The sequence below is a fragment of the Choristoneura fumiferana genome, chromosome 18 (assembly GCF_025370935.1).
Source record: "Choristoneura fumiferana chromosome 18, NRCan_CFum_1, whole genome shotgun sequence".
NCBI lineage: Eukaryota > Metazoa > Arthropoda > Insecta > Lepidoptera > Tortricidae > Choristoneura > Choristoneura fumiferana.
Window position 1 is genome coordinate 21890766 of NC_133489.1, and position 72089 is coordinate 21962854.

The following is a 72089-nucleotide window of genomic DNA, read 5'->3' on the forward strand; positions in this document are numbered from 1 at the left end:
CACCATTCGAGGACCTTTCTACCCTAAAGGTTATCAATCTGTTCTTTGTCGATGTAGCCCACCCATTGCCACTTCAACTTGTATATTATTCTTCGAGTAAAAAGTTTGTACTTACATGTGATTTGCGACTTCGATTTGGATAAAAATTTGCAGTTATGTAGAGTGAACGATACTGAGTCGTAATAACACAGTCTCTCAAAATGTCCCAATTGGTTTGTACGGAAATTTCCTTTTTTTGTTACCAAAACTCTATGGATTTGCGATAACAAAAAAGGAACTTTCCATACAAAATAATTGGGACATTTCGGAAGACTATGTTATTTAAACTCAGTATCGTTTACTCTATCTACCAGCAAATTTTTACCCAAATCGGAGTCGCAAATCAAATGTACAAACTTTTTTAGAAATGCTCAAATAACACCTAAATGTCGCGTTTAAATAAATATTTTTTCTTTCTCTCAAACGTTGTTGCCAAGAGTGCATCAATCCAAAACTGTGCAGCGTGTTTTTCAGCCAGTATTTCAAAAGAGTATTCACATCTCATACCTTTTTGATTGCTTTTTTTCCCTACAGGTTTTCATTTTATTTAGCTGGCTTGTTTAGTTTTATTAGTAGTTTGTCGCCGCTGTAACTTTTTTCATTTCCGTGTCACTGCATCTGCCATCAAAGGATTTCATCATACTGTACTGGATAGTTTGTTTGCTTGTTTTATGTTGCCTTTGATAAGTAAGAACCGTACTCGGGCAGTAATTAGGAGCTGAAATCGTGTATCTCTCAACTGTGTTGGAGTTAGTAAACTTACTGTAGCTTGAGCCCTTAGAGCTAAACAACTTACACTGGGCGGAGCGCGTCGAGTTTGCCTAGATTATTTTTGGTGCCTCTGAAATGGAATTTTAATCCGGGCCAATCTTTTGAACGCTTGAATAAAACGCAATCTTTAGTAAAGCAACTGTTCCATGTATGCACGGATTATTGGTCTTTGAATTCGATTTTCAGCGACTTCTTATTGTTGTCCTAGCTAACTATAGTTGCCTGCGATTCTGTCCGCGTAGAATTCGTTTATCGCTATCCTGCATAAAAACAAACATACAAACTTACACACACACATATACACACAAACATTACGCCTGTATTCCTAAATGGGGTAGGCTTCGGAGCCACTTTTAGCAATTTTAGGTTTTAAGTTTGACAAAAACGGTACAATAGTGACAGGTTGCTAGCCTGTCGCCTGCGGTATACTAAACCTTTGTCCTTTGTCGCCTCTTACGACACCCGCAGAAGAAATGAAGGGGTGTAAACTTACCTGTAACCTGATGGTGGTAGGTCCAGATGAGGCCGAAGATTTGACTGATAAAGTACTTAACGCATTCACTGCCACCGACGCATATATGCGTTTTCAGAATTTAGTCCAGTGCCGCTGTCATAACTATTCATAAATTTTGAACGCACATGTGCGTCAGTGGCACCTGTGGAAGTCAGGTGCCAGTGAATGCGCTAAATGGAGGGCAATGATAATTTTTGTATTTTTTTATATTCCAGGTGATGTTAGCCAGTATCCTCGTGGTAGTTGGTATGTGGTGGCTCGTGCGGACGCTTCTGTCCCTGGTAATCAACCTCATCTGTCCGCTGATGGTCGTCGTGATGGCTGTGGTGAGATGTTTCTTCTATCTGTCGAGGAAAACAAAGACACGGCTCCACCACCACCACCACCATATTTTCTCGAAGCCATTCAGGCTATTTTTAACCTCTTGTAATTTTGTGCTGTCTTTTTAGGGTTCCGGAGCCAAAATGGCAAAAACGGAACCCTTATAGTTTCGCCATGTCTGTCTGTCTGTCCGTCCATCCGCGGCTTTGCTCAGGGACTATCAATGCTAGAAAGCTGTAATTTTGCACGGATATATATGTAAACTATGCCGACAAAATAGTACAATAAAAAAAATCTAAAAAAAAGGATACCTCCCATAGACGTAAAGCGGGGGTGATTTTTTTTCTCATCCAACCCTATAGTGTGGGGTATTGTTGGGTTGGTCTTTTAAAACCATTAGGGGTTTTATAAGACGATTTTTCGATACATTGTTTTTTTTACGAAATATTCAACTTTAAAGTGCAAATTTTCATTAAAATCGAGCGTCCCCCCCCCTCCCGGCTAACGGCTACGGAACCCTATATCACGCTCTTGGCCGGATTTTTATTTTTAAATTGTATATTCGGCTAAGTGCTGTATGTTATTTAAAACTTTTTGCGAATAGTGTGAATGCATGTTTCATTTTTCTTGTTTTCTTTGCAGGTTTGCGTGCCTCAACTAAGGGAGCCTCTAATAGGACAGAACTATCCTGCTCTCGCGAATCTTTTGAAGAGTATACTGCTGAAGTTGGCGGAAAACATCAAAACCTCATGATAATAAAGTAAGCATTATTTAGTGATATTTTTTTATTTTCAACGCTGAATACTCATATTAGCCTAATAACCCATCCTAAAGCCACGTTTAGACTTGTAAGAAAAATCGTGCAAGTTGCATTACATTGCGGCGCTCGATTGACCACTACAAACTCGTTGGCTTTACGGCCTCGCAATGTAATGCAACTTGCACGATTATTCTTGCAAGTCTAAACTCGGCTATAGGCTGCGTTTCCACCAAAGATGTGCGAGGATGTGTTGCGAGGAATGTGTGTTTCATGAACCAATAGGAACGCTTCATTTCATCCCTAACTAGAAACCGATGTAAGATACTTGTTACAAATGGCTACAAAACGTCCAAGGTCGGCTCATTCCGAGGTCGGCTCAATACGAGCACCCTTTGGCATGCTAAGTTTAAAAACCACCCATATTGCTGAGCAGCCCATCTGGTAAGCTAAAAGCCGTCTGAGGCTAACAGCAATAGTTCCGAAAAAAAAATTCAAAAGTTGGATTACACCGATACAGAAAAGCTATTAATGACGATTTCTTAGCCATCAAATATAACTGGATAAATTATTTTTAACTTACCTTATTGCTATTTAAATTACTTTTGTATACACCCACTTACCCCCCCCCCCTCCCCCACTCACACGCACACATTTTTTATTTAATTTTTCTTTATTTAAAAATAAGGTTTTGAAAATAACATTTCGATAATATTAGCACCTCAATGTATATTAACATACCTACAGCATGATAACACCAGACATCTGAAGGTCGGAGATCTAGTGACCTAACACACAGACCCTCCTAGTTCGAGCACCAGTCTCCTCCTCTTTGTCTTGTGATTTTATTGGGACTGTTATTTGTAATTACCTACTTGGTGGTGGAGAAAACAATAAACGATTATTATTATTATTATTATTTACCTTGCCTCGCACAGCACATCTCTGGTGAAACAGCTGAGCGGAGCGAGGCTAGGTAAATGACGCGTTTATATTAATTTATGAAAAACACATTCATTGCGACACATCCTTCCACATCTCTGGTGCGAGCGCATGGTTTGGCGCGGGCGCTTCGTATTGTTTCAATAGAGCAGAGACTCACGAAACTACCGTGAGACTCACTCATATTAAATGATATTTTAACGGATAACTCACGCCTTAAACCGAGTTTAGCTCGACATATTTCGGGCTATTTCGTAGCCCTTCTTCTCAGGAGCACGCGACTCGGCGGCAGCCGCAACACTCACACTACGCGCCACCGCTCTGCTCGCGCGACAACTCGGTTTAAGACGTGAGTTATCCGTTACAATATCAATTTTAATAAGAGCAGACTCGCCTCACGCAGTGCTGCCTGTAAACATGATACGAGTACAGTACCATTAGTGCATCGACATCTATGTACCTTACGGCACTAGACTGGCTGTTTGGAACAAAACGCGCGGCGCATCAATCATCAATATTGCTTTGACACAACCGCTGTCACGGACGTCAACAAACATGTGAACTGTTCACAAAACCGCGCTGTCAACTGTTTTTGTGCGCCGTTTTGATGTAAGACACATGCAGTCTAGTACATAGATATCAATGCCTTAGTGTAAGTTTTCGGTTACAAAATACGTCTCGATCGCATCCGCGTTAGAAGCTCAATTTGTGTGGAAACACGAACAGCGCACCTTGCGGAACGTTTGCGATGTTCGTATGGAACAAATTGAAATTTTAACGCGAACGCGATCGAGACGTATTTTGTAACCGAAAACTTACACTAAGGGTACTGAACGCCACATGGGCGCCTCAAGCGCCCGCGCTGCACCCGCCCGACTTATACTTGGTTGGATAGGTATTTATTAACTAAATGTAAACGAAAAAACGTCAATTGGCCGTAACCCATAATAAACCATCTAAATATTTACATTTCTGTATTGAAATACACTAGTCTAGTTTGTATTACAATGATAGATAAGTGGAATGTTTTAAATCCTTGAATGTACAATATCTGGCAGCTGAAGTTTGTTTACATTTAGTTAAATACCTATACAAACCAAGTATAGTGAAAGCCCTGGATGATAAGGATCGACTTAAAATTCGGTATACGACGCGTGACGTAGGTTATTTATTACAGTGCAAACAATGCAAGTATAGTCACCAAAAACACATTTTATTATTTTACAGGATCCGGAAATGAGACATTTGGTAACGCCTGCGTTCAGCACAGCTTTATGTCATTGAATTAAAGCAATAAGTAATTAAAAATTGTAATTAGCAAACTGTGGATCGTGAAAATGTAAAATTAAATTGAAAATGTAATAAATATTTGACAATAAAATATTGTCTTTTTATATTTATATATAAATGACGTTAAACTATTTTTTTCATTCTTAGCCCCCTCCCTACTAGACACGCTTTATCATTATCATCATCATCCCAGTGCATAATAGTGTACACGTCTCTCTTTTATGATTTCAATTCGGGTTTTGTTCCGCGTACCTTGATCTTAGAATAGCTCGATATTTCGGCACAGTTGCATGCGCCATGATCACGAGACGACATTATCGATCGATCGATCGTCGTCTCGTGATCATGGCGCATGCAACTGTGCCGAAATATCGAGCTTCTCTAAGATCAAGGTACGCGGTACAAAACCCGAATTTAAATCATAAAATTCGTAATGACCGCGGCACTCTAAAACATTGTGTTAAATATATACGCTTGTTATACGTCTCTCTGTTGGGTACATCCTCCCAGAATAAGAGGGCTTGGGCCATATTTTCCACGCGGGACCAGCGTGAATTATGAACTTCGCACAATTGATAACGATTGAAACACTAGTAAAACCTGATACCCAGCTGATAAAAAGAGGCTGCGATGCTTTTGTAATATACCTATTCTAATATACGTTTTATGGATAAAACCCTGCAATGTAGAGTAGAAATTACATTTTAAGGCCAAGATCCATATCGCTACCTCATCAAAATATTATGTTACATTTTTGATTAGCACCATTCAGCTGATTTAGGGTTGTAACAAAGGCGTTCTTAGTGGAAGCGGAGATTAACGTGGGCGAAAATGGAGATGGAATATTCATTAATTAATGTGTTTATTTCGGTCGGAGATCTTAAAATCAATGGCGAACAATCGATCTAGCTTACTTCTGGAAAATCTTTGCGAGTTTTATTTAGCCTGAGAAAAACTCAATCGACTCAAGGTACTTAAGGTCAAAAATATTTCAGTTTCGGGTGCAAATACTAGTTTCAGTTGGACATTATTGTATAATACACTATATTATGGTCATGACGATGCTTTTAACCTCAGTCCGAACACAACCCTGCTTTAATATTGTCCAAATGTTGACAGATGGGAGGCGTATAACGCTGCGGTTTCATGACGGCCGGAATGACGCCTTACGGCCTAAACATCGTAAACTGAGAATAGCGGAGAGACCTTGTTACTGCCTTTAACAGTAGCCTGTAAGGGCGGCTTCAGATCAACGTTTATTCTGCTCATATACCATCGACATCTATGTATAGACTGCATGTTTCTTACATCAAAACGGCGCCAAAAATTGGTTCACGGCGCGGTTGTGTGAACCACGTCAGGTAGAGCAGGCAAGGGTGCAAAAAAAGATTGGTGGAATATTAACCTTACGATGCTATGCATAAGTTTGATTATCTCTCTTGACTTTAAGTGGTAGTTGGTGACTTTTCCTTGTCGCCGCGGTTTTACTAAGTTTGTTGACGTCCGTGACAGGGGTTGCGTCAAAGTAATAATTGATGATTGATGCGCCGCGCGTTTTGTTCCAAACAGCCAGTCTGCTGCCGTAAGCTGTAGATGTAGTGTTGTGAAAAACGCTCATTTCGAGGCTTAAAGACTCTCGAGGCTTAACGACTCAAAGGCCGCAAAGGCGGTTTACAATACAATACAATACAAAGACCCTTTATTGTACACCAGACATAGTAAGCGATACAGAAAACAGATACACAGAGAAAAAAAAATTACAAGGTGAGCAATAAGCGGTTTCAAACATTTATACGCATAAAATAAGCCAATAAGGAAGGTGGTAGGACCTTGTGCAAGGTCCGCCCGGATTGCTACCACCATCTTGCTCGCTAATCCTGCCGTGAAGCAGCAGTGCTTGCACTGTTGTGTTTCGGTGTGGAGAGTAAGACAGCCGGCGAAATTACTGGCACTTAAGGTATCCCATCTTAGGCCTCTAGGTTGGCAACGCATCTGCAATCCCCCTGGTATTGCCGGTGTCTATGGGCGGTGGTGATCTCTTACCATCAGGAGACCCACTTGCTCGTTTGCCATCCAGTCAAATAAAAAAAAAAAAAAAAAAAGTTAGTCTGAAAACGCCCTAAGAGTAGTTAGTTGTTGTCACTGGGAATTTTCAGCAAGAAAATAAACTGTGTTACTTTCTTCATTTAGTAGTAAAAACTAGTTCATGCTAGAGGCTTTGCCTGTGTGAAAAACTAAGAAATGGCTGGTTCCCTATAGGGATGGTATACCGTTGGAAAAAAAACTTGAATCAGACGTTACTTTGCGGAGTCAACGAACCAAAAACAATTACTTTGCTCACCCACAAATTTATGATCATCATCATCATCATACCTATATACGTCCCACTGCAGGGCACAGGCCTCCTCTCGTAATGAGAGGGCTTGGGCAGGAGTTCCCACGCGGGCCCAGTGCGGATCGGGAACTTCACACACACCGTTGAATTGCTTCGCAGGTTTGTGTGCAGGTTTCCTCACGATGTTTTCCTTCACCGTAAAGCTCGTGGTAAATTTCAAATGTTATTCCGCACATGAATTTCGAAAAACTCAGAGGTGCGAGCCGGGGTTTGAACCCACGATCCTCTGCTTGAGAGGCCATAGGTCAAACCACTTGGCCACCACGGCGCTTAACGACAAAAGAATACGTCTAATACGACAAATTTATGATAGCTACTTTTATTCAACAAATGTGTTATACAACTTCTGCGCCTCCACATTGTAAAAACATACAAAAATTACACAAAGCCATCTATCATTACCACCGCAAAACGCCGACGCGTTTCGAACTCAATCAGAGTTCATCCTCCAAACAAGACAACCGTTCACTAGGCTAGCAGATGTTAAAGATGGTCTAATCCATAGCTGTCGTAAGGTCGGGGGTGATATTATAAATACGAAAGTTTGTAAATCTGTTTGTTTTTTACCTTTTCGCGTCTAACCCGCTGAATTGATTTAGATGAAATTCTTTATACAAACAGTTTGAGTTCCGGGACCTTTCTAAAGGATAGTTATAGGATAGTTTTTGTCTCGGCATGTTCGATCAAAATCGGTTCAGCTATTTTTGAGATATTGAACTTTGAAGTGACAAAATTGGGGGTTTCCAACTTTTTGTTGGTTAGGTTAAAATAATATTCTAGCTTATATTTCTAATTAATAACAATATTGCGAAATTACACTTGAAATTTACGACGAGCTTTACGTTGAAAGAAAGCATCTTGAGGAAACCTGCACACACTTGTGAAGCAATTCAAGGGTGTGTGTGAAGTTCCCAATCCGCAGTGAGCCCGCGTGAGGACTACGGCAGTGGGTCTATATAGGCTGGGAAGTGTTACGAATACCCCATGTGTGATGTTGATGTTATTAACGGTTCTCTGTAAGTCTCTCGGTGCAGCAATTTAGAATATCTTCCGTAATTACGCTCCGGTCGGGAGGGCTTCGCTGATATTTTTATTCCTTTCATGGAAATCACCGACTCGTGGTACAACGATAAGAATTCTGCTTCAAGTTGATCCGGCGTAGTTGACAAGCGGGAGCGAGTTGCAACGCCATTAGTGTGGTATAAGTAATAGAAGAAAACGGATGGAATAACTTTTTCAAATATCATACCAATTTTAGTAGGTATAAATAAATAAATATCATGGGACACTTGACACCAATTGACCTAGTCCCAAGCTAAGCAAAGCTTGTACTATGTAGACTAGGCAACGGATAAACATACTTATATATATAAATACATATTAAACATTCAAGACCCGTTGGGGGAGAAAAGTCCTCGAGTGGCGACCACGAACCGGAAGACGAAGCGTTGGCAGGCCTCCCACCAGGTGGACTGACGACATCGTGAGAGTAGCGGGAAACCGGTGGATGCAAGTGGCGAGTTGTCGTTCATTGTGGCGTTCTAAGGGGGAGGCCTTTGTCCAGCAGTGGACGTCTTCGGGCTGATGATGATGATGATGATTCAAGACCCGACCCGGCCGGGAATCGAACCCAGCCTCAAGCTTCTTAGTCAGGTTCTCTATCCACTTGGCCATCCGGCCGTCAGTGTGGGGGCATTGTCCTGTTATTTACACTGAACTCGCAAGCATGAAATACTTATTACGAGAGTTAACTTTAACTTTTATTGCCATCATTTTTATGCTACTTGTTTGTAACGGAGCATGTCGCATTATAAAACTTATGCCCAAAAGAAACTATTCACCAGACCACCAACACCGTCACCATTATCATAGACCACTGTTTTAAAAAATAAATTCTAACAAAAATAATTTACTTACACTTTAGAAGTGACATCGAATTCATACTCGTTCGAATTCGAATTAACCCAAAAATATTACATGCTATCTCCTGTCGTTAATTCTCTAAGTCCGTAGCTTAACACTTTCTTGTTCAATGAAATAAGATTACTATTGTATTGACTTGAAAACTCAGGTAAAAGTTAATATTAGATTTCAAAACTTACTTTTCAAGCTCGTATCGCAAACGAACCAGTGATCCAAAAACAACTTCAATTCTAATGTAATAAAGTTGGAATTTTAAGTAAATGATAAATCGTGATACACGTTTGGAAAAGTAAGTTGTTTGTTACAGTGTTTTCCCCGTTGAATTTTTCTTGCAGTGAGCAAACGTGAAAACTTTCTCGATTTTTGCAAAGTTTCGTTTGATTGCTGTTGCTTTAGAACCTCTCGATAAGTTTGAACTCTAGAGTTGACGGTCAGTATGCAAAAGGAAGTAAAGACATTTTTTTTTACTCTGCTAATATCCTACTTCCTACTACTCCTACTAATCAAAGTCAAAATATCTTTATTCTACCTACTTAGGCTATAACAACCACTTATGAATGTCAAAAAAAACTACCACCGGTTCGGAAAAACCTCTGTTGAGAAGAATCCGGCAAGACACTCAACGAGGTATATTTTTTTAACAGATTTACAATATTATTAAATGATATGTATACATCACAGACGGTTCTGGCAGAAAATCAGCGCTGCAGGCGTTTAACGCTTCAGCATAATGCTGAGTCAGCGACCGTTTCACTTTCGCGGGGACACACAACATTGTGTATCTTGTATTTATTATTTTCATGTGTTTTTCTGTAATTTTTTTGTTTTATTTGTGTTAATTTTGCTGTATATATGTGTCTTCTGTGTTAGTGAAGAATGTCTTCTTCTTTCTTTATCCTCTTTGATCGCCATCAGAATATTATCCATGATATATCATTACTTTATAATATTAATGTCTTCTTGACAATAGATCTTAATAATAATTTGTGAAGATGTTTGGATGTTTGTTACTCAATCACGCAAATAACATCATCATCCCAGCCTATATACGTCCCACTGCTGGGCACAGGCCTCCTCTCAGAACAAGAGGGCTTGGGCCATAGTTCCCACGCGGGCCCAGTGCGGATTGGGAACTTCACACGCACCATTGAATTGCTTCGCAGGTTTGTGCAGGTTTCCTCACGATGTTTTCCTTCACCGCAAAGCTCGTGGTAAATATTAAATGTAATTCCGCACATGAATTTCGAAAAACTCAGAGGTGCGAGCCGAGGTTTGAACCCACGACCCTCTGCTTGAGAGGCGATAGGTCAAACCACTAGGCCACCACGACCAAATAACATATGAACTGAAAACTGAAACTTGGCGTACAGATAGACAAAGATCTGCATTGAGACATGAGATCCTTGATATCCCGGTTATGCGTTCCCGTGGGATAATATTTCAAGTATAAACAAGAATAGAGGGCACTGTCCAAGAACAGTGTAAGGAGGCGATCGAGGAGACGAGGGAAACTCACGAATGATGCGTAAATACTGCGTTTATTGTAAAACCTTAGGACTATACACGTACCGTTCCTCGGCTCTCAAGATAACGTGTTAACTGCGTTTGCAAACAATAGATGGCATTGCGCGAGCGAACGTTGTTCTTTCAAATCATAACCGTCACCTTTTCAAGCCAAAATTCTAACCCCCTTATTCATAAAACTTAACAAGCCTATGTTAACTAACAAATGCTTTGTCCCTTTCTAACAAATACAAATGTCGAAGTGACAGATAAGGACAAACGAATTTTAGCGGCATTTTAACTAAAATAGGTTTGATTGTCGTTTATGAATAAGGGGGTATGACACTTAATAATTGCGTTGCCATGTTAACAAGAATCGTGTAAGTAAACGGCTGTCGTATATTTCTAAAAATTCCACGGGCATAATACATACATTACAACAGTTGAGTTTAGACGGCATCAAGCTATTTCTAATGCGTGCGGTGCCGCGGGTTAAGGCTAGTCTAATATATATCAATAACAATCAAGCCATCTTGGAAAAGTTGAAAAATCCTCGACATTGTCATTTCTAAGTTCAATATCTCAAAAATTGCTGAATTAATTTTAATAAAACATAGCTGAGTACCACAGCAAGGAAATTCTCACACAATGAACTTACAATTATTACTTTTTTCACCCGCGACATAACGATAGCTACGTCTATGGAATAATTGTGTGTTCATGCAGCTCCTCCGCCTCCACACTGTAAGAACACACACAAATCACACAAAGCCAAACATCACCACCACACTACGCTGACGCGTTTCAAACTCAACCAGAGTTCATCATTAGAGCAACACAACGTTCATCATGCTACCAAATGTGAGCTAAGGGATCAAAACAATCATTAGTCACAAGTGCCCACTTTATTTTTCTCAAACAAACACACACACACACAAACACACATTAGCACTACATATTGTGATAGTAGGATTTACGTTCTTTTGCCTTCATACCGTTAATATTTGCCAGTGCAAGGACTTCGTGAACTTACAGCGTTTATATTCGTAAAGTTGGAAACTTCAATACACATAACTTTAGGTGCATACTCGTAGAGGAAGAAAATGAAATGTTATCCAACAGCAATCTGAGGAAAAATAGTGTAGATCTCGGAATAGAATAAACGAGAGGAAATGACATTTGAATAAATAAATGAATTAATGATTTTTTTCAACCAAACATGCTAGTGGTCATGAATTCATGAGTCGTTCTTGGGTCTTGGATATTAATATGTAGTATTTAAGTATGTATTTATCTATATGTCAACGAGAGTGAAGAGGAGAGATGAGATGATGATGGATGGTATGAGGTTACTTCTGTCTCGCCGTCAGGATGCGTTCATGATGTAGGTACTTGAGTGACAGCTTCAATAAGAACTCTTTTGGAACTTCTATTTCACCAGCCCATAATAATTAAATCACAAAACCAATCGAGTATGTGTATAGAGCTAATCTACAGACGAACCGAAAGAATCATTAGCCAGGTGTGGTCGTCCCTACAGCCCGAAGTAGAATGGCGCTCCGGCCAACGAGCCCGTCCACGTGCACCGTCACACGGCGTTCGCCGCCATCTCGATATTGTAATAGCACGTAATAGTCAATTGGCATCCTATAAATCAGGCTTGATTATTGTTATCCACGACATATGTATTATAAGTATGTTACTATGTACTATCTGAGAATACTACCTGAGAATGCTTTTAAATTTGAAATTTTTGAACAGGGATTTAATTTCCAACATTTTTCTTTATTTTTGATTTCTGGTTCATATTGTAATTTTAATTTCTGTTACTTGACATTGTTTGCTATTTAGTTGTTACGTGTTCATACATTGACATGAAATATCTAATTACTTTAATGATGTTTTCATGATTTAATATGCTATGAAATACTTATTATAATTGTAATTATTATAGAATAGATTAAGAAACTATTTGACATTATATACCCTATCAGAAACCTGCACAAACCTGCGAAGCAATTCAATGGTGCGTGCGAAGTTCCCAATCCGCACTGGGCCCGCGTGGGAACTATGTCCCAAGCCCTCTTGTTCTGAGAGGAGGCCTTTGCCCAGCAGTGGGACGTATACAGGCTGGGATGATGATGATGATGATACTCTATCAGGGTGTCATGCACCTACAACCTAATCATGTAACATTTATATTATTAAGTAAATGAACATGACATGAATGTATATAAATAAATAAATAAATGTTTATCCGTTGCCTGTATCCATAGTGCAAGCTTTGCTTAGTTTGGGACAAGCATAGAAGTAGGAAAAATAGTTTACGTACTATTTCGAAAATACAAACTGAGACATGGATGCACAGAAAAAACCAGAAAAAGAGACCAGCGCTGGGAATCGAACCCAGGTCCTCAGCAATCGGTGCTGCATGCTATAACCCCTACACCACCGCTGGACAGGAATCTAGACACGAATTTTTCCTATGCATACATATCTCAGGTTGCTTATTTCTACTACGCTACTTAAGCAGCAGCACTAGCGACATCTATGTTTCGTCGAGAGACGTCACATTTTTTCGGAACTAACCGCACAAGAGATGTCGCTACTAAGCAATCAAATTATGATTGGAAATAAAAATGAAAATGAATGATTGTTGAAATAAAAAAAATCAAGACTCCAAAAAAAATTCTTTAATGACAGTTCCTACTTCAGAAATAAATCAATAAGGCTGATTGACTTGTGAGTGAAAAAAATACAATCTAAGGCTCTTCAAGGCTAGAATGAATAGGCTGTTACTGAACTAGTGAGATACACCTTTGGCCTCATCTGCACTTAATATCAGGTGAGATAGGGTCCACCAAGGTCAATTTCCTGTAAAAAAAATAGGCTTTGACGTTTTAAGCGCTACAAATGACATTAAACCTTAGGTTGGTAAATAATTTCTTGGTCAACTATACATACTTATCATAAGATTTTACGGAAATCCCAACGTACTTTGCATTGAACCTGTCACCCAATGGCATCGAAACACATCGTTTATGACTTGTGCCCCGTACACGGTCCAAATTACTCGTATTACTTTAAAAAGCATCTCCGAAAGAAAATGGCGGCTGTAGGCTGTAATACCTACGTCATATTACACGAAGCTGCGTATTTGTAAGACTCCGTTTATAACATGCTTTGATATGGGCTACGGATGATATACGTTGTTTTTTCGAATACGAAATGAGAGGGTACGTCTTTTAAGACGCTACACTCTTTGGTCGTGATTGTAGAATGACGTTCAGAAGTGTATCTTCATGACGACTTTTTGGCAATATAGTGCGGTCCGTTTGCCTTCTAAACTCGAGTGTGTAGTTGCTAAAAGAAAGCGCTCTCGACACCCTCAAATCAGATCCTTTAGTTGCCTTTTACGACACACAGAAGATGAGATGGGTCCGCATAATTTTCTTAGAAAGTCAGGTGCCGGATTAAGACTATTTTGATGCCCTAAGCAACCCACGCCTGTGCTGATTTTATATTGGTTGGGCAAGATCGACTGCCCAAATGGTGTTCTTTTAAACATGTAATATTTTGATGCTCGAATTGAACATGTAAATATAATATACCGGGTTCTGAATTTTCGCAGAACTGTTTGCCAACTGTTTCATTTTCCAATCCTCAATTTTCTCAGTGTATTTTCTTAATAGTTTTATTTCTTCACAGTTTAGGTTAGGTTCCGAAAAAAACATGGTTTGATGGAAAATCATGAAGTTGTGAAATGAAATAGCTTGGAAAAAACAGTTGGGAAAAGGCAACCATAATTATTATGTACATATTAGACATCATGTAGGCATCCATTGCCTAGGTACTTGTCTTACAGTGAAATACAGTCGTTTTTATTGTATTATATGAATGTCAGTGGATTTTTAAATACAACCTACTGTATTTCGAACAAATTTTACAGTAAGCGTTTGCGCTGAGAAAATTTACGCAGTACGCACCAGGACCCCACGTGTTTCCCGGGAAAGCGGGAAATTACTGTGATATTCTTCCTCGCCCAAAGCCGACGCTTGGCAAATATATTTTCCCTTCCTAAACAGATAAGGATGGCTAAGCGCGGAGGTTTATAGAATGAGGGTTCCGCTACGTTGTCTCATCTTTCCAGCCTCTCCCTAGCCATACCACAATCTATACTGCTGGCTTAAAAAAGTCTGAAGACAATCATGATGACAAAAAATTTACAATCTAACCAATTTAGAAAACGCGAAAGGCTTCGACATTGTCATTTCAAAGTTCAATATCTTAAAAACAGTTGAATTGATTTCAATAAGACATAGTTAAGAACTACCATAAGAAACCGCACCTAAATCTGTCCATCCGTTTGATAGCTACGATGCTAATATAAAAATGCAATAATACATATTGTCTTTGAGCCTACAAATTTTCTAATAAATATTTTATTCTATGAAATATTTTCAATTTCTTCTGGCTAGGCTTCTAGCCGATGCGAGGCCCTTGTCCATTGCCTACTCTGCCCAACGATTAATTCGGCTAACAAATAGGTATGAATAGTTAGAACTAGCATACGAGTACTCGTATGTTATTTAATTTGGAACGCGCTCAAACAGCTCCAAACTTATAACACCCCTTTTTTACGGCGCCCGTTCAAAACTGAACCAATCCAAACTTCAGTAATCTCTTAGGCGGGCAGAGTTTATTATATCGGGTCACGTACTTGAAAACTTTTAACTGCGGAACCCTAGGGAAGGAAAATAGATTTTTCAGTCACGTCCGTCGGCTGAGGAAGTTGCCGTAAACATATATAAGTGAGAAATTAAATGGGAGTTTGCTGGTGTCTTATCGTTTTGCGCTCTACTTGACCTGTCCGCTCGTCAGGATTAAAAGTAAGAATAAGTCATCAGCATTATCTGAATATCATTTTAACATATATCAAGGACCTATACACAGACATAGCTCAAAGAATATGCAATTTGTACTGGCAATTGGCGGACCATACCACTGGAAGAACGAATAACCGTTGGGGGAGAAAAGTCCTCGAGTGACGACCAAATATACACATAATGCATACACACGCTTGATAAATATAACCGTCTTTGGGTTAATTGGGTAAAAAACTTGTTACAGCTAGAATGCCTCCCCCCGTTTAGGCCGGCAACGCACCCGCAGTCCTTATCATGCTGTTGGGGCGGCGGTGATCACTTACCATCAGGTGACCCGCATGCTCGCTTACCAGCTATTTGATAAAAAATGCAACTAGGCATATAATTTTAAACTAACGAAATATAAATTAAATACCATTGTGCCGGTATGGCCTATCGCTCTTGGACGTGGTCCTTGATTGTTGGTCCCTTGGAGACGCTCAGAGTCACGCAACGCGCTATGGAGAGAGATACGCTCGCAGGTTTCTTTGCACGATAGAATCCGGAATACGGAAATTCTCCGAAGAACTAAAGTCATCGACATAGCTCTCGAAGAATTATGCAGGTTGAAGTTGCAATAGGCGGGCCACATCGCTCGAAGAACAGAGATAACCGTTGGGGGGTAAAAATCCTCGAGTGGCGACGACGAACTAGAAGACGAAGTGTTGGCAGATCTCCTGCTGGACGGACTAACGATATTGTGAGAGTTGAGTGTGGGCAACCGGTGGATGCAAGTGGCGAGTTGTCGTTATTGTAGCGTTCTAAGGAGTCTTTGTTCAGTTTTCTGTCACAAACTACTGAACTTTTCCTTAGTAACGATCATGACACTTGATGTTACGCAAAGATATACAATACGAGAAAACGATACAAAATTGGATCCATTCTAGCGTAAAATTTTGTAACGTGCGTACATACTCATGCTAATTAATTACATAGTCCCAAAATATGCTTGAGAGCCGTGGTGGCCTAGTGGTTTGACCTATCGCTTCTCAAGTAGGGGGTCGTGGGTTCAAACCCCGGCTCGCACCTCCTGAGTTTTTCGAAATTCATATGCGGATTTACATTTGAAATTTACCACGAGCTATTCGTGAGGAAACCTGCACAAACCTGCGAAGCAATTCAATGGTGCGTGTGAAGTTCCCAATTGAGCGATAAATGAAAAGCAACTCCTGTAGCTGCCTGACATGCTTGAATAATCATTGTTCCGTTCGTCGCAAGTGTTGATTTGATAATGAAAAGTTATCAACTCTGTACATTGCCGCCACATTATACTGTCGTTTAATTCCAATCAAGACTTGACTTTCGCCATTAAGATATATGGGTAATCCACTTATTTTATTAAGGACTAACATCAGTCCACAACTTTGAGAGGAATACGTTTAAAGCTATTTATAAAATCATCATCATCATCATCCCAGCCTATATACGTCCCACTGCTGGGCAGAGGCCTCCTCTCAGAACAAGAGGGCTTGGGCCATAGTTCCCACGCGGGCCCAGTGCGGATTGGGAACTTCGCACGCACCATTGAATCGCTTCGCTGGTTTGTGCAGGTTTCCTCACGATGTTTTCCTTCACCACAAAGCTCGTGGCAAATTTCAAATGTAATTCCGCACATGAATTTCGAAAAACTCAGAGAGGCGATAGGTCAAACCACTAGGCCACCACGGCTTATTTATAAAATACTCGTATATATTTTTTCATTTAAAAATTAAAAGGAACAAACAAGTCTAGTAGTCTAGAACTCTGTTATGTAACCTAAACTTCGACAGTTGGGGCCCACACTACTAGGACTGCTGAAGTATAAGTTACTTAACAGTTTTAGGGGCTGTTTCACCATCCATTGATTAGTGTTAACTGGCGGTTAGGTGTGATGCCGTCTCTATTTGTTTTGTTCGAATAGACGGAGACGGCATCACATTTAACCGTCGGTTAACGCTTATCACAATTGATGGTGAAACAGCCCCTTAGTCTACTGGACTCGTTTTTAAGCGACTTCAAAAAAAGGAGGGGGTTATCAATTCGGTTGTATTATTTTTCTTTCTAGTTTGATTAAAGCTATTTAAAAGTTTTTTTAAAGGCTAGGCAAATTGTTCTCGAAATATATATTCTTTCAAATTCTCGAACGTGTTTCAAAAAGTATTTCATACATCAATATTATATACCTTTATTCGTATTTTTCAGCTAATCTTAAGTAACTTGAAACTATAAAGGGTTCTCCAATAACCTTTCTTCTTCAGAAATTCGTTACTTATGTAAATAAGTCATGTTTGTGGTAAAAAAACACATTTGTGACTTTACCTTTCTATTTGCGAGATGTCGTATCTTATTAATAAAACTGTTCTCGTATTGCAATATAAATACAACATTTTGATGAACTTAATATGTCGGTCTTTAAATGATTATTTTTAATCGGTAATTTTTGTTATTTAGTAATAATAGCAATCATGTTGAAGTCGTAGATACATTTTTTTTCACTTCATTTTCAATGCAAATTCCTGGTTCAGTAACAGCCTATTCACTTTAGCCTTGAAAAGATCTAGATTGTATTCATTATTTCGTAATTCTTTGCAAAAGAGCAACCCGAAAACCAAAAATGGCGATAAGTGAAAACTTTTCTGACACAAGCATGGCTATCACGTAATTATAGTTTTTTTCTCTTCAGATACCAACTAGATGCGGCTCCAATTCTCATGTCGTTCGATAGTTATTAACGTGCGAGATTGGTCAAAACTGTTTGCCATTTGCATAATTATTATTTCGAATAAAAAGTCATGGCAACTGATATGAATTGAGTTCCAATCAAATTGCTTTAGTGATGTTCCAAATTTGGAATCCTTCTAATATTATAGGTAAATGAGAAACTTTGTAAGCCAGTTTGTTTGTTTGTGAGTTATCTCTGCGCGTCTAAGACGCCGAATTGATTTAGATGAGATTTTTTATGCAGATTAGTATGAGTATGGTATAGGATAGTTTTCATCCCGGAAAATTCCACAGTTCCAGGATAGCGATAAAAGTTTTTGAATGCAGTATACGTTGATGACATTTTCGCACAGTGATTATGACATATGTGTAGAAAAATTATATAATTTATAAGCTTTATTTCTAGTGCAACAGCATTTCATCTCGTATAATAAACATTTTCATTTATAACATCGTTATCTCTCAGAAAGCCCGTTTTACTTAAAGTTAAAAGCGACGTGGCATGGCAACTAATCTAGACCCGTCATACATTGTATAACACGCCCACGAGATAAGTAAGACCTTTTCATTTAAAATGTAAATGCAATTTCTTTGCAAACATTTTTAAATTCAGTGCAGGTTGGCTTTTAGTAAATTACTCTTGGCTAAAATGTATTGAGGCATTTTAGTTTGGGGCGTGAAAGTAAAATACTTAGGTTTAATTTAGAGATTAGGCTCTGTAACAATATGTCTGTATTTTTCAGTCTGTATGACATGTGTTCCGTATTTATAAAAAGAGAATATGTTAAACGTGATCGTCATACAGAAACGAGCTAGTGCAGTCGAGCTCAAAGATTTCTTTACACTTTAGTACCTTGTCACAAAATATTATAGAAAACTTCAAACATGAAGTGACAGCGACAAGGTAATAAAGTGTAAAGACATCTTTGACCTCGCCTGTACCAGCAATAGTTAGTAATAGTAAAAGTAATAGTTTTCCTTTATTTCTTTAAATTTGCGAACCCACAATGTATTTGCCATTCTGTTGGTCTATGGCTATTTCTGTGTGATTGACCTATGGCCTCTCAAGCCGACGATCGTGGGTTCAACGCCAGCTAGCACTTCTGAGTTTTGTACATATTAAATTTACCACGAGCTTTACGGTGAAGGAAAACATCGTGAGGAAACCTGCACAAACCTGTGAAGTAATTACTACACCATTTGTTTGCAGGTGGTAGGACCTTGTGCAAGGTCCGCCCGGATTGCTACCACCATTTTACTCGCTAATCCTGCCGTGAAATAGCAGTGCTTGCATTGTTGTGTTTCGGCGTGGAGAGTAAGACAGCCGGTGAAATTACTTGAGGTATCCCATCTTAGGCCTCTAGGTTGGCAACGCATTTGCAATCCCCCTGGTGTTGCAGGTGTCTATGGGCGGTGGTAATCTCTTACCATCAGGTGACCCACTTGCTCGTTTGCCATCCAGTCGAATAAAAAAAAACATTAGGTGTGTGTGAAGTTCCCAATCCGCTCTGGGCCCGCGTGGTAACTACGGCCCAAGCCCTCTCATTCTGAGAGGAGGCCTGTGCCCAGCAGTGGGACGCATATAGGCTGGGCTGGAATTATACAAAAATCTGCTAGAGTCCGTTGGCTCGGATACTTGGAAAGGATGTCGGCTAGCAGAGCGGTGAAGACGGCGGCCTTACTTGGGTCTGCCCACGGGGCTGCGTCTGGTTGGTCTGGTTAGATGAAGTGGAGAAACATCTTCGTGCCCTTGACTTAATATCCTATGTCCCCTGGATGGGGCAGAGGGCGTCCACAGTGCGTCGCCATCCCAAACGGTCTTGAACTTCGCGCTTCACTTCGCTCCAAGTCATTCCTATTGCCTTCGCTTCTGCAGTGATCGTCCGCCGCCAGGTTTGCTTAAGTTTGCGAAGGTTGCTCGTAGACTACACGTAGAAAACTGGAAGGAGATCGCACAAGAAAGGGCGCCTTGGCGTCAAATCGTATCAGAGGCCAAGGTCCACTTAAGTAAGTAAGTACTATACAAAAATACAGAATAAATAGTAATATACAGGGTGGCTCATTTAGATCGGTCAGTATGGGAAATTCTGAAACTATAAGACATACGAAGATCTGTTCTTAGAAACCAGTCATTGATGGACACGAAAAACTGCATTCATATGTATATTAAAAAAAAATTGTACTCAACTCAGGAATCGAAACCGGACGTTTTGAAAAATAAACATTTACATTATTAAAGAATATGAAAACAATGCATTTTGTTCATTCTAGATATCGTGTTTCAAGTAACACTATCGATATCCAAATAGAAATAATGTATGTTTTTTTTCAAATGTTTCAATGCAGTTTTTCTTGTCACTAAAATAGATGACATGGTTCCTAGGAACAGATCTTCGTATGTCTTACAGTTTCAGACTTTCTCTTACTGACCGATCTAAATGAGCCACCCTGTATAATTCGCACCACGCTCAAAGGGAGACCGACTAAAATGCGATAGCAATCCACAAATGGGTCGTTCCTGAATTACTTAAAGGACTGCCTGGATTAGCTCGTTCTGCTGATCAAGACTGTCATACAAAAAAAAAAGTATAATCCAGTCAAGTGCGAGTCGGACGCATACTTGAAGGGTTCTGTGTTACCGAGCTCGGTGTCATTATTAAGCACTAAAGGCTGTTCATACTGTAGCCTCGTGAAAACTATCTATGAAGTAAGACAATAACTTTGCTCACCCGCGACCTTATAATATAGCTATTATAATATAGCAGAACGAGCTAATCCAGACAGTCCTTTAAGTAATTCAGGAACGACCCATTTGTGGGTTGCTATCGCATTTTAGTCAGTCTACCTTTGAGCGTGGTGCGAATTTTACAGGGTGGCTCATTTAGATCTGTCAGTAACGGAAAGTCTGAAACTGTAAGACATACGAAGATCTGTTCTTAGGAACTATGTCATCTATTTTAGTAACAAGAAAAACTGCATAATGTAGCTATTATAAGGTCGCGGGTGAGCAAAGTTATTGTTTTAGTTCATAGATAGTTACACGCATACGTGTTCATGCAGTTCCTCCACCTCCACACTCAACAACATCTAACATCTGGTAGCATGGTTTACGGTTATGTTGCTCTGAAGATGAGCTCTGGTTGAGTTCGAAACACGTCAGTGTAGTGTGGTTGTGGTGACAGATGGGTTTGTGTGATTTGTGTGTGCTCTTACAGTGTGGAGGTGGAGGAACTGCATGAGAACGCCCATCTTGCATAAACGTAGCTCTCTATCATGGTCGCGGGTGAGCTAAGTTATTGTTTTAGTTCATTGATATGGACCTCCGCAAAGTAACGTCTGATTCAATAAATTAATAAACTATCTCATATTTTCAAATAATTTCTCTGGCAGCCGGTATCCTCGATAGACATCTTTATTTATACGGCAACCACTAAAACAAGTGTAATTCACTTGAAACACAACGCACATAAAGTACTTTTATGTATTCAATTAACCGGTTTCTGATTATGCCCCGTTCGCTCTTTTTTTGCTCCATTAAATTATGTGAGATTTTAATTGCCTCCGTTGAACGAGGAAAAGGCAATTATAATTATAAATGTACGTGTGTGCTTGAGTTAAGTACGGTTTGGCAACTTTTCAGTGGCTTAATAAAAAATATATGCATTTTGTACACACAAAAGGGGACAAAACATTCGGCCGCGCCGTGTGATTTTTTGCTGGATATTGCATTGTTACTCTGTTGGTGAGTTTGACATTTTGATTTCCTTTCGTTTTATTGTTTTTTTTTCTCTCTGTTTCTATAGCAGGTGAAAAAACGAACATCGAAGAAGTATATAATATTTTGTCCGATTCACTTTTTTATTATTTGCTCTTAGTACGTACAAATTTTAAAAGTGCGGGCTGTTAGTGGTCACTTAAGACACTAAGGGGCTGTTTCACCATCCATTGATTAGTGTTAACTGCCGGTTAAATGTGATGCCGTCTCCGTCTATTCGAACAAAACAAATAGAGACGGCAGTTAACACTAATCAATGGATGGTGAAACAGCCCCTAATTGTTGTAACAGATTTTAGAATGATTTTGAGATATACATACGAAAGGTATGCCCATACCTATACTCAATGCCGTATTTAGATCCCAAAAAAGTTACCAAAGATGGCCGAACGTCACTGTCACAAGTGTCATTATCATTGTGACGTTCCAGATGTAACCAACTTTATGCACATTCATAAAAAAATGTCTTATAATATTTTGTTTTTATTTAGCCCTTGCCGTGGTGGCCTAGTGGTTTGACCTATCGCCTCTCAAGCAGAGGGTCGTGGGTTCAAACCCCGGCTCGCACCTCTGAGTTTTTCGAAATTCATGTGCGGAATTACATTTGAAATTTACCACGAGCTTTGCGGTGAAGGAAAACATCGTGAGGAAACCTGCACAAACCTGCGAAGCAATTCAATGGTACGTGTGAAGTTCCCAATCCGCACTGGGCCCGCGTGGGAACTATGGCCCGGGCCCTCTTGTTCTGAGAGGAGGCCTGTGCCCAGCAGTGGTACGTATATAGGCTGGGATGATGATTTAGCCCTTAAATGGGTACTGGCAACGGAAAACTTAACAGCAAAAACTTAAGAACGAAAATTACCACGAGTATAGAAACCGTTCGATCAATCCAAACGTCAGACCATGCTACGAAGTGCAAAATTTGAACTTCGTAATTTGCCAACCCGCTGACGCTAATACTCCATTAAACGTTTGAAACTTAACGGTAAAATTTGCACACTTTTTTAGGGTTCCGGAGCCATAATGGCAAAAACGGAACCCTTACAGGTTCGCCATGTCTGTCTTGTCTGTCCGTCCGTGGCTTTGCTCAGGGACTGAATGCTAGAAAGCTGTAATTTTGCACGGATATAAAGGTAAGGCTATGCCAACAAAATGGTACAGTTAAAAATTCAAAAACAAAATCCCCCCCCTTCTAAAATCTAAACCGGCGGTGGTAAAATTTGAAAAAATTCAGGATTTCAAGGAAAACTATAACGGCTAAGTTTTCTTGAGAATTATTAGTAGTTTATGAGTAAATAGCAGCCTAAGGTATAAAATATACCTAAACTTGGAAGATTCCGTATAAAATACGAAATCCTTAGAAATATATTACTTAATTCTTTCGTAATGGCTACGGAACCCTATTTTGGGCGTATCCGACACGCTCTTGGCCGGTTTTAAATTAAAGAACGGAACTATTTAAAATTGTGTAAACTTCTATAGTAAAAACATAATAAATAACGCTAATTATTACATGTACATGTAGGTATTTTTAGTCCATTTGTGTTCGAAATATCGAGAAACGTGTGTTACTATTTGACCGTTAATTGAAACCTTAAATTAAACGGAGTTTAAGTTATTTAATACGAGAGTCAGAGGAACAATACGATACGAACTTCGATTTTCGAATTTCGTGGTAGCCCCCATAGGCCGAATGAAGTGACAGTTGGAGATGTCATGGCTATGTTTACCATAGTTTTCCATACGTGATTTGTTGTCGATATTTTTATGTGCATATCAAAAATATTTATAAATAGTACCTACCTATAAACGCAAATTATGAGATTAAGGGGCTGTTTCACCATCCATTGATTAGTGTTAACTGGCAGTTAGGTGTGATGCCGTCTCTGTTTGTTTTGTTGGAATAGACGGAGACGTCATCACATTTAACCGTCGGTTAACGCTAATCAATGGATGGAGAAACAGCCCCTAAGAGTATCCAAATGTTGATAAAACCTGAAGTATTCCCACTGTAATATTAAATTTTCTTCTACAAAACCGTTTCAACAAAATATCTGTTGGTGAAATTAATATTTACATTAAATTATTTATTTATGCAGTTGCATTTAATTTTAGCTTAAACTTTTTCATTTTATTGGCAACACATGAGTAGCTTTTTTGGAATCTATGTACGGCGTTGAGTAGGTATAGCACATTTTGTCGCCTATCGTAGAAACAGAGTTTAACTCATAAGTACCTATTTGGAAAGTTAATAAGTAGTTTAATTTTAATTATTTTTTTCATTTGATTTTGTGTCATTTTTTTGTATTTATTTTTGACATTTAATTGGTTTCTTTTGGAGTTTCAGTATTCTCCTAATTTAAAATGTAATGACTACTACTACTATACCACTACCCTACCCTACCCTACCCTACCCTATTACTAGTTACTACTTTTTTTCTTTGTCGTGCATTGATATTTCTATGCTAAACCTATTTAACTTTTTAAATCATAAAATCGAATAAAAAAATTCAAAAAATCTTTACTTTTATAAACTTGTAATATATTTTTCCGTAGCTATCACAGCGCCCAATTCCTTTAAAGATTTTACTTTATGCACTAGGGCATTTATGCAGCCCACATCCGGTATAACGACGAATTTCACGAACATGAAAGTGTAAAATATTGACTACGACCCCAAATCCATTCATAATTCGTCCCACCAACCGCAGAGCCCTGCGGCCCCTAAAAATACAACAAGAGGCCAATTAACACGGACTGTATAATTTCATCTCGCTGAAATAAATTTTCACCAAACTTCATTTGAATTAATAAGAAGGGATTATTAAACAAATGGCTCTATGAATATTCCTGGCTTTGCGGGAACTTTCGAAGGAGTTGATAATTTGTAGGGGTGTGCCGTGCCGATGGAGGGGTTGGCCGAATTCGGCGATATTCGCTCTCGGCAATCAGGCACATTTCAAACGCCACGTGCAATAGGCATTGAGCACAGAATTCAAAAACTGAGCAAGACCATTGGCATTGGTGGAGAAAATAATTCTGATTTTAGTTTTGCAGCTCCTAAGTGAGATAGATGATTATGAAAATGTTGCTACAAACCAACTTCATTCACTGTACATTGAGTGGTTTGGTGGCATCTACACTTACCGAGTTCGAAAGAGGCCAATCGTTGACAAACATAGAACAAATAATAATGAAAAAAACATGGCCGAAACTTCGCCGAATTATAAGTAAGCCAATTAGGCCGAGTAAGTTATTCGGCTCGCGCGTCCCCAACAAATTTATAACAGTCGTTCGACTATTTTGAGAGTTATTGAGAAGTTATTATAACGCGCCCTATTGAATTTAAATTGCTTCCGAGTTCGCAGTAATCGGTTCGGCCCGAATTCGAAACTGGAGTATAATTAGATATTTGTATTGCGAGTTTCGGAACACTGTTTCTGCTAGAGTTGCTGCATAATGTTAACCATAAGAGCGGTTATGCACAACGTCCGATCCGAATCCGATCCGAATCCAATCCGAATCTGTGGAATTACGGTCCGGATTAGTCTTAGAACTGTTTGTATGTTTCTGTCATCCGATTCATCTCCAATCTATTACGTATACACTACCATATTAGATAGTTCTACGACTACTCCGGATCGGATTCGGATCGGACATACTTAGTGCATTACCGCTCCAAAGTAAAAGGGCTAATAAGGTATTTAAAATGAAATTAATGAAAAAAATTTTTTTTATTTACCAACAAAAGTTACCTATACGAAATTATTACAACACAGTTGATGAGTATGAGATAAAATAGGAAATAAGACTCAGCTAGTCCGCTGTGGCGTTAATTTTCTGTCTCTACCTGACTAAAAGTACTTAACTTAAACATCTAACTAACTCTAAAAAGGTGACTTCGCTGCCAAAGCGATACATGATATCCTATCATTTCTAACTTACGTTATGAACGTACATATTTTAATAAATTTTAATTATAATTTCACAAAAAATCCCGTGGAAATTACCAAAAATTACAGCTGCACCTACATAAAAAAAACCGCTGAACTACATGTCTCTAAAGCTAGTAATAATTTATAAAATATTATATCACAGGGTACATAACATCACAAATGGTGCGTAAAACGTTATTTTTCTCCCGTTAATGTCTTCCTTATACCGTAATGGAGTAGGACTCGTAAATACTGGTAACGAAGATTTGTGTCGCGTGTGTGAGCGATTTATTTTACGAGAAAAGAGAATATTACACCCGCACCGGGAAGGCAATTAACCCTTAGTTATAGTAATTGATTGTATCTTTTTGTGGTAGAAATATTAAAAGAGTAAGCTTGTAAACTCACTGAAAAGTTTTATGCGACAGATAATAATATCTTTGATGCCGTCTCTGTTTGTTTTGTTCGAATAAACAGGGATAGTATTACATTTATCTGTCACATGGAATTACAAAGTTGGTTTAAAAAGTTGGAAAAGTTTTTGGAAATTACTGGAAACTTTCACAAGACGAAATTTAAATTAAAGAAACGGAAAGTTTCAATCCCCATACAAAATTACGAGAATTTTCCGAAATTTTTCCTATAAATATGAAAAATTGCGCAATTTTGCAAAATTTCCGTTGGCACATCAGCAGTAAATGTGGGTATAGAAGTGGTACCGAATTAGAGAACAGATAGTAGAATTAACTAATCTGAGATTACTGAGAGTCGGAAATCAAATGACAACAAAGACTGAGTTAGACTGTCAGATCAACATGCTCCTCGGCCTACCAATTATTAGTTATTTGCAGTTTGAATCAGCTTGAGCACTGGTGATAAAAACGCTGCTTTAAGCTAATGAATTTCAAAAAACACTGGCCTTAGACTTGTGTTCAGTCGAGTCCTAGTCTTATTCTACAAAATCAAGATTTAAACTTCGTATCGCCCCGTCCCACTTAAGCTAGTGTTTAATTGGAAGAAAGAGAGATGGCATGACATGAATTTCGAAAGTTCCCGTTAGTAGTTAAATCCGAAGTGACCCACAAGTTCAAAAGAGTCATTATGAGGAAGAGATACTTCAGAGGTAACCGGTACCGAACCGAGCCACGGATTAGATGTAACCGATTAGCCTTCGCTTCACTTTATGATCGAAAGAACCGATGTCAATAAAGGAGTCCGAGGCGATATCGGAGCTGGATTTAGTTAATCCGATCATAGGCTGTATTGCCTAACGTTTCTGATGCTCGCGATCGCTGTCAAATTACAGTATTTTTCTTTTATGCGTAATCTGGCATTTGATTGTGATCGCGATCATCAAAAACGTTAGGCAATACGGCCTCTCTTCTTGGAGTTGAGATTACCCATGTGTAGTATCGACGGTCTTCATAAAATCCATCATCATCATCATCTCAGCCTATATACGCCCAACTGCTGGGTTCGCACGCGGGCCCACTAAAGATTGAAACCTTCATTCACACCACTGAACCGTTTCGCAGGTTCAGCAGTATTACTCGCGATGTTTTTTTCCATCGTAATTCATGAAATTGATAGCGTTTATTCTCGAGTGATCCCTCTGCATGATCTGCTGCGCCTGCGGTTATCGTCTAACTTCGGCCCTTTGATCACCGACGTGTCATTGCCACGATGACGATGACGCGAACTTTGCTAATAGGGTGACGCTGAAGGAAATCTTATTAGTAAAGTGTTTGCGTGGCCGCCATTAGGCTGAGTTTGGCTGCGTTAGAGTTTTTGATAGGTTTAGATTAATCATGGGCCTATCGTGATAGAGCTTACTACATCGTTAAAGCGGGTTCTTTTAAACCCCGACGCCAAAGCAGGGGTTTTAGTCTGCGTTTTCGCCAGAGATATGCGAGAATGTGAACTATGAATTCAGTTTTTCTTGTTTCTAAAATCGATGACATGATTCCTAAAACAGATCTGCGTACAAATAATAAAAAATAAATAAATATCACGGGACAATTCACGCCAATTGACCTAGTCCCAAAGTAAGCTTAGCAAGCTTGTTTATGGGTACTAAGCAACGGATAAATATAATTATATAGATAGATACATACTTAAATACATATTAAACACCCAAGACCCGAGAACAAACATTCGTATTTTTCATACAAATATCTGCCCCGGCGCGGGAATCGAACCCGGGACCTCAAGCTTCGTAGTCAGGTTCTCTAACCACTAGGCCATCTGGTCGTCCGAATGGTCTGGTCTGGTGTGGTCGGCGTATGTCTTATAGTTTCAGACATTCCCATACTGACCTATCTAAATGAACCATCCTGTATACAATAGTTTCAACATTACATCATTACATCTGACGGAGATCAATTCAGAATGCGTGACTGTGCTGTATCGGAGTGGACGTTTGCGACCGGCGCATGCCCAGTATTAATCATATGACATTGCTAAGATTTTTCAGAGGTTAGATAAGATCATAGAGGAGTTTGTTGATAGAGTGGAAAAACCTATTAATAATATTGTGTTGTATTTTGTTGTACTCTTTATTGTACGTTCAAAGACTAATGCATGAGCCACCATGGAACTAATTCACAGTAAACGTCATAGTGATATCGCATTAATTAACAAGAAAAATGGTAATGACTTTTCCATTGAAAAGATTCCATGGTGGCTCGTGAATAAAAGTCCTTGATCGTACATAAAATACATGAATATAACAGTTAGCAAAAGAGATGCGTACCTGATTTACATGTGCGGGTGCGTGTCTGCATTATTTATATCGAAAATACAAACTGAGACTGATGCACAGAAAAACCAGAAAAAGAGACCAGCGCTGGGAATCGAACCCAGGTCCTCAGCAATCCGTGCTGCGTGCTGTAACCCCTACACCACCGCTGGAGAGGAGTCAAGACACGAATTTCTCCTATGCACACATATCTCATGTTGCTTTTTTCCACTACGCTACTTATTACGCATTACTTTTATAATTTTGGCACGTTTAAACCGATGTTTACAAAAGATTGAACTCATGGAAATTTCCAAAAATTACATCGTGGAGTTCATTAACGTTGCAAATAAAATATCCGCGCCAAATGTTTTATTTTTCGAGTTTTATTAGTTATTACGATCCCGTGGGAATATCGGGATAAAAAGTAGCTTTATGTGTTTTTTAGACATTAAACTATTTACATACCAAATTCAGAAAGGACTGAAAGAAAAAACATTTACCGACAACAACACCAGACACATCAATATTAATACAAATACGCAGCACGAAGGACAGTGTGTCATTGCGGTTGCGAATTATTGTGAGAGGAGGCCTGTGCCCAGCAGTGGGACGTTTATGATGGGAAGATGATGATTTTAACCTGAAAGAGTAATAAGCAAAAAACCTCGTGGGAATTCTTAAAAACTACAACGAGTTTCAAAACAAGATGGCCAATATTACGGCTGTTGGTTACTTTCTCGCTGGATAAGATTGTCCACTCCGCGACTGATCACGTACCGTACCGGCGACGCATGTTGGCGGACGTGAGTAGTGAGCGATAGTGTTGTTTTTCCACGTGATTTGTTTTTTGTTTCGAGTTATAAATCTATTCAAACTCATGATATAGTGGGCTCTTGTACAGCAAATATAGGTAGTAGCTAGCTTTTGCCGGCGGCTTCGCCCGCGTGTAATTCGGTTATCGCGCGCAGTTCCCTCGGGACTGTGCATTTTTCCGGGATAAAAATTAGCCTATGTCACTCTCTAACCCATGAACTATCTCTATGCCAAAAATCACGTCGATCCGTCGCTCCGTTTTGACGTAATAGACAGACAAACATACAAACACACACACTTTCGCATTTATAATATTACTATGGATATGGATAATATTAGTTGGGCTAATTGGGTGTTGCTGCACGTAACGTGTGGCAACACAACGCCGTCTGGAAACCCTTTATCGTGTCCTGTCGTGTCACCAAGTAACTTAGTTTTATTGCTAGTTTTATTGTTTGGTCTTATTACGTAGTACTGTACCTAAGGTGGTGATACTGATGGAACCAAAATAAATCTTTCTCTTTCTTTCTTATATTTCCTATTACACTGATGTAGGTACCATCAGCCAAATATGTGGTCTACCACCCTAAAGTTGATAATCGTTTGCATGCCAATAACGTGTCTGTCAACTTGAAAGTTCGACTTTAGCGACATATTCATTTGATAAGAACTTGTTTTTAAAAATTGATAGACCACTTATTTGGCTGATGGTACACAGAACTTCTATGAGAATGATGTTTACCGCATATTACGAGTACCTAAATCATCTCTCGCCTATACCTACCTGGGCTTTATAAGAAAAAAAAAACGAAAATTTTACCCAACCATCCAAACATCGACAAAATCGAAGCGACATTAGGTCCGTTTCGCTTTATTTATGTCCTTATATGACCATAAACATCGACCAGCAGCCGACCCGAAATTCAATTTAGTATTTAATATTCCGCTGTACAGTGCGTAAATAAAACGCTAGAGCGAATGGCGTTATGGCAATAACTCCCCTAAACGGCCTTAGTTACGATATACAGCAGAGTTTAAGATTTAACGCGCCGTTGCTGCAGTGGCGGACAAAAAGAAAGCTGAATGCGAGCACATTTAGCTTTCTTCCCAGCTGTGAAATGCATGAACTCGTAGGTAGGTACCTACGTGGTATTCTAAATCCAAAGTAGGTATGCCAGCTCAGGTCGAGTTATAATTAATTTTGAAGCACGCATCACGGATTTAAGAGGATCCGTGCTCGATTTTCAGCTCTAGCCTTTAAGTATCTATACTTAATATTATATTATAAACGCAAAAGTGTGTGTGTTTGTATTTTTGTCCTTCTTTCACGTCGAAACGGAGCGACGGATCGACGTGATTTTTGGCATAGAGATAGTTTATGGGCCAAATTACATGGGCTACTTTTTAACCCGGAGGAAATTGCGCGATAACCGAATTCCACGCGGGCGAAGCCGCGGGAAAAAGCTAGTAATAAAATAAAACCTAACCTGCCCACCTAAACAAACATTTTTTCGTCTACAAAGTTTGAATTTGTGATAAAAATTCAGATTAAAATCTACTAGGTCTTACTTGCGTGCCAAGGATTATCCAACATTTTTAATACTTGCAACACTGTACCCCGGCGGCCAAACGAAATCCTTCATGGCCCAGTGGTTTAGCCGGTCGCTTCGGTGAAGCGAAAACTCCTTAGACACGCACTTTTCCTCCTCGATCTTTGTAATATCGTTATCCAAAGTTCAGACAATTTATAAGCAAAAGTCCCAAAATCAATTCCGGAGACCCGTGGCACTGTTCAATCCACATTGTAAGCTCGAGAGCTGTCACTGTCAACCGCGGATTTGCGCACGGCTTTTGCTCTCACCTAATACTGGTTAAGGAGAATATTCTGGGCGTAACAGCCGGCGTCAAAAACACTGCGTCAGTGATGCCGCGTCAGAGCGATTACGTATCGGTAATCGCTCTGACGCGGCAACAAAAAGTTATAAAACCCTCGACATTGTGACTTCAAAGCTCAACATCTCAAAAACAGCTAAACCGATTTTTATAAAACATGTCTAAGAACCATCGCTAGAAATTCTGCTTTCAAATAAAAAACCGCATTCAAATCGGTTCCCCCGTTTAAGCGGCGGTCAAACTTATCTCTTTTTGCGTTGGGGGCTAAAAATGAAAAAATCAAGGTACTTAGATAATTAGCTGTCTTATCGCTTCAAAGTGATGTTTTCTGTACAAAATTTGGATACGTAAACAAACAAGAAGTAGGCTAAATAATATGCACTATTTGCGGGTGGATAATGGTCTGTTCGGATAGCTACCACTATCTATGTGCCGATTTTGCAGTGTTACGGCGTGAAAAGAAAGTCAGGCGATTAAATTATCAGCACGAGAAGTATTCATCTTATCTCCTTAGGCTAGTGACGCATCTGCAATGCTCTGGTGTTGCAGGTATCCGTGGGTGGTACTCAGTTACTGGCAGTGACGCTGCGTCAAAATCGCCCTCGTTCTACTAATATTATAAATGGGCAAATTTGTTAGCTAGTATGTTTGTGTGAGTGTTTCTGGACATAGGCTACTTTTTATCTCGATATTACTGCATGATCGAGATAAAATCTCGAAATCACTATCGCTGGGAGTCATCAAATTTAATGGAAGTATTTTTTGTAAACATTTATAAAATCCATGATGTGATTTTTGGGAATTCCCATGGAAATTTAGTAAAATCCCGGAATTTCAATTCAACAGCCGGATCTAATGGAGTGCTAAGTTAAATCCAGATTTTATAGATAAAACTTTTCACTGTTGCTTAGTTACAGCGTCATTGACATGGCGTCACTAACGCTGTAATCGTTTTGGGCATTCCACCTTTAGGGTAGATGAGGGTATTACAATACCGGTTTTCCTCATACCGGAGAAGGAACTGACGCGAGACAGAAGGGTGCTCAGATTTGATCAAAGGAGGGTTCGAAAAGTGTGAATTTTTAATTGATATTTGGGCTTTTTTTAATGTACTTTTGAATGGGAGAGCGCAGTGAAAATGTTGGTGATCATCACGAAGTTAAATCCTTCTTACATTATAAAAATGCGAAAGTTTATGATTCATAATTGAATATATAATTTATAATTGTTTGCAAGTATATAAATTTTATACACTTGTAAAGCATTGTATTTATTAATGTTTGTTTTAAGTACTTTATTAATGTTTCTTTAATAATTGTGTTGGTAATTACACCACTTTCTTAAATCGGTTTAAAAAGATGGTACAATTTTTCTTTCTTCCTTTAAAATGTTGCACCAACAAGAATGCTTTGTAGTGACTTGGTTGTCCATTGCTTACATTTGTGGTTACTTTGCAACGTTTAATTAAGTGGCATACAAAAAGGCGTAAGTAAATGGAGTTTTTTATTGTATTGTATTATCAACGCATTATCAAACCTGGAAATTCTACAATACAATACAATGATTCTTTATTGAATATCAACATATAGCAAGCAGTACGGAAAACACAGGTGTTTAGAGATTTTCCAAGGTAAACAGACGGCATTATCGCTTCAGAGCGATCTCTTCCAGGCAGCCTTTACAATCCCAATTTTTGTATTAAATACTTTTACGGTTTCCCACTAGATCGTATTTGATGATTGGTATAGTTAGTGTATGGGCTAAACACGCGTCACGAAATCCGGGTTTGATTCAGATTTCCTTTTCTTTTTTAGGGTTCCGTACCTAAATGGTGCCAACGGAATCCTATTACTGAGACTTTTCTGTCTGTCCGTCCGTCTGTCACAGGGCTCTATCTCTTGAGTCGTAATAGTAAGACACTTGAAATTTTCACAGATTATGTATTACTGTGGCCGCTATAACAAAAAATACTCAAAACAGAATAAAATAAATATTTTAGGGGGGCTCCCATACAAAATACGTGAATGTTTTGCCGTTTTTTATTTGATATTAATAACGGCAACAGGTAGACGCTTGAAATATTCACAGAATCATCAGTTGTATAATCAAATTAAAAATAAATAATTAAATTAAAATAAAATAAATATTTAAGGGGGGCTCTCATACAACAAAATTGATTTTTTCGCCGTTTTTTTATGTGATATACTGTTCGCCGCCACTTTGACTACAAAGAATTCATTTATCGCGATCCCGCGGGAACTGTGCAAATTTCCGGGATAAAAAGATTCTTTGTCCTTCCTAAGGTCTCGTAATTTCATCTTTATTAATTCCCTGGTTTATGCGTGAAAGCATAACTAACTAACAAACAAACTCTTTCGCATTTCAAATTTTGCGTCTACGAAACTACTGTTTTAAATTTGTCCCCCAGTTTACCATCATTTTTTGTGATTATGAGGGCGGAAAGAAGACGGAACATGAAATTCGTTACAATTACCCGAAAGTGTGAAAGAGACAAACGTTCAAAGAACGGCCATTACTTTAACTGTGTCTTAATGCTAACGACCAATTATTTGTGCCATTATCTCAGTGAATTTCAAATTTAATTAAACAGGTTTACCAGCGAGTTATTTGGTGTAGTTAAATTAATAAATAAGACTATTTGTAACTGTCTAGTACTAAGCTTCTCCAAAACACTTTTAATTGATATCAATACGGTGTTTGGTTTATTTTATTAATTATAAATTAAAGCTTGACAGCCTGTGTTCAACAGAAAAATAAGTTTTGGGTAAAAAATTCATTTTTAATTCAACCTTTTTTTGCTGACTGTAATTTTTGTCGACTTTACTTGCATTGTCACCCAAACTACATTTGCATTCGAAATTTCAAGTCTATTACCATTAACCGTTGAAGAGTTCCGTCCTGCGGAGACGATCCTGGCCGGACTACCAGGATGTCACTAGTCACTACTAGAATAATCTAGACACACAATACAATACAATAATGTATTGTCACACAATTTACAAAAATATGCCAAATTTCAAGTCAATCCGACTACTGGAAGTTCGTCGAATTTAACTTGCAAGATATGACTACAGACAGACAGACAACGGGACAGGTGAAACTAAATAAAAGCTTGTAAAAATTAAGCATCTTTTATATAATATTAATATAACAAAAAGATATAAAGTTAAAGTTATGATGATGAATATACATATACAATAGGGTATGGAAAAGGGGTTTCAAGTGCCGTATAATTTTGATCACTTTATGTGATTTTTTAACCGATTTAGTTTTATTTTGTTCTAACGGGTGTGGTTATAATAAATTTAACAATTTTGATTATTGTTATAGGTACCAGCCAAATATGTGGTCTGCCACCCTAAAGTTGATAATCGTTTGTATGTCATAAATCAATAATGCCATAAAATACCTGTCTGTCAACTTGAAAGTTAAACTTTAACGACATATTCATTTGATAGAAACTTGTTTAAAAATTGATAGACCAGTTATTTGGCTGATGGTACCTTGGACTAACCCTACCGATTATTTGACAAACACAACTCCTGAAAAACTCAGACCATTTGTAGCCCTTAAGCATGGTGCTGGCAAAATGGTCCCATTGGACAGAAGCCATTTATATAAAATAATTACAATTCAAAGTTTGGGGCTGAATTGAGTTATAGTTCTATGGCATGTGTTGCTGGTCGGTTCAGCTAGTTATAAACACAATGTTACAATGTACTTCACTCTGTTACTTATTCTAAAACAAACACGAGTTCTAATTGCCACTGATCAATATTCCACAAGCGCGATGGATAAGTCATTTACAAATTATAGACAGTTTTCTGGCCATGATGGAAAACTGGCTAAGAGCGAATCGATCTCGCGCACCGAGAATTCCGTACATATTTGTAAAATGTCTACGAATATACTTAGTGCTAGAAAAACTTCAAAATATAAGCAGTATGATAAAAAACTATCCCTATATCGAATTTCATCAAATCGGTACAGCGTTTCAGACGTAAAAAGTAACAAACAAACAGACTTACAAACTTTCCCATTTAATATTAGTGCGATTAAAAACACTTTAGTTACAGACTTTAAAAAAACATCATAAATTAAGAATGTTTACGCTCTCTCCAGTGGTTATCTGCCCTATGGATAGTCAAAAGCTAACTTCTTTCCTCGCACGACGAAGATCTGGAATCAGCTTACAGCGGCAACATTCCCGGAGCGTTACAACTTAGGGATCTTTAAAAAACGAGCCTACCAATTCCTTAAAGGGTCGGCAACGCACCTGTGATTCCCCTCGTGTTGCGGGTGTCCATGGGCGACGGTGATCGCTCTCCATCAGGTGACCCGTCTGCTCGTTTGCCCCCTCGTTTTATAAAAAAAAAAACCTAAATAACTGATATTGTGTGTTCAGCCTGTCCAGCGTCTAATATACAAATACAGATCAGTGTAAAGCATACATGAAGTCTGACTAGTTAGCGTTTGTTTACTAAGTTTTCACTTTTGAGCTTGGCTTAGTTTCGTAACAACAATAATTAATACTCGTAGGTCGGAGTTGAAATGTTTATTGGTCATTTATATTATAACACACGTTGTTTAAAATAGATCAACACATTCCGTTTTGCGATCGATATTGATATTTCTGTGAGAATGATGGTTTAAGCATTTTATAACGTGCGTATATCATGCATCATCATCATCATCAGCTGCTGAACATAGGCCTCCCTCAAAGAGCGCCATAGCGCCCTGCCCTCGGCTAGACGCATCCAGCTTCTACCAGCAGCCTTTCGCAGGTCGTCCCTCCACCTGCAGTTTGCATGCGCCATGATCACGAGACGACTGGACAATTGCGGGTATGCATTATAGATCAGTCCTAAAACACCCAATTTATTCCAGCTACCTATCTTATTGGTCACGGCTATGTGTCGTGCACGTCGGCTGTAAATTTATCGCGGCTGCGCGCGCCGAATGTAGATGTAATTGCTTAATGGACTGGACACTTAAATGATGATGGGTTTAGAGTTGTTGGGTTTTTTTTTATTGCTTTATTGAAAAGCCTGAAGTGTTTCACTGATTTAACATGTTTGAATTTTCGATTTATAAACATCACGCTGGTATTCGCTTTATTGAAATTAATCTTTTTGTTTAAATTTTTCGAACGTTAGTTCAAACATGTTAAAGTGTCTGTGTCAAGAGCCAGCAGGAGTGATTGGAGCCCAATAAATAGTATGTAGGTGAGGTAGACGACTACAGGTCCACTCCTGCTAGCTCGTGCTGAGGCACCGTCTTCAGACTAGTAGAAAAATAATTTCAAGGGTTTTGTAGTTGGTTAATTTTTTTGTAAAAATTTATCTTTATCCAGAGAACTACGCAATTCCGTTTTAGTTCGTAACCCATTGAAAAGTACCTATAATGATCAAATTGTACAGATTAATCTACTGACGAATTAACCTGAAACTCCATTTAAGTTTATGAAACTGGAATTAGGGGTATTCATGGCCTTTCAGGACCCTGAGAGCTAGTAGTCAATCACTTTTGTTCTCAATCGGATCTTGATATGCCACGGCTTTTATGTTAGGCGTGTGTTAGTATTTGATTAAGTTAGGGATTGGGTTTCCATTAATATATATTTCTTCTACTAGGGATTAACCGTGGCTTCAAAGTCAAAGTGAAAATTCAATTTACGCTGTAACAAGCACCAATTAATGTCAAAAATTCTTCCACCGGTTCGGTAAAACTTCATTCGAAATCCAGCAAGAAACTCAACGAGGTATCATAATTGTTTTTAAACAGATTTAGTTATAAATTCAGCTCGATTGGCAGGTCTATGCCCAGGATAGGGAAGAAAGGGTGGCGGAGGAAAGGGGAGGCCTTTGCCCAGCATTGAGACATAATACAGGCTTATTAAATAATTATTGTAGTATTTTACACAACTAAATTTTTTCTAACACAGTTTTTCGCTATTTGAAATAAAGGATGAGATTTCGGGATTTTGTTGGCTTATCGAGATAAAAAGTAACCTAATAATTAATTCAAATATCCCTCTATCTACATAGCGACGGTTGAAAGGAGAAATTGACTAAGCGACATTTTTTTTAAGATAGTATTTAACATGTTCGGAATCAGTAAAATTTTCGCTGTCATTTGAGCTATATCTCAAAATTTTCACAAAAATATCGCTTAGTCAATTTCTCCTTTCAAAGAAAGTAATACATTTTATTCAATGCTTAAGTTTTAGCTGAAGGAAACTAAAAAAAAAACCCAAGTGTCGAAAAACATCGCGTCTCTTCATTCGTTACATTTTAACAATGTTTTCTGATCTCATACATGTTTCAAGCATACCTGGGAATATCAAGATACAGATCAGCTTGTTATTTTAAATAAGGGCTATTGCAGTTATTTAACGACATGACGAATACAAACTATATTTATAGCTCCTGATTCATTATCGACGAGTTCAATTAAATCTATTTAGTTGTTTTTGCGTGGAAAAATAACAAACATCCATAAAGGTTGAAAGGAGAAATTGACTAAGCGACGCTTTTGTGAAAATTTTGCGACATAGAAAAATTTATTGATTCCGAACATGTTTATAAGTCACTATTTAAAAAAAATGTCGCTTAGTCAATTTCTCCTTTCAACCATCGATACGAACGTTCGCGTTTAAAATCTCGTCTTGAACAAATCGACAAATAATTTAACACTTGTACAATGTTTAAGTTTTAGCTGAAAATCGGACTGAAAGCATTAACTGTCTCGACAAAACGTGGGTTCGGCGACGCTTCGTTTCGTTTTATCAAGTTTTACTCGAGAGAAAAATCTCGTTTGCTGGAGCACGACCTGTTTAAGTCGAGCTGCATTTACACCGAAGGATCTTAAGCTCTGGGGTGTGATTGAACGACTTCGCTCGTGGATTTCATGGTTAATCATGGCTTGCCCAGTTCGCTTGTGTCATTAAGGCTGTGTTTCCACCAGAGATGTGCCAAGATACTAAGCAACGGCATGCCAATATTTAGTAGCTCAATGCTGCATTCAATTGCTTTACAAACACAATTGACGCGATTTGATTTAATCGAATCGATTTCAATGAATAAAAATATCAAATTGTACTCATGGAATAATTTGAAGTGATTTTAAAATATTGCATAGTTATTTCAGAGGTATGTGATATAAAAAAATTGTCCTGACTCAAAAAAAAAAAACAAAGAAATGTATGTACTTATGTACGAGTATGTAAACTCTTTATTGTACAAAATAAGTAAACAAACACAATTGACAAACATTGAGATATATGTACAAAAGCGAACTTATCCCCTTAAGAGGTCTCTACCAGTCAACTTTAAATAATTCAAAAATAAAAAAATATTCAAATTATTTATAAAATATAAAAATCATAAAAAATAAATATACTTATTTATTTTTGAAATATAGAAATATTTTTTTACTAATTTGAAGTCGGTGCCTCAGCACAAAGTGGCAGTTAAGAAGCCCAAAAGATCATGTACTCATGCGTAAGGTAGATGACTATACTCGTACATACACTTCTGCTGACTCGTGCTGAGGCACCGACCTCAAACTGGGAAATAATTTTCATGTTTTTTTTGTGATTTTTATTGATGAATAATGTATTTAACAGTGTGACAGTCGGTCATTTTGTGGCAAAGAGGCGCTCCAAGCACTCGAGCCGCAACTGTTGCCGTCTGTTGCCTCGTCCAGTAAAGCTGGAGTGTCACAGTTTGCGGTTAAAATGAGGACGGCAAGTTATCTCTATTCCATTGTAGGTTGAAAGTGAAAAGTTAAGTTACTGTATTTACACGCGATATCGCCGTGCCACTGTGATAAAAGTACCATTGCGATGTTGGCATCCGCGACCGGCGACCGCAACGACCGCGACCGAGTCGCGCGACTCACTGCTCGTTGTCCGGCAAAGTCGGTAACAACGCTTATGTTTCCTATACTTATTGCTAGTACAGTCAACAGAACCAATATTTGACTCAAGCGTGCATAAATATCTGATACGACTGTTTCTAGGACCGGTAGTAATGTGGCCGATATTAATGCTGGTAGACTGTACTCAATGTGTGCCGCCGAAGCTGTGGAAGCCGTAGTAGCTTAATAATTTGCTGCTCTCAAGCTAAGGATTGTGGGTTCATGCCCGGGCTCGCAGCTCTTCTAATTTCATGGCACAAAATTGCATTTGAAGTTACCACGAGCTTGAGAAGCAATTCAATCTTGATTCTGTGAAGAGGTCTATCTGTTCAGCAGTGGGACGTGTACGAGTATTGGGCGCGATAATGGATGTTGATTTGATTAATGTATGTAGGCAACAGTAAAATACCTTTAATCTTGTTTAATAGTTTTTCTCCAAAACACGTCAAAAACAAAATTTGTACTTTGTTTTACGAATAATCTGCGGCCACTTCCAATTTAGGTACTCCGTTCCCAGAGGCTGGGGCCACACGGTGAGTGATAAGCTTAGCGGAAAGCGTTTAATGAGATATGAACACAACTGCTGCCCACGACTTGATATGTAAATGAATGTATGAATGGTCTATATACTAGAAAATGTATCAAAATCTCCTCGATTAACTGCGAATTAGTTAAAATTTATGCTCATTATTACAAGCTTCTATTTAGTTTCACCTGTCGCAGGACGTCTGTCACAGGACGGAACTCTTCAACGGTTAATGGCATCGGCTTGAAATTTGGTATGTAAATGTAGTTTGGGTGACAATACAAGTACAGTCAACAAAGAGCACAGTCAGCAAAAAAAGATTGTATTAAAATAAATAAAAACTTATTTTTGATCTTAATCTCTCGTCCAAGCTCCACATCACCAATATAGCCTTATCCTAACTCCATTATATTACTTATTCCAAAGGTACTCTATTCCGGGAAAAGTGAGGTGTGCCAACAAACTATTTGCGCATACTTAACTAGCTATGAAATTGGACTGTAAACTGAAGTGCCAACATAGAAAAACAATACGAGAGATTTGATGTTAAATGCATAAGGGACGGAATTAAATTGCTTTGAATTAAGTATAGGGATTCTTTTACGGTTTCGGGTCGGCGGTTTGAGATAGGTTTGTAAAAGTTTGTAATTTCAGTGTAATTATATATTTTGTCGTGATACTTTAACAGCGATGTTTTTATACTTTTTTAACTTTGAAATTTTTTATTGCTAGCAAAGGGCACTTACTAAAAAAAAATTTAAAAACTTCCAAAGATTCCATTCACCATCAAAAAACACATAGTAATTTTTTATTAAAAATTTTTTTTTTCACGACGGATGGAATAACCTCCCGTCACAAAACGAATCATTGTTACCTCTGATTCCCCTCAAGTTTTCCATTGGCGAACGCTCTCCAGTGCCTGCTCGTTTTTTTTTTTTGTCCAATCCGCACCGTGCACTGCAAACGTTTGTAAGTTTTATTCGCAAAAGTTTCAGTGCAGCTTTAGTTATAGACTCGTTGTATAGTTTTTAGGGATCCGTAGCCAAAATAGCAAAAACCATTATTGTTAACACGGCATTGCAGTATCTTCGACGGTTTGTCTTTTTTCCGAAAATTAATACTTTTTTTTAATTTTCATGGTTCATAATATTGAGGTGCCATATGTCCAATATTCTTAACACTCAAAATCCTCAAACTGTTTGTTAGCTCAGTACACATAGGAGGTGTTAGTTTGTTGTGTGTAAACTTTCGTTAGAGACTCAGATGTTATTCGTGATTAAAACGGTGCATGTCATTATCGGATCGTGTCAAATAGAACACTGAAGCACGAGAGACAATAGGGACAAAGGGCGTTATGTACAGAACAATCATGATACTCGTTAATTAACTGTATCGGACGTTTCAAAAACGGAGCGAGCCATTCAGGCCAACAGTTTAGCAATGGGCAGTGGCTAAGACGAAAACGAAACGAACGAACGAACGAGCGAACGAGTGGTATGTCGAAGAAATTTTTGTAAAATTACTCCTCAAAGTTCGTGTTTATGCTGGATCTAGGCACCATAAAATGACTTTTTATGCTCTATTGCATAAAATAAAATCTTCCTCTAAGATCAAGGCAATCAGCTGTAAACAGCCACAAGCAAAGAAGTCTCTACATATTTTTAAAAATATTTTTAATTTAGATAAAATTAAAATCAATCAAATAAATCAATAAAACTATTTTTTTAAATAAAGTAGTAATGCGTGAACTATAAAAGGTACATAGTAAGTGAGCAATTTTATTGTTTTCACTGTTGCTATTTCATTTCCTTGCCATCGAAGTGAAAACCAGTGTAAAACTCGAGCATAAAACCCATTTTCCTCTCGACGTGTCTATCTACCCTCGCTGTACCGGCTCGGGTGACTATATGAACGTCTTGGGTAAAATGGCTCATTTAATGCTCTTGTTGTACAATCTACTATTTTGTGGGTGTAGGTCTCTTCAGGCAGATGTTACGAGTATGCCTGGGAACCGAAGTCCAAAGGAAGAACGGCAGAAGTTTTATTTATGCATCCGAGTTAGTAGTAGGTAAGTTGATAAACTTAAATATAGTATGATGATACAGTATCAGTTGTTTTCTGTGATGACTAGATGGCGCTAGAAGTCACTACATTTTAATGATAGGTAGTTTTTTTGCTGACTGCATTTTTACTGACTATCGTCCAAATCAAAGGGGTACTGTGGGGACTGTAACTTGGTAAGAGCTTATATAGGTACTGGGGATCTACGCGCGTGACTTTAAACTGATGAAATAAACAAGGCTATTGTTCCGCTGATTCAGATTTATTGTAGAACTTGATAGAACTTATAAATACATTTACATAGATAGTTCCGGCCGCTCAGGCTGTCGGGAGCAATCTCCCTCCGGCATGTATACATACAATATAAAAATACTACCATTATACATAATAAAGTCAAACTAACCTGCCAGGTGATCAGTTTTACCACCTGCCAGCGGTATACAGCCTAGTTCCTACAGTACACTACATAAATACGAAAAACTAAATTCCGAAAGTCGGAAACACGAATTACAAAATACCGATTCTTATAATTCCGAATGTTTTAAAACTCCTAATATGACTATTCCGATTCTTCATAAATCCGATTTTTATAAATCCGAAAATTAAAAATATCTAAGGTTGAAAATTACGATTTTCAAAATTCCGAACTTTAATACACCGAACAATAAGAAGTCCGACTCAATAACAATCCTCAAAAAAAGCTCCGCCATGTTAGGCCTACCTGGGAACTGTACGTGATTCAGTTTCCCTCGATTGTGTAGGTGTTTGTTGTAAATTATAAACTCCTTATTAACGCTTTAATCCATTAAAGAAGCTATATTTAGCTTTTAATTTTGTCATACAAATTATCGTGTAACACGATGCAAATGTAATCCGTCAACAGGATTACGATGCGAATCCGATAACCAGTTTGAACCAGTTATAACCGGGTACATCCGGCGGCAATCGGCATTATCCGGTTTCGATCGGGTTGTCAATCGTTTTAAATTAATTACTCGGATTTAATTAAGGGAGGTATTAAAGGGAGTTCGAGCATTGTCACTGTGATGAGATATTTGATGTGTAGTGAAGGTGATATCTGTTATCTAGGGGCACGGTAGTGTCCCGCCAAGTCTGCCGTAGAGTCGCCATCACGAAGATCGGAGTTATCTCATCATCTCGGCCTATATACGTCCCACTGCTGGACACAGGCCTCCTTTCAGAATAAGGGGCTTGGGCCGTAGTTCCCACGCGAGCCCATTACGAATTGGGAACTTCATATACCGCAGGTTTGTGCAGGTTTCCTCACGTTGTTGTCCTTCACCGTAAAGCTCATGGTAAATTTCAAATCTAGGTGCACTTACGTGTAACAATACGGTCGTTTCATAGAAATACTCGCTTTAATTTTGTGTGAAGGTAAACCGCAGTGCGCAAGACCGACACATATCTTTTTTTGTAATAACTAGGTATGGTAGGTAGTTTTAAGTATGATTCGCTAATGCCACGGCCTTATCGCGATGTGCGTAGCCGAATATTCGCGAATACTTCGGCACTTCGGGCGAAGCCGCAGACACTTCGCCCCACTGTCGGTAAACTCGCGCACATCAAAGGGTTTCTTTATCGATCGATTATTCTTTGTTTGCAATGTGGCCATGCACAATGCCGTAGGCCAAAGACGAAGTTTTATCGCAATGTGTGTGGCCCTACCATTATTGGCTTTCTATTTAGTACCTAAGTCCTACAATGTACTGTACCAATTGCTGTTGATGCCCAAAAATAAAATAAAATAACCTTTGTACAAGTATCTCAAAGTTTGTCAATTGTATTTTGTTAATTTTCTTTTGTACTTTAAAATAAAGAGTTTTGCAGTTTGTATACATACAAATTTGCAAAAAAAAACATAACCACAATTTCGACAACTCGCGTTTTATGAAATCCCACACCATAATTATTTTAAGACATGGTGCCTTTACACGTGTGTAGTCACAGTTACCCAAAGCTACTATGATTATAAATGTGTTCACAACATTGAAAGGAGATCTCGAAACTCAGCGTTGCGAAACCAAATTCATTTCCTATTGTGTAAGTTTAGTTAGCGGGCTCCACCTGTCACCTAGCCCAGCCTAATTATTTAGTAACCGCAGTCTCAACACGTCACTCCATTATTATACACAAGCTCGTAATGAGTTCCAGCATATGTTATGATTGTGGTGACGACAGGATGTGCGTTAATTAAGCCATCTAGGTAAGATACCTTTGTAAACTATAGGTTTATGTGAAAGGATATCTCTCTACATTATTATTGAACACAAATATTATTTCCTCAAACATGACATGAAATATTGACGTTGTGTTACAAATAATAGGCTGAGAAGTATCGCGCTGCAGGCGCTGTGACTCGCCTGCCTGCGCGCGGTCACTCTAGCGGCCTGCAAAGAGATTCCATAGAACCTTGCAGGCCGCTGGCCGGCAATGCGACCGTCATTTGTTTCAACGCGCGCTCTGCGACACGCCACGCGGCCCACGCCCAGCACCACCGCCCGCAGCCGCCGCGCCAGCAGCCACAAAACAGGGCGACCAGACTAGCGTCCCGCCAGCTTCAATTCCTGTTTTTATTTTTAAATTTATTTCATGTAATGTTTGAGAAAAAGCACTATCCTAGCCTCGGCTGGAACCTGGGTTTGCCGGCCTCTACAGTAATGTACTGTTATCGACATGTCCTTAAGAACCACCAATTACCATTATTTCGCTTGAAATATTCAAACAGTTGATGAAAATTTTGGTTTTTGTAAACTCCAGCGGGAATCCCCAAAACCATACAGGCTCAGTCCTGCTTGAAGTCTGATGAAAAAAATTCACGTCTCTAAAGTCAGTGGTAGAGATTGAGTAATTTTACATAGATACCTACTAAACAGCTGATCTCGTAGGGATATTGGAGTTAAAAAATCATCTAGGTGTATTCCTGATATTCAGCTATGTGCATACCAAATTTCATCCAATTTTTATCGTGAAATATTAAGAAATAAGTACCACATGCAGGCGATTTCATCTGTAAAAAAATTGCTTGCTTTATCATGCGGGATAATAAGTATCCTAAGTCCAGGTTATAAACCTGTAGTGCCAATTTTCATTCAAATCCGTTGAGATAGTTTTTTGTGAGATGAAGTAGGTAAGTAACAATTTTTTTAAGCAAAAATAACTAGGAGCTTGGTTAATGCACGGGGGATCGAAGAGCTATATATAGCAGCTTCCTTAGACAAAGAATTAGCTTAGCTATTAAAAGAGGGAACACTGCCAGCATCGTCGAAACCTTGCCTAATGGGACTTCTTTAAATACATTTTTTATTTTTATTTGACTGGATGGCAAACGAGCAAGTGGGTCTCCTGATGGTAAGAAATCACCACCGCCCATAAACATCTGCCACCAGGGGTATTGCAGATGCGTTGCCAACCTAGAGGCCTAACATGGGATACCTCAAGTGCCAGTAATTTCACCGGCTGTCTTACTCTCCACGCCGAAACAAAACAGTGCAAGCCGTGAACGGCAGGACAAGCGAGTAAGATGGTGGTAGCAATCCGGGCGGACCTTGCACAAGGTCCTACCATTTTATGTACTTGTTTAGGATAACTATATTATGAATAGCTACAATTTCATTATGTACTTTAAAATGCTTAAATACTAAACATCTAAGGCCCCAGCTAATAATAGTGATTGTATAGTACGTTTCATTAAAACAAACATCCAAACTTGGACATTAAAAATACAACCGAATTGATAACCTCCTCCTTTTTTTGAAGTCGGTTAAAAAATTACAAATAATACAGTATTGATATAAAAATTACGTAAGAAAGACTGAATTATACCTTTTGTCAATTCCACACGGCAACAGTCAAAACGGTTATATTCTTACCTATAACGTGGCGTTAATGGCAATGTGCATTAAGTCGGTCTTTACCTCGCCCCCAGGCAATAATAAGTACATACGTACGTAAAATTCGGGTATAAAATGTAGGCCGCGTAATCATTGCCCATTAGAGCGTGTGTCACGCTGGATTGCCCCCATGTAGGCAACTCTTTGATGTGGTCTTACTAGAGAAACGCACGTGATCTCATTGCGTAGTCGATTTGGCTTTCAAAATGTTTTAGTAGTTTTTCTTTAGCTATGTTGACTTAGTTTTTACAAGCTTTTATTTAGTTTTACCTGTCCCGTTGTCTGTCTGTCTGTCTGTAATCAAATTTTGCAAGTTAAATTTGACCAAGATCGCCAGTAGTTGAATCGACTTGTAATTTGGTTTACTTATATGTTAATTGAGTGACAATGCAATAATCTGGTAGTGCGACCTGGTAGTCTAGCCAGGATCGTCTCTACAGGACGGAACTCTTCAAAGGTTAATGGCATCGACTTGAAATTTGGTATGCAAATGTAATTAGGGTGACAATACAAGCACAGTCAACAAAAAGTACAGTCAGCACAATAGCTATTTTAGTTTGCTGGAGAGATCGCTCTTAAGCGATTTTGCTCACCTTGTGACTTTCCGTATTTTCACTCCGTATTTTCACTCTTCTGAAGACCGGTGCTGGTTTTCAACCAGCAATATGCTGAGCCGGGACCTTTTTATAGCGGCAACACTTCTTATTCTTATTCGGTTCTGGCAGAAAATCAGCGCTGCAGGCGTTTAACGCTTCAGCATAATGCTGAGTCAGCGACCGTTTCACTTTCGCGGGGACACACAACATTGTGTATATTGTATTTACTATTTTCATGTGTTTTTTCTGTATTTTTTTTTTTTATTTGTGTTAATTTTGCTGTATATGTGTGTCTTCTGTGTTAGTGAATAAATGTCTTCTTTCTTTCTTTCTTTCTTTCTTTATTGTTATTTTTCCTAACCTGTGCAATGTGTCATTGCTGTTATAAATAAATTTTTTTCTTTCTTTCCTTAGAATTTTTCTGAAATAAATATTTATCTGTAATTTGGGTATTTGGTAAAAAAATAAATTTGATACATTTACTGGTAGTCAATGCGTGATGGTTTTTCATCGGGAAAAGTCGGGTTGCAATCGGAATACGACGGCATACGAAGTGTCAGTCAACTTGCGAAACTGAAGTGGCAGTGGGCGGGGCACATTGCTCGCAGGACTGATGGCCGACGAGGTCAGAAGGTTCTCGAATGGCGTCCGCGGACCGGGAGACCAGCTGTCGGTATGCCTCCAACAAGATGGAGCGACGACATGGTTAAGATCGCGGGATCGCGTTGGATGCGGAAAGCACAAGACCGGTCTGAGTGGAGAGCCTTGGGGAGGCCTGTGTCCAGCAGTGGACGGATTATGATGATTATAGTGTCAAATCAGTCAAATGTCAAAATTAAAAATGTACGGCTGTACGACGGGTACTGAAAGGTAATATAAAATAAGACGGAAAATACTATGCATCTTTAAACACAAGACAGCCTCCAGGCGTTGTATTCATTTTAGTTTTTCAGGTTTTTTTATGTTCGAATTATAACCTCAAAGGGTCCATAGTAGGGCTTCTAACCGCTGTCAAGTTAGACGAGAGCCAAATCAACCCGTAGCCATAAAACCCGTCGTACCATAAAAGGGCCTAAATTAATTGGTTTTTATTAAAAATTCCGCATTCTAATGAAAAGCGGTGTTGATCGACATTCTATACCCTTTCATGTGGTCCGGTGACATAGAGGCGTTGATTTAAGCTTGTGATTAATTTTGAAACCTAATTGTCATTTTTTATTCCAAACGAGTGCTAAAGGCTCGTTACACCGTATTGTGCTAGGACAATTAACACTTTCAACCCCGTCTTCTTTACATAGTATAAAACAAAGGCATTTCTTTCAGTCTGTAGGTACGCTTAGATCTTTTCAACTAAGCGATGTTTTTTTTTTCTTTGTTGTACATAAAACATATGAAAATTACAATTAACAAGACAAAGAGATGTACAAAGGCGAACTTATCCCTTAAAGGGATCTCTTCCAGTTAACCTTAAACTTAACTGCCGGTTACATACTTATTATTACTTTTATAACTGTAGGTAATGCTGTATTTTTTGATTGCTAAATGAATAAATAAAATTGATACATATACCAGTGATGCGTCGCGGCTTTGCGCGGGTGTAGTTTTTGGGAAATGGAGCTGAAAAATATGAAGTGCCGTTGATTAGAGACCTTTTTAGGGTTCCGGAGCCAAAATGGCAAAAACGGAACCCTTATAGTTTTGCCATATCTGTCTGCCTGTCTGTCTGTCCGTCCGCGGCTTTGCTCAGGGACTATCAATGCTAGAAATCTGTAATTTTGAACGGATATATATGTAAACTATGGCAAGAACTTTTTTAAAATTTTTAGGGTTCCTCCCATAGCCTAAATATTACTGTTTTTTTTCGTAATGACTACGGAACCCTATTTTGGGCGTGTCAGACACGCTCTTGGCCGATTTTTTGATAACTGTACCTGAGTAAAGCCGGTGCGGGTAGCTAGTAACAATATTTTGTTTACTAGACTCAACCCGGAGCTTCATAAGTCGTCTTTTGGGCAGTAGGGTAAAAAATACACTAATTTGATTTTAATGTCAATACTCGAGAATAAAATATTCGTAGGTATTTCACACATAACATAAATCAAACCATAGATCGAACCCAGGACCTCAAAATAAAATTCGTTGTTCTATAACCACTAGGTTGTTTCATGATGTCGTATTTACATATATAACTGCATAGCTTATATTAAAAAGAACATTCTAGTTATTTTCTCAAATTTTTCAAGATATTTTCACAAAATAAAACGATAAAGATTCATCGGATTTCATTCCATTAGACAAATTCTATTATTGTCTTCTGGTCCAGCAAACACTGTAATAGGGGACCAAGCCAGTCTAAAGTAATGGAACCTTAAAACGTGAATGATAAAAATCAAGAAAATAATTCCTAACTTTTACTCGCAAAAACCATGGTAACAGAGAGAAATAAATAAAGAAATTGTTAATTTTCACTAACAAGTCAGTAGTATCTCAAAATAAAAAAAACCGGCCAAGAGCGTGTCGGACACGCCCAAGACAGGGTTTCGTATCCATAGCCATTACGAAAAAAATAAGTAGGTAATATTTTTCTTAGGTTTTTTATTGTACTATAATTTATTCTTACTTTAGGCTGCTATATAATCTTAAATTACTAATAATTCTCAAGCAATCTTTGCCGCTATAGTTTTCCTTGTAAATTTGATATACTTGCTCGTTGGCCTCCCTCTCACTTAAAAAAAAAGTTACTACCATCCTGAATTTATTGAATTTTGAGTATTTCGCTAACAGATCACTGAATTGAAAAATCGTCTTGGCAACTGAACTTGGCAAAATGGTTTTAAAAGAGCTATTCAACGATACCCACCATAGGGTTATTAGAAAAGAAAAAATCCACCCCCACTTCACGTCAACGGGAGGTACCCAAAAGTTTTTTTTTCTAATTTTTTTTCCTACCATTTTATCTGCGTAGTTGCTACATAACGAAACGAAACGTGTACCTTGACTGCGGGGCTAATCCACAAGCGAGCTATGGAGAGAGCAATGCTAGGGGTTCTTTGAAGAATAAATCCGAATCACATCCCAGCCAGCACAAACCTTCTGAGTAAGTTTTTATAATAGCAGTCACAGAAACGAAATTGCTGAATAAGACTACCGTAATTAGCTGATTTGGCGCTTACTCAGACGTTACTCAAGCAATTTGGGCACAAAATTATACCGCTAATAGCTGAGTAATAGCAATATAACACATGAATAAGTTTTGAATAATTGTACACAAGCTGAGTATCTTCTGCATAAAAGCATTTTGTTCTTTTATGCAGTATTACAGCTCTGTTATCCAGAGATGAATGAATGATGAATGAACTATATGCTTAGTCCTTCAAAGCTCAGATATTCAGATGATACACAGCTTTAAGCTTATTTCAGAACATTTATCAAGAATTTATTCGAATTAAATTTGAAGTTGACTAATCGAACACAAAAATAAATTAAAAGTGCACGCGTTGTTTGTGAGTGACAGCAGCAGAAAATAAATGGCCAAATTTTAATGTCCTAGCGGTAAATAATTTTATACGCTTATTTGTGCTAGAAATAATAAATTGTAGGTGCGCATGCAACTTTACCGTGTATTCATATACATTTCGTGCAAATTTTTACGCGCTACCTGATAAGCCAGGTTTTTGAGAAATAAACAACATTTCGTCGTTGGTTGTTTTTACGAGTGAAATATTTTTTATGTTCTTATACCATTTGAGGGTTCAAAAGTAACCTTGTAATACTTTTTACAAGAATATTATACCGATTTCGTTATCATAATTGAGTTTTCGAGTATAAAATTTCTCATTATTTAATAGGTTATGTTATTCATTATGGCGACGCTCATTCTGAATAAAGTCTGCTTGCACAGCGGCTCCTCGTCTAATGTCTGCATAACAGACCTTATGTGTCCACTTATTCAGATGTTCTCTGGTTAAAAGTGGTCTGCCCACAACATATTTTCGATAACTGTTCTATAATCATACACACTCGTAATATAAAATCAAACAATTAGGATTCAGTCATAAAATAAATGAAAACCCACAGTATATTTTTAGCATTTTTTTTGATAGCGGCATTTACACAACACACTTTAATATTCAGTATAAGCGCGCGCACGAAATCGAAATGTCAAACTACTAGCCGCATAAATGCTGACAAATATTGCAAAATTGATATTAACCGACAAAGAATGAAAGTCACCGATGTTGATCAAAGAATTAGTTCACTGAAGTGGCGTTGGGCTGGCCACGTCTGTCGCAGGACCGATGAACGGTGGAGTAGACGAGTCCTCGAATGGAGGCCACGGACGGAAAAACGTAGTGTAGGGTCGTCCTGAGGCACGGTGGACGGACGACCTTAAGAGGGTCGCTGGCGGCTGATGGAGTGGTGGCGCGCCATGGAAGAGCCGCGCGCATGGAAGAGAGCGCTGGGCCCGACACGCACTTTGCCGTTTTTAGGGTTCCGTAGCCAAAATGGCAAAAACGGAACCATTATAGTTTCGCCATGTCTGTCTGTCTGTCCGTCCGCGGCTTTGCTCAGAAACTATCAATGCTAGAAAGCTGTAATTTTGCACGAATATATACGTAAAACTATGCCGACAAAATGGTACAATAAAAAATTTAAAAAGGAAAGGAATATTCCGTACAAAATATGAAATCCTTAGAAAAATATTACTTAATTTTTTCGTAATGGCTACGGAACCCTATTTCGTGCGTGTCCGACACGCTCTTGGCCGATTTTAAATTAAAACGTTGACAATAGGCGTATTAAATAGTAATTCTTGGTAATTCAGAGCTAAAAGAAACAAAAATATTCCAAAACTTTAATTAAAATGCACGCTCATAATGGTCTCAGCACAAACCTCGAAAATACAAGCCAAGTCCACTACGTGTAATAAATGTGCCATAAATTTCGTTTTGTGCAAATTTGTGCATACAATGCTTAAGACTCATTGTGCTCCCTGCAGGATTTATTATCCTTTGTGCATGTCTTTATACCACATTTCCATAACATATTATACCAGTTCTCGCATAAAGCCTACGTTTGTGGTTAGTCTAAATTAAACGTAATTCGCATGAGAAATAAGACGATTTTTGTATGCAGATTTTTTGGGTAAAGTACGATTTTACGAAAGTTTTAAAAAAATTGACGAATGTTAGTTTTTAATTTTATATTAAAGATGATGCGTCAAATGATATCTTGAACATCCCTACTGCATAAAAGTGTCGAACTCAGAGGTGATGATTTTTAAAAAAATGTAGTAAAATATAAACAGGGCAGGCTTAGGAAATAATATATTTAAAAACGCGTTATTTTGTTGTGATTAGTTTGTTTGTTTATACTCTAAAGGATACGAAAAAAGTTTTAAGTACAAAGGCGGACTTATCCCTGAAGGGATCTGTGCTCTGAAGGGATCCTTATTTAATTGATATATTATATTTATCATACGAAGCGGAATCCTTTGTGCGCGAGCCTAAATCACACCTGATATTTTTTTATTTATATTGTTATTTTGCATTATTTATAACGGAAAATTGTTTATTAACGGTTTTTAAAGAAAATAAAAGTCTATCACGCATAATTATTGGAGTAGAAACATTAACTTACCTATATTAAGAACAGTTTAAACAGACCACATTTTTAATTTTCATTCAATTTTTATGGAATAATCGAGAAAAACTAACAAAAATGCAACGTTGCCAGCTCAGCAGGTATAAACGCTCTTGTGTCGTAGCAATGCTACAAGTATGCGTAGCGTGCTACGTAAAACAAATATTTCGTAGAGAGTCCTCGTAGCCCGGTCTACGGTATTTAATCATTAAAATTATCATATCCCGATCAAGAAATTCACCAGATCTTGAATTTCCTAGGCTCTTTTTTATTCGACTGGATGGCAAACGAGCAAGTGGGTCTCCTGATGGTAAGAGATCACCACCGCCCATAAACATCTGCAACACCAGGGGTATTGCAGACGCGTTGCCGACCTAAAGGCCTAAGATGGGATACCTTACGTGCCAGTAATTTCACCGGCTGTCTCACTCTCCACGCCGAAACACAACAGTGCAAGCACTGCTGCTTCACGGCAGGATTAGCGAGCAAGATGGTAGTAGCAAGCAAGCTCACAAGCTCCTACCACCTGCATTAAAATTTACATAACGTTTATTTGTAATAATAACAATACTTATCTCTAAGTGAAATAATTAAACAACCTAATGAACATTCAAAATCAAAAAAGTGTCTTACATATGTCAGTCCACGGCACAGTTTCTAGGAGATATAGTTCGACTCACGTAAAAAGAGCGCTGGCGATATACCTGCGCAGTGAGCAATTAACCGACCAAACGAGTGGAAAGACGTGAGGCGCGGGTGAGGAGGGAGGGAGGGCTTGGCTGTGCCGTCGCGCTATTGGTTCGGCAGTCGACCTTGACCTTTACCTTTTCGTGCGCGACGGTACCCCTGCGCAAACACATCCCCTCCACTTTCACCCAGCGCTCTTTTTACATGAGCCGAACTATAAGCAGCTTTATCGCGTGAAATGGCCAGGCTCAACCGTTGCCGGAAACAGCTGCCTGCCACCACCAGCGCCAGCTGCGACCAGAAGGTCGCCAGTCGTTTTTACCAGGCGCGAAGAAATCTCTTTCACGAGTTCCTTCGCTCCTGGACCATATGGGCCTCCAGTTTCTACCCCAAGCGACGCAACACACATGGTATAAAATACGTTGCTCTATAGGTACATAAATCTGCCGTGCTCAAGCTAAAAGGCAGTTAAGTGACAAAATCAAGTTTTGACATGGAGTCGAAAATCACGGTAATTATTTAAAATCGATGCGCTCCTACCAACCAATCCATAACTTATAGATATAACTAGCATCGAATTGAAAAAAAAAACTGCGTTTTTCAACTCCATCTCCAAACTTGATTTTGTCACTTAGCCACCTTTTAGCTTGAGGACGGCAGAATTATAGTATAAAAATGTCTACAGGGGGCCTACCATGATCTTTTCATAAACGATCCAAACGCAGAGCAGTTCAATTTAGGGACCTAAACTAAATCGTCGAAATTGGTACCACTACGTTTTTATTCTCAGAGCTGAGTCTCAATGGTTTACAAGTGAAGGAAAGAAGATATTGTCTCTGGTCCGAAACTGAAACGCTAAGTCGCGATATGCAACCAAAGAGGAAGGAGGCAAACCAAATATTGTATACTAAAACCTCTTTATTTTTGGAAAACCATAACTCTATGTCATTCCGTGTTCTTCGCAACCGTTGTTTTGATTACAAATAAATGTTTACGCTGTCACTAATCCATGAGTCTCTTTTCTCACTGAAAAATTAGTTTTATCAATGAGGAGTTAAGAAGCACAATGTTGTGAGTACCTATGAAAAGTTATAAAACTTGAATAAAAATTTAAAAGTTCTTGAAATTCATTAGTTGAAAAAAGCGATCCAAAGAATTGACAGAATGAGTAACTTATCGCTAAATTTGACACTGAAGTGATTCAATTCCCACTCAAGTTAAGCGTCATGGTACGAAAACCGCTTGAAGTGAGTGAATGAAAATATCTGTATCGCTGTCGCTGAACCGTGCTTGAACTGAATCGCAAAAGTAACGTCGTGGTACGAAATAGCGATGCAGTTCAGTTTAGAGCCTAAACTGAATCGTATTAAGAGAGCGTGGTAGGCCCCTGTTAATGCTTGAAAACATAATTTACAAAGGAACAACTGATTACGAAACTATCTCGTCTTACAATTAGCGAATAGTAACAAGCCGGCGCGTACGTCGTTATAATTGTCTACGTGGTTTCCGTTTACGCAGCCAATTACTAAGGAAAACAAACAGATGTGCTTATTACATGCTTGTTATACATAAACAGTGCTATTAATATATCCAGGCTGTGGTAGTATCGATCACTGTTACAGACAAGTATTACAAAAAAATCGTGTTTACCCGCAGCTTCGCACGCGTAATTCATTAGATACAGCAGTTGAATTGAAATTCCGGGATTTTATTAAATTCTCGTGGGAATTCCCTAAAATTACCTACATCGTGGTTTTCATTGACGTCCAATTAAAACACCCATGCCAAATTTCATGACTCTAAACCCAGTGGTTGTTATTTCGAGATTTTATCCCTATCCCGTGGGAATATCGGGGTAAAAAATAGCCAATGTGTTATTTCAGATGTCCAGCTATATACAAACCAAATTTCATGACTCTAAGCCCAACGGTTATTAGATCGAGATTTTATCCCTATCCCGTGAGAACATCGGAATAAAATGTAGCCTATGTGTTATTACAGATGTCCAGCTATATACAAACCAAATTTCATGACTTTAAGCCAAACTTTTGTTATTTAGAGATTTTATCCCTATCCCGTGAGAATATTGGGATAAAAAGTATTCTATATTTTAATCCAGGTTGTAAACTAAGTTTTTACCAAATTTCATCCAACTCCATCCAGCCGTTTCAGCGTCAAGAAGTAACAAACATACTCACTCACTCACAAACTCACTCACTCACTCACAAACTTTCACATCTATAATATTAGTTACATAGGATTGTTATAAGGAAAAAGCGAAGAGGTTAGGAGACGTCACACAGGAGATCGAAGAGTTAGCAGCTTCCTTGGACAGAGAAATAGTTTAGCTATTCAGAGAGGGAACGCTAATAGCTTCTTCGGAACCTTGTCTAAGGGGGGGGGGGGGTCCTTGCGGATACACTTCGACCCGTAGGGATCTTTTGTCTAAGGGGACTCCTTTAAAAATTGTTTTAGTTTATATTTTTAGCTTTAGCGCTAATCTTACCTACCCCGGTGGGCTGGCGCGCTGCTGTGGGTACAAACTAGCAGCTGCTTAGCCTGAATTTGACCCCACCTGATTTTTTCTGTAATAAAACAAAGGTTTAAATATATTCCAAACATGGAGGTCACAAACATCTCATCATCATGTTGAGTCTAACATCTGGTGGCATGGTGAACGTCGTATTGCTCTGATGATGAATTCTGATTGAGTTTGAAACGCGTCAGCATTATAGTGTGATAGTTGGGTTTGGGTGACGTATGTATGTTCTTTCTTACAGTGTGGGGAGCTGTATTGTAAGATCATAAGTGAGCAAAGATATTGTTTATAATTCTTTAACATGGATGGATTATAGTAACACCTGATTTAATAAATTATATTTTTCATTCAAATCGTTGAAATGAAATCATCGACCATTCTTTCCAGCTATGGAAGATACAATAGGTAAGTATTTCATTTTTAAAAACAAAAACCAAAAATTGTTGCGGAATCACGAAGATTACTAAGAAATCGGCGATCTCAAGGGGCTCATCCGGACAAATGTAAATGTCAAATGCAACAAATCACGAGTACATGGCGAACCCTTCTGCTCCGGGCTAAGGTTCCGTCACAAAACAGATAAGTACACAGAAGTCAATCTCATGTATGAGTATGTACTTCACTTTTCGTACCTACGCTCGGCGGTCGCTCTAGGGTTGTCAACTATGGCTTACTCGTATTCACAAAAAACTATTGCGGTAGTGGCACTCGTATCTAGTATTTGGATTTATCGTTGAGAATAAAACGGGAAAAATGGAAATATAAATTAATAATAACCAAAATACTTTAATGTTAAGAATGGTTTTTTGGAATCTTTTTGTATTTTTTATTTAAATTCCAAATTTTTACTTTTACGGTCATCCCGTAAAACCTGAATTGAAAATACAAACTGAAATAGATACAGACCATCGAACCCAGGTCGGTTGTAGCGTGTATAGCACGCGGTACGGATTACCGAGGACCTGGGTTCGATTCCCAGTGATGGTCTTATTTTTCTGTTTTTTCTGTGCATCTATATTTCAGTTTGTATTTTCAATTTTTACTTTAATGTTAACGTCATTGTTATTTTACAAACTCGCCACAGAAAATATCTTGCGACTATTTGGACATTGGCGAAATGCACGACTATTATATTTAAAAGTGTAATAAATTCGCATTCTCCATTATTGCACAAAAAGTTCATAGACGCGTGTCTCAAGCGGATGACACTCGCGCTCGCACTGGTCCCAACAGGTCCAAGATATCGTGTCCGTGAGCAGTGTCTATGTGTGCATTGCTCGAGCGCACTTTGTATGTAGATTGATTTCTGTACCTATCTGTTTTGTGGTTCCGTCGAGGGTCCGTTTATCTCAGCTGGCTTGGCAGAGGAATTGTGTCCTACCATGCCAATGACTTACATTTATTACAAATGTGAATTACTTTGCTCTGATTTCTTTTCTTTTGTCGAATTGAAGGGATGTTCTCATATTCTTTTGTTTAACATCGCTTTGTAAGTTTATTTATAATGTACTAGCTGTTGCCCGCGACTCCGGCCGCGTAGTATTCGTTTATCGCTATCCCGCGGTAATGTGGGCTATCACGTATGAATTCGCTACTAGAGGCGCTAGTGAAGCGTGAGGTCTCCGAAATGTCAAATCTCATAGTTTTTGGGTGAGCACCGCGAGTTTATTTATAATTGCCCATGCCCTCGGTACCGCTCTGCTTTCAGAGCATGACATGAGTGCGTGTGAGCTAACTTTGGGGGCGGCAGACGTGAACTTGCCTTCGAAATCCAAAAGCTTAATGGTTACTTGACCTGAAATGTATATTTCAGAACTAAATTATTGTTATTATTATTTTAAAATTTATGACGGTGGAAGCATTCTACACTTCCACTGAACGTAGATATAGTTAGTGTTTAGTATTGTAACTAAGGGACCCCATACATCCCTGTATTTTTATTATTATTATTTTTGTATTTTTTCTTTAATTGTATAATATAGTTTTTAAGTATTTTATTTGTAATTATACTATTATGAAAAATTTACTTTCTGCCAAGTTTCTTGCGGTGCATTCTTCTTGGCAATGATGGTCTTTCCGAAAGCGCTGGTAGTTTAAAAAATGACGTGTAAAAGTGCCCATTGCGGCCTATTTACTGAAGAAATCATTTGAATTTTGAATCAGAATAATTTTGTAAATATTTTGCAATTTCTGAAATTAATTTATGGCAAATATGCGTTCCGGGGCAATGAATGTCTGTGTTTTGAGCCAGTTTTGTCTTTCGGAAACCTTTGTCCTCCCTTTTTTCCGAACAAAACGGGGACTATGTAACACTGTGGCATGCTTGATATTTTTATGGTACTGTTTTAAAGTGAATTAAAGATGATTTTAATCTAATTGTTTTCACGCCCGTAATAACAGACTTTGAAAGCCATACTTAAAAACCTCACGCAACAGTGCGCCATCTAGTGAGACATGACTTTTTGCCAAGTTTCTTGCGGCGCATTCTTCTTGGCAATGATGGTCTTTCCGAAAGCGCTGGTAGTTTAAAAAAATGACGTGTAAAAGTGCCCATTGCGGCCTATTTACTGAATAAATCATTTGATTTTTTTTTTTCAAAAAACGATAGCCCTCATTACGACATTTTCTGGGATATAAATACCACCGGTTTAGACGTGATTGAGTAACAAACATTCAAATCTCCAAACATCTTCACAAAGTCTCATTTATAATATCAAGTAGGGTAGTAGGATTAACCAGGCGGTACTTTGCGGATGTCTACCTCTATATCAATGAACTACAAATAATTAGGTAGGTACTTTGCTCACCCGCGGTCTTATGTTAGCAACAAGTTATGCAACTATATCGAAAATACAAACTGAAATATAGATGCACAGAAAAACCAGAAAAATAAGACCAGCGCTGGGAATCGAACCCCGGTCCTCGGCATTCCGTGAATTTCCGTGCCGTGTGCTATACCGCTACACCACCGCTGGACACTGCTGCTGCTGGCTGGATGTCCAGCGGTGGTATAGCGGTATAGCACACGGCACGGAATGTCGAGGACCTGGGTTCAATTCCCAGCGCTGGTCTTATTTTTCTGGTTTTTCTGTGCATCTATATTTCAGTTTGTATTTTCGATATAGGTTTTACGGGATGACCGTACAAGTAACAAAAAACTTGGAATTGAAATAAAAAATACAAAAAGATTCCAAAAAGCCAATCTAAGTTATGCAACTAATCATTACTCTTACCTACTTGTACAGTTACTAACTTATATCAACGCGAAAATAAACTCTCGTCTCTCCACACACGGCTCTTGTCACATTTTCTCCATGAGAATTAAGCCATAAGTCCACATCAGCACGACACGAACCGTAGCAGACCTCAGAATAATCGCTTTTTGCAAGCAGCTTCCGGAGTAACCGTGGCATTTCTAAATTATGCAACTCCCATAAAGCAGAGTAAAAGTAAGACGGGCTTACGCTTACGCAGGCGCGCGAGGTGCAAGCCTAAGCGGGAGCGATAGCGGATTCCACAGAGATTCTTGAGATCTCTATTCACAATTAAAGGTGAATAGAGATCTCAAGAATCTGAATCAGAATTTAATTTGTCCGAATTTTATCTGCCGTAAGTTCAACTGCCATAAGGTTGTTTTTAGGGTTCCGGAGCCAAAATGGCAAAAACGGAACCCTTATAATTACGCCATGTCTGTCTGTCTGTCTGTCTGTTTATCTGTCTGTCCGTCCGCGGCTTTTCTCAGGGACTATCAATGCTAGAAGGCTATAATTTTGCACGAATATATATGTAAACTATGCCGACAAAATAGTATTATAAAAAATAAAAAAATTTTTTTTTTAGGGTACCTCCCATAGACGTAAAGTAGAGATGATTTTTTTTCTCATCCAACCCTATAGTGTGTGGATTTAAAACCATTAGGGGTTTGCTAAGACGATTTTATGATTCAGTGATTTGTTTGAGAAATATTCAACTTTAAAGTGAAAATTTTCATTAAAATCGAGCGTCCCCCCCTCCCTTTAAAATCTAAACCGGTGGGTGGAAAAATTTGAAAAAATCAGGATGGTAATAGTAAGTATATCAAACTTTCAAGGAAAACTATAACGGCTAAGTTTGCTTGATAATTATTAGTAGTTTATGAGTAGCCTAAGGTATAAAATATACCTAAACTTGGAAGATTCTGTATAGACACGAAATCCTTAGAAAAATATTACTTAATTTTTTCGTAATGGCTACGGAACCCTATTTTGGGCATGTACGACACGCTCTTAGCCTGTTTTTATAATTTCGTATCCCATACTCATTGTTTACCATTGAATTAAATCTATAACGAAACTTATTTAAAGGAGACATAATTTGGGAAATGAAATTATAGCATAATGAATTTCAGGCAGATAATATATAACCCTCTATTTATACTTATGAAAAATAGTCATAAAAAATCAATAAGTGAACTCGGGTGTCTTAAAGAAATACTAAAAAAAACAGGTCTACTGGTCTAGAACTTAAACCTAAGACCTTTGTATAACTGTGCTACTGACTTTTTCACATACTTTAACCATGTGCTTAACTTTAAGTATGTGGAAGAGCATAACTAGCTAACTAGCCATGCTAATCCGTGCTTTTAGTTTGTTTATATAACAACAGGATGTCATTGTCTTGCTTGAATGAAATCCTAAATCGCGCTGTTAAGATTTTTCTGTCAGCCTACAAAAGGGCTTACAACCACAATAAATTTGTCATTCCCCAAGCATAGCACGTGCGTTCTACGTTCAAATAAGCCAATATCTCGTATTTTGTACCATTTGCCCGTACCTACAATGGCAGCGAGACAGTTACCAGCAAGTTATAGTTTGTGTTATTAGGTTTTTGCTTGTGGAGCACAGATTTATTATATTGTGCTTATTAAATGATGCCATTAATCCGGTTTTAGTTTGTTATATACCAGGATGTCAATCTTGCTTGAATGTAATCCTAAATCGCGCTGTTAAGATTTTTCTGTCAGCCTACGAAAGGGCTGTCAACCACAATGAATTTGTCATTCCCCAAGCATAGCACGTGCGTTCTACGTTCAAATAAGGCAATATCTCGTAATTTGTACCATTTGCCCGTACAATGGCAGCGAGACAGTTACCAGCAAGTTATAGTTTGTGTTATTAGGTTTTTGCTTGTGAACGCACAGATTTATTTATTGTGCTTATTAAATGATGCCCTTACATACGGTATTGTGAGTTGTCTACCCTTGTCAAGCTGTACGTAAATATGGGTCCTATCTAGTCTTCTATTTAGCTTTTCTTGATAGAAACGGGCGATCATTTAGGGCTATAGAAGATTGTTATGATAAAGTGAAATTGGCTGGCAAAATTGAATTGTAGGTACACGGTTAATGTCAATGCCGGTCATTGCGTGGCCGGTTTTAGAATAGGACAGACCAATGTCTACTCGTGGGTATCGTACAAGGCGACTTAGGGACTTTATGTGAGAGTGGGAAACGCTCTTTATTTCCTACCACGAACCTGGACTCCAGGTGTGCGATGTGGAAGGCAAAGGGAAACCACCGCTATTATTGCAGAAAAGTCGCCAGCACCGAGCTTATGTCAGACGTATAATATCAGACGAAAGATTATTATGTCAATCATACATTATACGAAATAAGATTATACGACCTGAAATTAGGTTAAACAAAATAAGAAGAAATAAACTTATATGATAATAAGGATTACACAAAACGACTTTCACACTAATATAAATAAGACAAAGTGAATAATTATGCTAAAAATATTAGTTTAACTAAAATTAGGCAAAAAGTTGTTAGGCAAAACAAGGTACAACCGTCACGAAGTCTCACTACTGATTCTCATACGACGTCCACGACCAAGAAAGAAGAGTTGGCACCGTTACTTTCCCAAAAATAAATTGTCATGAAGTTTAACTATACTTGGTTTGGATAGGTAAACAAAGCAACGTCAACTGGTGTCTTAAATATTGAAAAACCCCCATTAAACTATCTAAACATTTACATTTCTGTATTGAAATACACTAGTCTAGTTTGTTTTACAAATGATAGATAAGTATAATGTATAAAAACCTTGAATGTACCAAATCTGGCAGCTTAAGTTTGTTTACATTTAGAAATACCTATACAAACCAAGTACAGTGATTCTGAGCCGACGATTACAAACTGTCAGAGTATAGCGACTCGGAAGGGACACGGTGTCTGTTTTATCCTATATCCAAAGCCACAACTTTAGATCTTATTACGCACTATACAATGTACGGCACAATGGCACTTGCTTTGTGCCGACCGCGATACGTGGCTGTGCCCGCATCTAAGTTGTCGACTTTACAACTATGCCAAACAGCTTAGCGAGATGATACTTCTTGCCCGCAATGTTGCTAATAGGTCATAGTATAGCTGACGACAGATTATTCATTTGTGAATAAACTGGACTTACCCGCAGCTGGACGCGCTGAATTCGTCCGTCAGTTGAATGTGAATTCCGAGACATTACTGAATTCCCACGGGATTTCTGAAAAAATACGCCTTGGTATTAATTTATTCAATTACGTTGTAGGACGAACACTGATTAAAAAATGTATGACAAGACTTAGCGGTCAAGATTTTGGATTTTTGTAAATTCCGTGGAAATATCGACATTAAGGGGCTGTTTCACCGTCCATTGATTAGTGTTAACTGACGGTTAAATGTGATGCCGTCTCTATTTGTTTTGTTCGAATAGACGGACACATTAATTTCGGACGTACAACTATCTATCTTCAGTCGAAAAAACGTATTCATGTACCAACCTTTTTAACCGACGAACCGGAGGTTTTCAAGTCGACGCGTATATTTTTTTATGTTTGACCACGCATAACTTTTTACAAAGTAGTCCGATTTTTTACACACTTAATTTCATCTAAATCTGTCCATCGTTAACCGTGAAGAAGTAACAAACAAACACACGCATTCACGCACTTACAAATATGCCTGAAAAATATAATATTATGAGATAAGTCCAACGTAGCTCCGCTTAGTGGAGCTCCTATTTCGCCTTGTTAACATGCTTTCCGCCTTAACACCGTCTAGATAAACTGAACCTAATTATGTGAATTTAAGCCTTCTGATCGTTATATCAAATGTTATTTTGCATTTTGATCACTATCCTAAAATGCATGTTTATTTCGTGCGTAAACCGTGTACTATAGTTTCTTAGCTACGCCGCCGCCATCTTGTTTGGGTTTGTTCGCAACTCTACTAATCTATTATAGTCCTATACAAGATCAAACAGTCTTGGGCAGCTTTAAGTTGCTAACAGAAATTAGCTTAGTTAAGGCACTCGCTGCGTGTGACGGCGCCATTATAATGACAATATTAGAATTGACAAAGCACTTATTACTGGAGATGTGCTTGTGCTTGCGTTGGTTATTTAGTTTTTTATGCGGAGGGAGGGCGGGTTAAATTGCATGAAAAAGCATTTTTTCCAACTCAAACGTAGCTGTTTCGCACGACTTGGCCACTACTTGGCGGAGGAGCAAGACAGATATTCCATTTATTTAATTTTTCATCTAAATGCGTCAAGCCGTTTTAGTGTGAAGAAATAACAAACACACACACACACGCACACACACAAACTTTCGCATTTATAATAGAAAGTAGGATGGAAGTCACCTACTCTTTGATTTTGGTTCCCTCGGCTTTGTACGAAAATACACTTTTAAAGGGACGTATCCTTTGATCGCGTGACAAACACTAGATTATTTTATCCTCTTGAGGTACGGAATCTAAAACAGTCGCAAATTCTTCGATGCGCATGTTTGCAGCTTGAAGAAAAAAGTTTTTCATAAAGGAACTCTGCATTGTACAGATTTAATCTTCAAATAACAGTAAATCGTAAATGTTTATTTGTTCTCTGGTAGCATTAATAACGCATTCTTACTTTATTAAAAGGAAAGCTCTCCGCGACAAAGCTGTAAAATAGACAAAGAGTCGTAACTACCGACAATTTCTTATGAACATATCTCCTTTTGGTTATTGCGGGTACGACGCGCGCTTATGCTCAAAACGACGTATCTTTCATACTCGAGTTGTTAACTTACGATGTTTTGGCAGGCATTGGGATATTACACATCTTCAGAACGTTATGTGGCTATAAAACATCGTTACATTTACATTTCGCAGTCGTAACACGGGCAATTTAATCGTAATAATAAAGTTAATGGAAAATAACGAAACCCTTACGTGTTTCCGTAGCATATGGGCACAGATTACAAAATAGTTTCATCGTAATAGATTCGACCCTTTGAAATAGAAATAAATAGAAATAGAAACGTTTATTCGCTAATTCGCAAATTACATATTATAAGTAAGTACACAAAATAAAACAAGTATAAAATAAATATTAACGACAGTATTTGCGAAATCGCGAAACGGTCTCAGCTCAGCATAGTGTTGGCCGTAGAGGCCAACGCTGGTCTTCCGCTGAGACCGCTTGGCGACTTCACGGAAGGCGACATAAATTCAAAAGTAAATCTAAAAAGAAACAAATAGAAAGTAATATAATTTAAATAAAATAATAACAATAATGAAAACAAACAGAACGCAAAACCAGACAAAAGACACGTGCACAATAATAAGTTATAAACATCACAGTAAAAGAAAGAGTCGACACACCACTCAACCATCCATAGACCACAGACGTCGATATGCACAATCTGCCAACTGTCATGTCATATCTCATCTGTGGCCTATGCCGAATGTCAGTGTCACTGAACAGACTGGTTACTGCTTTAGATACTGTGCTTGACTAACCTTAAAAACTAATATTTAAAGACAAAAGACAAGTGTTAATAAATACTTGAAACAAATTAAAAAATAAGACTCAAAAGCCGTTAAGTGTCTGCACCTAACATCATTCAAAGGCTCATGACTTCAAACACAGCTACATCCGCTCCGATGCAAATGGGACAAAAACTCGAGGTATGTACCTATTCCATTTGAGGCAAGAAATTCGATTAACAAAACATACTCAGATTGCACTCGTATCATGGCTCTGCATCTCCTGAATCATTTGGTGTTCAAACATCATTTTTTTAGCTTTAATTTAAAAAAAATTATGCATTTTAGGTCTCGGATTGGGGGCGGAATATTGTTCCAGCATTCGTGGCTGCATACCTGAAACTGCCACGAAAAGCAGCTGTTTTGTGGCGAGGCATAAGCAGTTGTGTGGCACGCTTCCGCTCTCCACTTGACCTCAGGCAAGACGATAATATGAGTTTGTTTACAAGATACATTGGAGCTCTGTGCTTAAGTACGTCAAAAAGTAAACAAGCCAAATGAAGTTTACGTCGGTGATGCATTTTGAGCATTATGTGTTTATTTAGAAAAGGAGTTACATGAGCCCTTAACGGAATATTAAAACAGAAGCGTGAACAGGCATTTTGGACTCTCTGGATTAGTTTTTTAGTTTTTGCCAGCAAACGCGGTCCATACACCACATCCATGTAATTTAATTTTGTGTTTGGTAGCCGCTATATTTACCTAACAGCCCGCTCACGGGTGTATATTTAAATAACAGCAATTATGTTAATGCCACTTCGCATATAAAAGAAATGCATATTATGTGCTCAATCAGTCTAAGAACGAAATTTATTTTCTGCGAATACATTAATCGGTTTACATCACGTTTACATAAATAATATGTAATTGCATCCTATTTATAAAATTGTATAAAAGACCGGCCAAGAGCGTGTCGGACACTCCCAAAATAGGGTTCCGTAGCCATTACGAAAAAATTAAGTAATATTTTTCTAAGGATTTCGTATTTTATACGGAATCTTCCAAGTTTAGGTATATTTTATACCTTAGGCTGCTATTTACTTTTAAACTACTAATAATTCTCAAGCAAACTTAGCCGTTATAGTTTTCCTTGAAAGTTTGATATACTTACTACCATCCTGAATTTTTTCAAATTTTTCCACCTAACGGTTTAGATTTTAGAGAGGGGGGGGGACGCTCGATTTTAATGAAAATTTGCACTTTAAAGTTGAATGTTTCGCAAACATATCACTGAATCGAAAAATTGTCTTAGCAAACCCCTAATGGTTTTAGAATACCTATCCTACCCCACACTATATGGATGGATGGGAAACAAAAAATCACCCCCACTTTACGTCTATGGGAGGTACCCTAAAAAAATTTTTTTTTATTTTTTTATTGTACCATTTTGTCGGCATAGTTTACATATATATCCGTGCAAAATTACAGCTTTCTAGCATTAATAGTCCCTGAGCAAAGCCGCGGACGGACAGACAGACATGGCGAACCTATAAGGGTTCCGTTTTTGCCATTTTGGCTCCGGAACCCTAATTATCTTATGCCTTTTGATTATATAACGATATATCAAATGTTAGAATGCATTTAGTTCAATATACCCAATCCGCTTGAACCCTTCGGGTCTGGAATTTTAAAAAAGTATACATTGTTTAAATAGCCTCTAAAACGTACATCTTTAACTATGTTACATTATACTATTCCGCTTCCATAATAAAGAAAACCCTAAAACAAAGCGTAGAAATTCACTTTAGAATGCCTCGTTTCATTGTCTCTCTCTCTCTCTCTCATTGTCTGAGGACAAAAGGAAACCTACCATATTTTCGTACACAAAACCTCTGTCGCGATGAAAATTATGATTTAAACAAAACCGCAGCATCAAAATGTGGATCGTTAAAGGCTTCGAGACAAAAAATATGTTATAGTATAAAACCAGTAGGACATCTTGTAATAGGTAAGTCGGGGCAAGCGGGGGGTAAGCGCGCCTACCATTAAAATATCGAAAGTATTGATCTTAGAAAGGTCTTAGGTGCGTCGTTGTATACTTTTCGATATTTAAATGGTAGACGCGTTTACCCCCTGCCGGTGCGGTTGCCCCGACTTACCTTATATTTAAACGTCGCGTTTGTGCTTTGGACGCGTGGGTTCAGTTCCCATCCTCGTCGCCAATTTGTAATATATCAAATTAAACGTCGCAATTAATAAATGGACTTTATTTCCATAGGACACAATTACAAGGCACGTGTTTAATCCGCCATATTGCAAGAGAGTGAGGGAGAGCATCGAGAAAGAGCGGAACAGCAAAGATAAGTCCTACTATAATAATAAATAAATAAATAAATATCACGGGACAATTCACACCAATTAACCTAGTCCCAAAGTAAGCTTAGCAAAGCTTGTGTTATGGGTACTAAGCAACGGATAAATATAATTAATTATATAGATAGATACATACTTAAATACATATTAAACACCCAAGACCCGAGAACAAACATTCGTATTTTTCATACAAATATCTGCCCCGACGCGGGAATCGAACCCGGGACCTCAAGCTTCGTAGTCAGGTTCTCTAACCACTAGGCCATCTGGTCGTCTACTATAGTTTATAATACATCTACAAAGCTCTGAGTGTTGGGTATACTTTGAGGCGCTTTTTGTCCGTATACGGTCACCACAGTCATGAAGCTTAAGGCGTATCGGAAATATCTAACAAGTTCGTTTAATTATAAAGTTTTTCTTAGTTTGGGGCTAGGTCAATTATTATTATTATTATTAATTACCGCGGTCGAGTAACTATAATATAGTTACTGGCACTTGAGGTATCCCATCTTAGGCCTCTAGGTTGGCAACGCATCTGCAATACCCCTGGTGTTGCAGATGTTTAAGGGCGGTGGTGATCTCTTACCAACACGAGACCCACTCGCTTATTTGCCATCCAGTCGAATAAAAAAAACATTTATAAGTGACTGGCTTTTGTCCGCGGCTTCATCCGCCAAGTATACGACTACGTTTATCGCTATCCCGCGTGGATCCTAAAAATAACAATATATGTCTTGCCCAAGTTCTCAAAATACCAAATTTTATTTAATGATTGAAAGCGTGACTATGTGGGCCTTGATTATAACCGGTTTTTGAAATTAAACTCGTGAAAAGTATATTTAAACTAGCCGTTACCTGCGACTAAATCCGCGTAGGATTCGGTTATCACTGTCCCGCAGGATCTATGCAATTTTCCGGGATAAAAACTATCCTATGTTCTTCCCCGGGACGCAAACTATGTGTACCGAATTTCACCTAAATCTGTTCAGCTGTTTAAGTAGGTTTAGGTGATCAAGTAACAAACAAACAGACTTACAAACTTTTACATTATAATATTAGTGGGATGTAGATAAAAACTTTTATATGGGCGAGTGTCGGCGGGTTTAAATGTTGATCACTTACTGCTTTTACTGTGACAAGACAAGACGGCAACTCAACATTTTCCGGGAGCAATAAACATCTTTACTTTATTCCCACCATTATAAATGGGGGGAGATTATAAAGAAGCTTGCGCTTTAAAGATAACAGTTAAAGAAAAATAACGTGACGATGTTGTTGCTACGAGAAGGGGAAGTGACTGCGTTTCTTTATTGTGATAGATTTTTGTCGTTTGCCGTAGTTATTCTTGAAGCTTTCAAGCTTGAGGACTTGTTAAATTAATAATATTTACCTCTACCCTAACTTACTTTCAGCTAACGCTAACTTAACTTATCTACATTTAGTATTTTAGTCTTACCACTGTAAGGTGGTGGTACTGATAGAACCAAATAAATCTCTCTCTTTCTTTCTTTTTCTTTTCTGGTGGCAGTTTGTTCCTGTATATAGGATCGCAGTACTAATCTAACCCAACTTAATTTGTGTGTTTGTGCACTCGATCATTATCATTTTTCTATAGCAATACAGTGAACAATTAAACGTCGATGTTTAATATCTGCCGATGCCAAGCCATTATGTGAATTAAATAAGTTTTTGGTAAAAAAATCATATTTAATACAAGCTTTTTTTTGCTGACTGCACTTGTATTGTCACCCAGACTACATTTGCATACAAAATTTCAAGCCATGCCATTAACCGTTGAAGAGTTCCGTCCTGCGGAGACGATCCTGGCTGGACTACCAAGATGTCACTGCCAGATTGTTGTATTGTCACGCAATTTACATAAATATACCAAATTTCAAGTCAATCTGACCACTGGAAGTACCTCAAATTGTACTTGTAAGATTTGATTACAGACAGACAGAACGGGACAGGTAAAACTAAATAAAAGCTTGTAAAAAACAAACGTATCTAATATTGATGTGCTTACAATAACAGTAAAATTGTTAGGTAGTTAACAATTTATGACAAAGTTTTTAGACAGATTTCCCCACCATCCCATAGCCAGATAGTTAATGGTGGAGCATCAAATCTAATCCACTTGGCAATCTGGAACTAATTTGGCTAACTCTTAACTTGAGAACTATAATGAGTTTTTTTTTTGTTTATGTGTTCCCCCACAGTTTTCAAATAAGCAAGTTGGTGGAAATCGAGTTCTATGGACACCCCCCAGTACTAACTAAAATAACAGACTTGGACATCGCACCTCAATTTTTTTTTACAATATAAGAACTGCGTGGCAAGACTTGCATCTTTTTACATTAATATGTTGGATCCTGTAACACAGGGACTCCTAGCGCAGGATCCAGAGCCGTAGACTCTTGTTTTTTTATGTAACAAATTATTTTCATTTTTCATTTTCATTTTCAATAATTGTTCTGATGGGATAAGTTTTTCAACTATTCGTTATAGTTATTTTTTTTATTATGAAAGAGAGATGTGAACGAGCAAGCGGGTCATCTGCTTGGGAAATCACCACTACCACTTATGAGTACCAATTACTCAAGGAGAGTCATTGATTCGTTGCCGTTTGTTTGTTAATGAAGTATAATATAGTTGGGAGATTATTAAGGAAGTTGGGTTATTTGTTACCAGTGGTAACAGGTGGGAAAATTTTTACCATCTTTTACCACTGGTAACTAATGGGAATAAAAATTCCCAACTGTTACCACTAAACTGGGTGGTAACAAATGTTTTTTTCCCTGTAGTAACCACCAATTTCTTCAGTAGGTAAAAGGTGGGAAAAATCCCATTAGTTACCACCATATTCATTTTAATTTTCAGCAGTTTATTGTCAACATTAAAAAAAGGTTCTATTCTATTCTATATTTATGGAGTTATTATACCTATCTTATTTTTAAAATCCCACTTGTTACCACCAAGTACTTAGTAGTAACACTTAGGCTAAAAAATTGGTGGTAACAGTTGGGAATAACCCAGGAAGATCTTATAAAGATCTTTTAGCGTCGTGCAGGTTTTTTGCCGTTGAACTCGCTATAGCTACGTGTGTGTTTATTTATTTATCGGCCCCATAAATCTGTGACACACCACCGGGTGCTCCAAATCTCACTTCCACCGGAAAGTTATATAATATAAGTGGGAAAATACCCTTTGTTTTGGCCCTCAAGTTGGAAATATCAGTGAATTGCAAAAGGGACTTGCTAAGTAAGCAGGGCGAAAAATTTAACTACTTAGTCTTATATTAAACAAGAGTTTACCCGCGGCTTCGCACGTGTAAACTATTCGATCTGACAATTAAAATTCCGGGATTTTATAAAATTCCCCTGGGAATTCCCAAAATGTATATCTTGTCATTAAGTTTTGTTAAGACTTAAAAACAACTGTCCAAAATTTTAACTCTAAACCCAGCGGTTGAAATTTTAAGATTTTATCCCTATCCCGTGGAAATATCGGGATTAAAGTAGCCTATGTGTTATTCCAGACGTGCAGCTACCTACATACCAAATTTCATCCAAATCTGTCCAGCCGTTTTAGCGTGAAGGAGTAACAAACATACTCACTCACTCACTCACTCACTCACAAACTTTCGCATTTCTAATATTAATATAGTAGGATGATATTGTAACGGATAACTCACGTCTTAAATCGAGTTTAGCTCAACATGTTTCGGGCTATTTCGTACTACTCGGCGGCTGCCGCAACACCCGCACTAGCGCCCCAGCTCTGCTCGCGCGACTGCCCGACGAAACTAACACCGGCGCACAACTACCCGCATTTTTATCTTATGTGTGTGTGTTTGTGTGTTGTATATACATTCGGACACGCCCAAAATAGGGTTCAATACAATACAATACAAAGACTCTTTATTGTACACCAGACATAGTAAGCGATACGAAACAGATACATCAGAAAAAAATATTACAGGTGAGTATAGCTGCCTTATCGCTTAAAGCGATCTCTTCCAGGCAACTTCCGTAGCCATTGCGAAACGGATCTTCCAAGTTAGGTATATTTATAAACTAACTGATTTACTCTTAAACTACTAATAATTCTCAAGTAAACTTAGCCGTTATAGTTTTCCTTGAAAGTTTGATATAATTACTACCATTCTGAATTTTTTCAAAATTTTCGACCCACCGTTTTAGATTTTAGAGGGGGGGGACGCTCAATTTTAATGAAAATTTGCACTTTAAAGCAAACAAATCACTGAATCGAAAAATCGTCTTAGCAAACCCCTAATGATTTTAAAAGACCTATCCAACGAAATCCCACACCAAAGGGTTGGATGAGAAAAAAAAACACCCCACTTTACGTCTATGGGAGGTACAAAAAACTTTTTTTTGAATTTACAGCTTTCTAGCATTGATAGTCCCTGAGCAAATCCGCGTACGGACAGACAGACAGACATGGCGATACTATAAGCGTTCCGTTTTTGCCATTTTGGCTCCGGAACCCTAAAAAACGGATCGTACTAACAACAACATAAACGGAAAAGTAAGCGGCCTGTCTCGTGGTGCGGAGCATTCGAAGACGGATCCCGACCCCGAGAAACCTGCAGTAAGATACAACGCGCCGCGAAAGGAGGGGCGGGAGCTACCGCTGCTGAATCGTGAGCTTCATGACCAGTCCCGAGATAATGGTTATACGGACTCAACCCAGCCTATATGGGCTGGGACGATTATGATGAAGATGACGATGATGGTGATGATGATGATGATGATGATGATGATGATGATGATGATGAATCAAAGGGCAGTCGCATGCATGCATTTTACTCTATAAAAGAATACTTATTTATAAGTCTCATATTTATTAAAGTTAAAACTGTATACCTAGTGCCATCAACGAAGACGCGTGATTTGTCAAAATTAGCCATTAATGACATTGTAATAAGAACCACGGCACGCGTCATCGTGAATGACTCTGCCTATAAGTAACACTGAATATTTTTGCATGCCCATTAGCAGGCAGAATACACTGCACAAAATTTTTAATACACATCAACATCCGCTTGACTGTATTCTAGCAAATAAGATATTTTGATTTTGATTTAGTCTTAATTGCCCGTCACCAAGCTAGTTATAAAGCTTATGTTAAACACGTAGTTTAAGTTAAAACCTCGTTAGCTCTAAGCAATTGAGCTGAACTTATAATTTGTTCTAACCTCGTCACGCGAAGGTTGTTTCAAATTAACTGAATGTTAACCACGAAGCCTTGGCCTTAGAATAGGATAGAATACAAACAATAACGTAACAGTCGGTAAGGGGCCGTTGCAAATAAACTGCAATGCAAGTTCATCATAACTGTCAAATGCCGACTTTCAATACATTTTCCATTGCGGTGCCATTGCAAGCGGCAAAACTGCGCGCAAGCTGCACCCTTACTGCGATTGAAATGAATTGGCCGTTGCGGTCAAATTGCAGTTCGTCTGCCTTAAGATGAGACTACGGTTAAAAGTAGGTTCAATGACTATATTTACCGAGAATTTAAGGGTGTACTGCCTTTTCGGCGAAATATGTTTCGCCAAATTTCACTTAGCAACCAACCTTTCGCCGAAGTTCATTTGGCAACAATCCTTGGCATAAACTTTGCTTCGCATTTTTCTTATTTCGCAACATTATATTTGCAAAATTTTACTCATCACACTTTTATGTGGCAAACATATTATGTAGTACGAATGACTGCTAAGGCAAATAACAAATAGTCAAATAACATTTGGCCAATCTTTATACATTAGTTAGGTAGGT